Source organism: Photinus pyralis, unplaced genomic scaffold (assembly GCF_008802855.1).
Source record: "Photinus pyralis isolate 1611_PpyrPB1 unplaced genomic scaffold, Ppyr1.3 Ppyr1.4_LG3b, whole genome shotgun sequence".
Classification (NCBI taxonomy): domain Eukaryota; kingdom Metazoa; phylum Arthropoda; class Insecta; order Coleoptera; family Lampyridae; genus Photinus; species Photinus pyralis.
Window position 1 is genome coordinate 27288552 of NW_022170510.1, and position 69758 is coordinate 27358309.

Consider the following 69758-nt stretch of genomic DNA (forward strand, 5'->3'; position numbering starts at 1 on the left):
ATCTCGATTGTCAGTAGTCACAGTCCAAGGTTGTGCTACAAAGTCTGGTCCGATCAGGAAGTGATTTGGTGTCAGAGGTTCAGAGTCATGAGAATCGGAAGAAACGTGTGTCAGAGGTCTGGAATTCAATATATTTTCGCACTCTATGAGGAAGGTTCTGAGTATATGTTCTTGAGGATACCTAGTATTCAGAATTTCCTTTAATATCTTCTTTATGCTTTGAATTTGCCGCTCCCATATGCCGCCCATATGTGGTGCATGTGGAGGATTAAAATGCCATTTAATTCCTCGCAAAGAACAAAATTCTATTATTTCATTTTGTTGTAAATTGTCAAGATGTTGCGAAATTTCCCTTTCAGCCCCTCTAAAGTTCAATCCATTGTCACTATGGATTTCGTGAGGAAACCCACGTCTACAACCAAATTGCCGGAGTACATTTATAAAAGCATTAGTCGTGAGGTCATGAGCAATTTCTAAGTAAACTGCCCTGGTTACTAAACAAGTGAAAATAACTCCATACCTTTTCTCTCTGCTTCTCTTCACTGCAACTTCAAAGGGTCCAAAATAATCCACTCCACATTTTATGAATGGTCTGATTGTTGGTTCTATTCTGCATAACGGTAATTGTCCCATAATTGGTATCATGGGATTGGCTCGCCTATTGCTACAGTGCTGACAATTATGGAAAACATTTTTCACTGCTTGTCTCATACGTAAAATCCAAAATTTACATCGTAATTTGTTGAGTACTATTTCTTGTCCAAAATGATATGCATTTTCATGATAATGTTGAATTATCAGTTTAGTTATTCTATGTTTCGGGTCTAATATTATCGGATGTTTCGTATCGAAATTCAAAGATGAAGAATTATTCAATCGTCCATCTAGCCTCATCAACTTGTCCTCTTCTCTGAACGTACAAGACAATGAAAAGAGGCGACTCGTTTTCTTGATTATTTGACCTTGTTGTAACATCTTGTATTCTTCTAGAAAAGATTCCATCTGTACCTTTCGATAAAGAATAATTTCAGCTTCATACAACTCTTCAACGGTAATTTCGTTCCGGATGAAAACTTTTGCTCGTAGTATGTTTCTTACTCGGATTATGTAGGCTGTAGCTCTAAGAAGTCTCGTCCATTTTGAAAATCTTTCAGGATTAGGAATATCAGGGATCAAATCTTGTGCTGAAAAGTTGATGCAAGTATACTCCAGTCTTTTCATTTCTAAATTGTCTGAATCAATTTTCAAATCATGTTCGATTTCTCTTGGCCATTCCTGGGAATTCAATAGTAGAAACTTTGGCCCACATATCCACCTAGAATCTGCTGATACTGAGGAGTTCATAACATATTTCGTCGCTTCGTCCGCAACGTTGTCTGAAGATCTAACATATTTCCAGTCAGTTACACATGTTAATTCTTGAATTTCACCTAGTCTTTGGGCTACAAATACTTTAAAACGTCCAGCTTCCGATCGAATCCAATGGAGAACTGTTTTTGAATCAGTCCAATATGTCGTGGATGAAATATTCAAGTTTAAATTCTTCATTAGATAGTTACCTAAGCGTGCACCCATTAATGCCCCTTGAAGTTCCAACCTTGGTATTGACATAGGTTTTAAAGGAGACACTCTTGCTTTGGCATTTACGAAACTGACCTGTACTTCATTTCCATATTGTATTCTCAGATAAGCTACTGAAGCATAGCATCTTTCTGAAGCATCGCAGAATATGTGCAGCTGCAAATGACTTGAACTCCTATCGAATGTGAAATATTGTCGTGGTATCTTGAAATTATACATTTTCTTCAATTCCTCAATCCATATGTTCCATTTATTCGCCAAGTTATCTGTAATTTCGTCGTCCCAACCTAACTGGCTCCTCCAAACATCCTGTATCAGCATCTTACCTTGAATCAATATGTTTGTCTTTGTAATAAATCCCAGTGGATCAAAAACTGACATTACAATTTTCAAAATCTCCCTTTTCGTCGGTCTTCTTATATTTTCCAACAAATCCTTTTCAATTTTGTGGAATTTGGTTTTGAACTCGAAAGTATCATTAATTGGGTTCCAAAATATGCCAAGTACTCTTTCGATATTCTTATCGTTTTCATTTCTCAAAGTTTTCATTCCATCGGCCACTAATTTGGAATCAATATGGTCAATAATTTTGATATCATTCGCAATCCAATTGCAAATCTGAAAACCTGCCTTACTGTGTATATGTCGTAGTCTTTTAGTGAAATCAGTCATTTCACGAAACGCCTAGTCATTTATATGAAACTGTGGAACAGTTTACTTTCCAAGACCAAGCGATTGGATTCCCTTCCCATTAGAGATCGATAAATGGTATCCTTATCGATCTAGAAGGGGAAGGGAAATTACCCCACACGTAAATTTTCAGCGTTTCACTAAATGACTAGGCCTCGGACTAGGCGTTTCGTGAAATGACTGATTTCACTAAAAGACTACGACATGTGTATATAAATCACATCTGCAATTAATTTATGGGCTGCTTCAATTGTGTCTGCTCCACCCAAATAGTCATCCATGTAATGCTTCTCTATAATGTCGGGAACAGCATCTGGATGAGTCAGTTTAAACTCTTGTGCATTCTTATTCTTAGCTTCCTGAGCTAAGCAAGGACCACAAGTCGATCCAAAGAAAACAACTTCGATTTCATAAACGTCAGGTTCTCTCGTTCTATCCATCTCTCTGAAAAGGACGCGTTGTGCACTACAGTCGTCTTTCTTAACGCGAACTTGTAAAAACATCTCTTTAATGTCAGCTGTGAACGCATATCTGCAGATCCTGAAGTTAATTAGTATATTAAAGAGAGAGTTATATTTGTCCGGACCTGTCAATAAAAAATCGTTCAAACTGACACCATTACTCTTGGCAGAAGCATCGAAAACAATGCGTAATTTATCAGGCTTATTTGGATTAATTATACCAAAATGAGGTAAATACCAGACTTTGAATTGATCTCCACATACCTCGCTGTTGTTCAATTTTCGTATATACTTCTTTTGCACCAGTTCATCGAATTTCTGACAATATCTTCTGCCATACTCTTCATTTTTGTCCATTTTTCTTTCAGTGCAAATAAGTCTTCTCATCGCATTTTTCTTGCTTTCGGGAAGTACTACATTTTCATCTTTCCAGAGGAGTCCGGTTTCAATTCTTCCTCCTGATCTTGTCATGGTTCTATCCATTATAGACTGAGCGACCATGTCTTCTTTGGACATTGCTTTTTCAAGCTTATATACTCCAGACGAGTCTATTTGCCATTGTTGTTTAACTAAGTCATGTAAAACATCCAAGTCGTCCTTATCTTCACTACTCATGTGACATACGTGACTAGTGGTATGCTTGTTTGAAAATGTGTTAGCAGTCTGGCTTACATTTCCATGAAGTACCCATCCCAGCAGTGTCTTGCTTAAGGCAGGGCCATTCCAAGGTCCAGAAATAATCCTTTTGTTAACTAGTAGGGGCCAATTGTCCTGTCCGATTAGCACCTTAGGTTTTGCATTTGTCATAGACAAAACCCCATTACCTAAGTAAGTAAATCTTTCCATCATTTCTGAACTATTAATGGATTGAGTAGGTAGGGACATTTCTTTCATAGTCCATACACGACGCAATTGATATTTCTTATTCTTTTGTTGTCCGATGATACTGAAACTTACTATTCTTGAATCGTCTTGTTGACGAACTTGATTATTTGTCCACTGAATGGTGAGTGTACGTTGAGGTCCATCCATATGAAGTTCATCAGCTAAGTCTTGATCTATGAGTGTAACTGTGGATGCATCATCCAGTAAAGCATGAGTATGTACATAATTTCCATTTGTATTAATTGTAATAGGAATAATCTTCAATAAAACATTGTTACTTGTTAAGCGATGATAATTAACTTCATGTTGATAACCTTGATTGCTTCTATTATGATTATTATCATTATCTTTATGCAATAATATGTGATGAGGCTTTGTGCATTGATTCTTCCCACATATTTTAATTGATTTGCATGTCCTCAAAGTATGATTAGGTATAAGACAAGAGAAACATATTCTTTGGGATGTGACTACATGCCATCGATCATCAACGCTTAGAGATTTGAACTTTGAACAATTACTAAGATGATGAAACTCATTTCCACAACAAGCACATTTGGGGTTTGTTGTTCTACTATTGTTTGTGGTCAGAGTAACATCTCTCCTATTGTGTTTTTGTTTATCCCTAGTTACATTAGTTACCGTATCTGACAGTTTTGGCATTTCAATTTGACTAACAATCGAAGCCCTATGATCTAACCACGCACTGAATTCTATCAGTTTAGGTTGTTGAACCGTTTTTCTAGAAATATATTCCAGCCAACGTAACTTCTGTGAGGTTGGTAATTTATTTAGTAGTTCTTGAAGTAGAATTGGATTTCGCAAATGATCCTCTTGGTTTAGAGTTTCCATGGTACCTACTACATTTTTGACGTTGTCAGAAAAATTAATGAACATGTCAAGTTTATCTTCTTTCACTACGGGAAAGTTCCTTATTCTATCTAAGAGCATAAAGACTATTAATTCAGGACGGCCAAATCTTTTCCTCAACATATCAATGATTTTATCCGCATTCCTTGGTAATATAAGAAGACTCTCAACAATCGTTCTAGCATTACCTTTCAGGCATTTTTGTAATCTACATTGATTCTCTTCTTTTGTGTAACCACAAATAGCTGTCGAATTTTCATACTGAAATATGAAATTGGGCCACTCTGTGGGATAACCATTAAATATTGGCAAATCTTTTGGCATTGCTTGTCTGGTTATGAATGTTGAGAATTCGACTGGTACTTGAGATTTATTTATTTGTTGGTTACGCAAATTATATTTAGATCCTACCTCAGATGACAAATCCTTTGCAGGTGAAGCATCTCTACGACTATTTATCCATTTTTGTACAAATGACCTATTACTTTCTGACCCACTGTCTACTGATTCAGAATTCCCGTCGACCTCTTCTTGTTCTAACTTGGAGACCTGCATCGCCAATTCTAAATCCACAATCTCTTGCGCCAGTTTCCGCTTCTTTATCTCGGCGTCAATCTTGAGTTGTTGTCTTACGAAACAGTTGCTTTTACTAGATGATTTCCTTGACCTGCACGATTGCGTATCTTCATTGGTTTGAAGAACCTGAATCTCTTCTTGCTTGTCAGGAAGGCTGTCATGTCGTTGTTCAATATGTTTACCCATGGCTTTCACACGTTCACTCCGTCTTGGAAAAGTTAATGATTTTGACATCTTGGTTATTCTATGAATTTCTTGATGCCTTGTCTGAGGGATCAATGTCGTTCACGAGTGCTTCCTCTCTTGGGGAAATTACCAATATGACTATACCCACGTGATGTAACTTGTCGATGTAACAATCACGTACAGCTCCTCTTCTTGAAGGACTAATTACAATCCAAGTGCGGTTCGTTTTCTCGAAGGACCAATGTTATTGACTCTTACCTAATGTGATATATTATATTATCCGGCTCGAAGGACCAATGTTATTGACTCTTACCTAATGTGATATATTATATTGTCCGGGTCGAAGAACAATTTGACAAGAGCTTTTAAATTAAATTTATTATGACGGTTTTTTATAATTTTTTCTAACAACCTTATTTCTATGGCAACATTTTATAATAATTCAGTGAACTTGATACAAATAAATACAACACAAGGATTACCTACCTTTAATTTGATACAGTAGGTAATACAAATTTGTATAAGAATAAGTTGTTTGCGTAATTGGGTTGTGTAATGACTAATTACTCATTTAATTACCAATAGGTACTGAATCCATGGAATTACATATAATTTATACAAATGCATTTTTATTATCAATTACCTACCAATTTATAATTGATTTAGGGTAGTTTCCGGGTGAGTACCTACATAAATCGGCCCTTATAGCACAGTGTGCAAAATTATAAGTGCATAATGAAGATAATCCTCTAACTAAACAAATTTGTTATTAACTGATTAAAATTAATGAATATGTGTTGTACATAAATCATGGATTACTTTTCATTTTTCTTTGATAATTATTATCTTTTTTGGGTTTGGAATACTGCTGGGAATGTCCAAAAGTAAAGGTCAAAAATCCGATCCCACTAAATACCGAGCGATCTCGACCTCTTGACGCATCCATCATTTTTACAACACACCATCCATGAGGGGTTGATTGTGTCCACCAGATCAGCATAGCTTGTAAAACTCATTTTTTAATTAGGTATTAGTCTAGGTATTAGTTTCACGTTTACTGGAAGTACCTACATATAAAATCTTAACAAATAAAAAAATTGCATTGCGCAAATATAAAAGTTGGGTTGCGCATGCGCCAATTTTTTCATTTGCATATTTGCTGGAGGTTTTTAGGGAATATTTACTAATACAGAAAACTATACATTCATATGTTTTTTGTAATTAGAATTTAATTATAAAAGGAACCTTTTTTTTTTAGGTTTAGATAGTTTTTGGGCTGTAATTTTTGGCCCGTTAGTCTACGTAGCTAAAAAACAAAAGCGACCTTTCCCATATTCTTAGGAACATGTGTACCAATGCGATCGGACGTGAGTAGAAATGATTCAACGACGTCACACGTCTTGCGCTGTGATTAGCTGCGCCATTTCGTGGCCGTAAATTTGACTTTGTGCGGGAAATTTGAATTTTTGAATTTCTGGATGTCAGCAATTTTTTGGCGGTAAATTGGAATTTGAGTGTAAGATTTGTTTTTTGAATTTCCGGATATCGGCCATTTTGTAGAGGTAAGTTTGAATTTGTGCGGGAGATTTAAATTTTTGATGGCGGTAAGTTTGAAATTTTAAATTTCCGGAGACGTCATTTTGTTGCGTTAAATTTTTTACTGCCATGTCGCCTGATACCACGGCGACTTCATTGTGCCTGCTCTACCATCATAGGCAGTCGGTATTTTGTGTACGACGAATATTATATAACTTGCGTTTATTTAAAAAAGGGGTCTAAGGAATAACAACTTTCACAATACCCTCAGGGCGAGCCCTCAAAACGTTAAAACAGAAGCATCAATCACTATGACAAATTTTAAATTTTCTCGTCCTCAAGATGCCCGCAGCAGAACTTAATGGCTGGCAGCTTAGTGCCATTATGACAGACTGAAGTATAATGACTGAACACAAACAACCTGTATATAGTATTTAATTTCAAATTTATGTATATAGATAACAGGAGTCAATATAGTCTCATCGTAACCAAATGGCCGACCGTTTAACGACATATTGGCGCTTTCTTTCGGCTACTTCGCGATCACGATTTTAAGATCGGGATTCTTAGGATTACGTTTTACAAAAGAAGGCGCGAATTTAAATCAAAGTATGATTAAGTGTACGGAGTACAGGTGGAAGTACTTGCACGATTATGCTCCTCTTCAGTTACAAATATTGACTAACAAGATTTCAGCAAAAATATCCTTGCATTTATAGGTTAGGGATTCGTGATCAGTAAACAAATTATAAAACTTGTATGTTCATTTTGTTCACGATTTTAGCAATCATGATCATAAGATCACACTTTGAAAGAACGTGATTTGACCATCCAGACGCGTTTGAATCACCGAAAGAAAGCGCCTACTATTATCCACACTAAGATTACATCATAAAAAGCAGTTCCTACCCTTCTCGGACAGACTCCCACTCAATCAGGAATGGTAAAACACGAAGCTACCCCATTGTGAGCTATACCAACCAATTTCATCATGTCCCACTCAATCTTCAAAATGGCGAAGTAGACTGCTTTGTTAATTTGATGGTTTAAATATCCCAAATTTGCAAGTTCCATGGTATTGAATGCTATCACGATGAGTCTGCAAATGCAACCCAATAGTACCAATTAAAAAGATGAAATACGATATAAACTCCATACTTTATATGGCTCTAGCGATTTCCGAAAGCAATTAAGACATAAAGCCTCTAAATCTCTAACTTCACAACGAAATTTCGAAAAAAGTAAACGGAATTTTACAGCTACCGTTACATACGACAACTCCAGCCCCGCCACAAGAAATCGTAAGCTTCTACATAAAAATGCCATTATCTATTTAAGTTGGTTTATTTTTCCTATCCTTCGACAATCGCGACTATAACCTTTCCAGTTCCTAAATAGGAAGCGGCCTTCCTGTTTAAGAAAAGTCAAAAATAATTAATGCGGTTTAATAACAAAGTAGTTCTAGTGTAGTCCTTTGGCTTTCAAGGAAACAATTCTATTTTCACTTTCTTTAATTTTGTTGCAATGGTTTCACTTCTTGGACAATTGAATGTTCTATGGTCGCCTACCATTTCGGTCGAAAAGGATGATGCACACACAACCTGGTGCTGTTAAAAAAATTATTAGATTCAATAGGAACGAATATGAATTTGACAAAGCAAAGCAAAATGTTCGTAATGAGAGTAATTGTACTTGACCGCCATCGAACGAATTGTATGTTGATTAGGATTTCCTTGGGGCGTCAGATACGAGATATATAAGTTGATTTCACTTTACATGAACTTTATGGTTGTATTGTATTACAATGTAAAGGTATTGTTCAATTTTAAAGATATTGCAACAGTTCGGTTTTAACTACACTTGTTTCGCTCATTAAATCTCATTGTTATAAATATTCCAACAATTAAAGTTACACTGTGATGCAGATGAAATGTAATAAATTATCAACTTCCTATTTCCGTGGCCCATTAATAGATACGCAACAGCGTGCTCTAAAAAATGGCCCGGCTTGGATTATTGATGCATGTGCTGCAGTATTTAGTGGCGGAAATAATGACCTCAGTTCTGTGTAATTAACGCATTAAATACATTACGCTGTTTAAATGGTCAGTTACTGTAACTGATTCGGAACCATACGTATAGAAAGCGAAAGATATTGATGTTTTTTATTTGATATTTCGGGGATGTAAATGAATGTATGGACTGGATTTACAGGGCGGCCCAGCTATTTCGAGTAAGTTTTAGAAAAACCCCTTGCACCCCCTTGCCCTTGCAATTTGGTGGGTTCAAGCGGGACATCCTGTACGATAAATCTCATTTCTCATTCATAATTTAGAGTAGTGATCTCAACCTCTTAAATATACGTATAATGGTATTGTATGATAAGGCTAGTCCGTAGAAAAATAATAAATCCTCTCACAACTTATCTGACAGATAGTGTAGGTACATGGAAACAACTTGTTTTTAAATTTTGCTATATTGAATGTACAGTTTTTATTAATGAAAAAAGGCTTAGATGAGTACAAGCTGAAGATAAATAATATGCTTATTTCTGGAAGTGGAATAATAGGTTTGTTCCCTGCTAAAGTCGAAGAACCACGATTATCACCGTAAACAATCAAATCATGCGAATTGCTAAATCCTAGTTCGGTAAGGAATCATCTCAAATATATGGCTTTTTTGACACCCTCAGATAAAGCCATATATTCAGCTTCAAGCGTCGACAGGGCAACGGTTCGTTGCTTCCGAGAGCCCCAGGTTACCATTCCGCCTTTCAGCATGAATAAATAACCAGTGTAACCTTTCTATCCTCAGAGTAATTCTCCCAATCGGCGTCGACATATCCCATGTACGATCGGGGATCAGATCCGTATGTGAATCCCATGTTTAATAGAACCTTGCAGGTACCGTAGGGTCCGGTTAGCAGCCTGCCAATCATCGGTACCAGACCAATTGTTAAATTGTCCTAAATAACTAGCTGCAAACGAAATATCTGGTCGTGTAGTTGTGACTAGATAAGTCAGAACTCCCACAAGCTCTCGGTAAGGAAATTTCAAATCTTCTTAAGTCTGTGCATTTTTTATCAACTTGAAACCTGGATCCACCGGAATAGAAACGGGATTGAAATCCGCCATACCAAATCGCGAGAGCAAGTCATGAGCATAACCTCGCTGATGTAGCGTCAGAAATCCATTCGATTGCTGGAACTCAATCCCGAGGTAATATTTGAACTTGAGTCTTGCCATTTGAATCGATGCAGAACTCCATGAAGATTTTTCGGTGGCTCCTCTTCAAGAAATCCGTTCAGATGCGCGGTTTTCACGTCCAAGTGACTTATCTCATCCCATGTGTAGCAGTAGGTGATACGATCGAACGAATGCAGCTTCTCCGTTGCGTGGATGCCAGGTTTCTGGGTGAGGTCTTCCTGAAAAAAAATATTGTAACTTTTTTGTGTCTTACTGTAAAGTTTATAACCTGTAATTAAACATCTCATATACAAAACTTTTTTTTCTAATTGCAACATGTCAGGAAACAACATATAATATCGTAAAACTTTCAAATTTTGTCATGCAACCGACGACATGTCGATATTGGCCGAGCGTCGCTTACGTCACTACGCAAGTTGCCGATCGGGAATTATATTAGTGCATGACACCGATAGGAGTTCGATTCGACTTATTATGGCAATCTGCTATAAACTGAGTTCTGACTGGTTCGTAAAGGGGCAGTTAGATAGTCTGCCAAAGGTTGAAGTGTTAATGGTCGCCGCCTTTTTCTCGAAAAGTGAGTTTTTCCATGCCACTCGTTTGACTGGAGTCAAAGCCCAGAAGCAAATCTGTTATGGTTCATAGGAAGTATAACATCCAGTTTTGTGTGTATAGTGCAAGGTATAGTGTAGGTACCTAATAAAGTATGCACCTTACGGATTTCAACGCGAAAATTAGGGTGTTGGATATGTGGAAGTGAAAATAGAGAAAAATATGTGCACTGTAAGGGCACAGATAAGCCCAGAACAGAGTTCGAAGTAAATCATATTCTGAATTCCAATTACAATATTACATATCGATGGATTTTCGTCGATAACTGACTTAAAGTAAATCGACATTATGTACTTTAATTAATTAGAATCGTCTTCACAACAATACAAATGGGATGTCAAACTCGCGGTATCACGTCGAACTTTTTTCGTATATTTCCTGTTGGGACGTTTATATACCTACAATTTATTAGGTTCGCGATGACTTCTGCTATCACACCCAGGCACAAATGCAATAATTATTCGACGCTTTTTTCCGTCAAAACGACGTTTTCTTTCTCTGAATCGATTGTAACCACGATACACTTACAACGGTATGCTCTTGCGCATCTAGCGTGACGTCACGTGCGAACAAAACCACAGAATATAGAGCAAAATTACGCTTCTTAGATCGACAAATCACACTGATTTTGTGTAGAGATCGTCGCGGCGGGTATTTCTGGGATTTGGTGATCGTATGAAATAAACTCGAATGAAAAATATTGGCCCTAAACATGAAGTGCGGCTTTTTCAGTAAATATTATGTAATTAATGCTTTATTAAAAGATCGAATTTCTCTTCCGTTTCCCTTTTATTTTGATTTTCATTATTACGTGGTAGTTTTAAAGTAGGTAAAGCATCAGGTTTTCAAATGTCCGCTGTTTTTAAAAGTAGGTTTAATTAAGAAATCGTTCCCTTAGCGGTGCTTCAAAACGGCTGGCTTCAACATGTTCAGAGCAAATACAGGTTATAGAATTAAACAGCAATGGAAAGACTTAAATACACCACTTAATATTAATGTAACACCATTTTTCAAGTTAATTTTGTCCTTACGACGACTTGCAACAATCCATTTTTGAGAAAAGTTTTCAATTTTCCGAAATCGAAAGTATTTTATTTCCGTTCCTTTTGTTTTTCTATTAGAATTGCCCCATTGAGCCACTACAGAACCTGGCATTTTGGAAATTTCACTAATGATTAATTAGCTATCAACAAATTAACGCTAAACCTCGTAGATACAAGATACTTATAAGTTGCAAAACTGTCACGCGTGACATGTGTACCACTAGTTCGGTCCTGGCGTAAACATTTGAATTTTGGCGCCACATGTTCGCAGGTGACGTAATGCGCAGTAGAAAACGCGTTTGAGAAAAATAATGAGCATACCGTGTGTAAGTGTATCGTGATTGTAACCAATGCTACGGCTGAACGCCAACGTGCGTAGTGACGTCACAGCAACGTGGCGGTCATTCGAAACTTTTCAAACGACGTTCATTTTAAAATCGTGTTTGCTAATCATAACAATTTCTCTTGACAAAAAAATGAGTACCACTAATTTTTTTAATGTGCTTGGAGTTCATTTTCAAGGTTTTTGAAAAAACGCGGAAAACCCAGAGGTCATCTAGTCATTGCGCCATTCATTCGCATCAGGCCCGCTCAAAGCTTCTTTGATGGACATTTCCGAAAAGTGCACTTGTTCTACTTCGCCATTGTCCTCTGGAATAACATGTTACTCCTTTCGAGGTCTTTCCTTTGAACCAGTCTTCACTTTCTTTGGTCGCCCAGGACCCCTGCCACTGCACTTTCCTCGAGCATATCGTCGATGGATTCCTGGCACTCAAGAGTTGTCCTCTTCATCATTGTTTACAAAACCCCGCAAACCTTCATTTTCCGAATGCGTAGGTAGATCTGTGGAAGGAGATGGAAATTCCACAAATTGTCGATCTCTGTTTCATCCTCTGGTAGATCGGGAGCTTTGGGAATTGAAACCGGGAGTTAGTCCTCCTGGAACTCTACGTCAGTCGCGAGAAATCAGTACTCGTTGCTGGTATACTCACTGTCATTATCGGATTACAAACATTTTACAGTTGTTCCCTTCTGTTTTTCGACGAGTACTATGAAGTCGGTGGTGGCCTTGAATGCTTTCAACTTCAAGAAATTTACCTCGGACCACCTTGAACAATCCTCGATAAACTCGATAAAATGTTTTGCCCCTGTTAAGGATGCCGTCTTCATAGGACCGCAGATGTCCATGTGCACTAACTCCAAGATCTTTGGATTCGGCTACGTACTACAAGTCGTCGACTCAGGCTGCAAACAAAACTAATTTTCCGTTTGGATCCTGTATAGTTGCCGCATCTCTCTGAAAATCAACTTCGAGACCATGGCGTTTTGTAACGTTAAGTCTTTCTTGGCACCATTTGTGTCCGCGATAAAACGCCCTTTGCCTTCCTCACTGGGTGGTGTGGGTGCGAGTAAAAAACACTAAAAATTTTTAGCGCCAAATTTAAACTGTTTGCAGGTATTTTGGATTACCCGGTATTCAAAAGTGTACTTGATTAAATCCGAAAAATAAACTGGACCTCAAATTGCTTTTATAAAAGACAATAAATTTCACTTAAACTTAATCTGTCAAAACTTACTAGTATAAATAGCGAGTGAAATGCTTTCGCCTGCGTACTGATGCTCCCATTGTTAAGGTGGCAGTTATGTTACATCATCATCTACAACGGATAACGAACAGAAATGATGTTTACATGCGCGTTTATTTGCTTTAAAAAAATTAACTAGTTGCGACTTTTGTCTATATTGCACCATAATTTTTTTTTGGGTCAGGATTAATTGGACACATCGTATACGCCTGCCTAAATGGTGAAGTTTTTGTTTTGAGAAATTCAAGACACGTTTCGTCTAAATGAATTATAGCATTGCTGAGTCGTTTTCTGTACAAATGCATTTTAAAATGCAAGATATAAAATATAGAAGACCTTAAGAATGTTATATCGATTTCATAGTATTAGCAATTGTAATTACTTCTTTACCTCGAAGGACATATAAATTTACAAGATTTGTATCTCACCCGCAGACCTGCACTATCATTCTTTTCTTGGTGAAATAAGGACTCTCACCTACCATCCTTTGTTCTCGATTTTCGTATTGCTAAAAAATGATGTGGGTGCAGCGTTCACGTATAATGTGGTATTTTAAATGTGAACTCTTCGTAATGCTGCACAATGGAATAGGGATCGTCTTCGTGATTTCCTGTTAAATGTAAGTATTCTCATCGCAGCAGATAACCAGTTCACCATTTCGTAAAGTAATCTCGTAATTAGTAAATTGAACAAATGGAGAATTTTTTCTTGGCGTATTTTTTTATGAAAACGACTAATATACTGAACAAATTAAATTCCACCCGTTGGTCTAAGGAAGAGGTGTTCAAACTTTTGTATCGTTTGATCTACTCTACACCAGTAAGATCCATCGAGATCTACCAGCTACTTCTACTATGAAAAAAGGTTTTTGTTGGGATGATTTGCTATACCACCCGCACATCTTCGTATGCGCGATTCTGCTCTTTTATATCTAAGAATAAGTGTACAAAATTTTGTTCCAATCGGTTCAGCCGTTTAGCCGGAAATGAGAGTACAGACGGTCCGACACAGACCAACATTATCGAGATTTTGTTTGATTCGGATTTCTGGTGCCTCAAAACGTGTATTTCCGTCAAAAAAGTGGGGGGGGGGGGCATTTTTTACCCCAATGCAATATGTAAGTACTTACTAACGTGTGGGTGGTAAAAAATCTTCTTTTTACTATTTATCAAAATGGTAGGTTTTGGTCGCTTGGGCGCACTCGTTTTAAGTTAAGCGTAAGCTGATGAGATGATCGACTCGGAAGATCGCCGCGATCGACCGGTAGATTGCGATCGGCGGTTTGGCCAGCTCTGGTCTAAGGGTTTGAAAAATTGCAACTCAGAACTTGTAGAAATTTGCTTTTGCCGTATTTTCCTCAATTCGCTATTGGCTGCACTTTGTCGTCCGTCCGTCCGTCCGTCACATGTACTCCTTCTACACTAAACCGATTTGGGCGATATGGGGCTCATTTGAAAGGGCTTGGTCCAAGGATTCCGTGTATACCGAGATTTTTTGGTTTTGCACATGCGCACTGTCGAAAATTTGGTTTATATATGCGCACCAACTAAACATGTCGAAAAGATGGAAGTTAACGAACACAATCCTTTAATAAATAAGAAAAAAGTAGTCATGTAGTCATAGCTTTTTCTTTAATGCGGGTAAAATAGTAAAGGCCACGTTCTGCGTATTTCTCATGGTATAGGTTGTAAGATAGTGTAACTGAAATCCACGTTGGAACAGATATCGTTATACTGTAACTGTTCCGTCTAAAAACTTTCACATAATCGTGGGTACAAGCATATCAACCCCGATCTTTGGTCTGGCGAAGATTATTATCATTACATGTATGAATGGGAGCCTATTTAATCTGGGATGAGTAGTATTTTATTGTCCTGTCAACACTGTTGGAATTTGTCCATTATCTCGAGAGGAGCTGCAATTACCAAGGAACACTGACCTTGTCTAGGGTAATGTATTTATCGCGCAGGAATTTCTGGATATCTACGACGTTTTCAAATAATCGGGACTAGAGGTATTATAAATTTGTTTTTATGTTTGTTACCATTTAAAAAACTGTAAATCATTGCGGTAAAGTGTAGATAATTTTAATTATAAAATAAAGTTTCTTATTTGGATATGAAATTCAACTAAGCTAACTTTTTAATAAGTTGGATCGTAATTCGACGTTCTATCAAAGTTTTGGTTTGTGAACTTATTCACATATAGGTCTAACAGGGTATCGTAGTGCATGTAAGTATGAATATTATTTAAATCAAAGAGCAATTCAACATAATTAAGTCAAAGTTAATTTGAGGTTAAAGTCAAGTTAGGTGTGATCACCTAGCTAGAGATATATTATTTTCTTTCTATACGCTATTGAATCCTTAGGATCTCTCGTAAACTTTATTTTATTATTAATATATTACAAATAGAATATCCAGTTAATTTAATTTTCAATAATATATATTTTTATTCGAGGTGTCTCCATACAACATTTCATTTAAATATCTTCACAAATAAAAAAAACGGATTACGCATGTGCAAAACAAATTTTTTGATTTGACATTAGTTTCACATATATTTGAGGTACCTACACACAACATTTCATTTAAATATCTTAGGAAAGGAAAATTGTATTGCGCAAATACAAAAGTTATCGTGGACAACGCACAACTGCACACGGACAGACAGATAGACGAGCAGACAGCAATAGAACATAAACGATCTCGAGGACCGTTAATAAACGACTAAAGTGCCAAATCATGGTACATGAAAAACAAAGATTTTTTACCATAGAGCTTTTTTCTTAAGCGTTTCCTTCCGTGGTGCAAGCCTCGACACCATAACGAACCAAATAGCGAAAAAAGTAGAATAGCTCAAGATAAAGAACTAGTTGCGACCGGACGGACAAAGTAGCCACCATAGCGCATTTTTGTATAATTTTTGTTAAAGATGTCGTATTTTCAAGTGCTATGTCGTTTGCACAGGTTTTTCGATGCCGAAAATTTGGATTTTTTATACCTATTCTATTTACTCTAACAATATAAAGAATATTTACAGATGACTTATCTGAAGCAAGGTATCGTCATTGACTACTCTATCTGATTAAAAACAAACTCGGCGCCTGATTACTTTGCAGCTGCAGCTCATGTGCACCGGGCCTAAAGAAGGAAGCGAAGCAGATGATAAACATTAAACTTAAACCAAATAGTTTTTAGATCAACGGTTTGATACTTTTTAATTTATAGAAGCCGAATCCCAGTTGCTAAGCAGAGATGATACGAAACGCGATTCCAAATTACACATCACTTGAGAGGACGCATTTATTCATTAGTTTATTACACAGATGTGTGCATTTATCATACTACAATTATACAAATTATTACAACATGTGTTTCAATCATCATATCGTGTATTTTTTGGAAAATACTTGCCCTTTAAGTAATTAAACCTTTTTGTGAAATTTACGTGGTGTTGTTTATAATAATTCTTGTATTCCGTGCTCACAAGTTTTTTGCATTTATTTATACAACATTTAATCATGAATTAACGATCTTATGGGTCGAGATTGCGCTAAATTTAACCACACAACGAGAAAATCGGAAATTGTGTCATTACTCTAGCTTTGCTTACGATATGACCGCGATGACGTGTACCATGATGCTATGATCTTTATATTATTATATCAATCCCTCCAATCCAATTGTAATATGCAGAAGGCCAAGCAGTGATTAAATTGTTTCAAATTGTGTGTATCTATATAGTTCATATATTACAATTATTTATGTTTTTTTCGTGCTCGTACTGGATTATTTTTGATGTTTTGTTACAATCAAAAATTCTGGGCACATAGGCACCACAGGTAAGAAAATGTTGTTTACGTTCCGTAAAACTACCCTCACCGCATTTCATGCTTCCTTCAAAGTGTCTCGTTCGTTTTCCATAATTGTTTACTAACTACCTAAAACCCCATGTTTAAAATCGAACGGTACCCAAAACCAGATGCGGGTTACGATTCTTAAAAAATAGTATCATCATTCTGATGTAAAAATTATTCAAATTGCATTCTGCAGTCGAAAAATGTTTGTATCCTGCATTACAATTAAAACGACCTTCCCTTAACAATCATTTGATTTAGAACTGTAAAACAATCGGGGCATTTCTACATAAAAATCACACCCTTGTGAGCTACTTCCTCCTCATAACGATAGGCACGTCAAAAATTTAGAATAGTCGACCTTTCGAATTGAATAAAAACTTTAACATAATTTATCGTTGTAAGGTAAAAACTCTTACAGGGTTGGATACAGAATTTCAAATTTCAAATAAGGTGTCCCTAGACTATTATTTCCATTTGAAATTGTTTACGTCGAGTTGTTGTGGGGAGGGGAGAAACCACAGAAAACCAAAATTGACGAATTCTATGATTTTTTATAGTCTCAATATCAACTGCAGAGTCATTCAGAGTTGCTCGTTTTGACTGGAATGCACTGCGTAACGGAGGGTCGAATACCTCACTTGCATAAAATAAAATTGAACCTCTGCGGTACTGGCAAAAATTTTAATCTGACAAATTAATTTTGAACTCTAATAAATACGTTTATGACCTTAGTTGATTAAATATATCAATGAAAATAAGGGCGATCAAATTCCATTTTTCTTTACACGTTCCTTGATGTAAAATATTAGTTAGATTCATAAAAAGAAATACTTACAAAAAATGCGATGACTATTTCGTGATCACGTATCCATTGAATCTTATCAAACTGTCATTTTTCTATACACAATGGCCCATATGAATAAAAGGAAGCAAATGCTTATACTTGCAAAATTCAAAGTAAATACTCGTAAGTGCTCCTTCACACTGGGTGACTTAGCAGCGCTGCTGAGCAGCAGGACAGGATGCAGTGCAGCGCTGCTAAACCATACTAAACAGACCAGTCTGAAGGGGCAGTTACGAGTATGTACTTTGAATTTTGCAAGTATAAGCATTTGCTTCCTTTAGTCATACGGGCCAATAACTTTTTGGCCCCTTTTCCTGTTTAAAATACATTTTTAATCCAACCAAAGGACCAGTATTACTGAAATTAAATGCAAAATTCCAATCAATTAACCAAAAAAACTAAAAATCCTTTGTGCGGATTCGATTCTTATCAAAAAATACAATACAACATCTGCTTCACGCAAATAATGTGACTTCTTTAGGAATATTAAAATTATTTCCCACAACATTTCTCATAGTCATTTTGCATAATTTATTAAGTAACTAGGTTTTTTGTTGCGAGTAAATGCACCGATTAATTGTTTTTAAACTCTCCTCCGTATGCCGCTATATACAAAATTTTATTTATGTAACTTATGTAACTTACGTAAATGACCTTGTCTGGCCTGCCCTAACAACCAATAGAAAACCCGCATTTTCATAACTCGCTCGGCTTCAAACAGAACGGAGCGAAACTTAGGTACGAAGAGATCGTGGCAACCGCGCTCGTTTTCCGCAATACTTTTCTTGTTATCGCCAGACATACTTTCGTTCACGTTTGCTATGAAGCGATACATGTGGAAATTTTTCTTATAAAATACAAATTCAAAACCAAATTCACTGCAGTGAAGAGCTGTGGAGAAACGTCACAGTCACAAAACCAATTTCATTTGCAAGTATGTTGCGTTTGTGTATGTCTTCCTTATTAACGAACGACCCAGCTCGTTCATGGTTTTGAACGACATGTGATAACTCGCGAACGGTTTTGAATTTTTCCAATGATTAACTGATTAACTTTTGGTCATTTGGACATTCTGTCCATACATCTGTCTTTGTCACTCGTTGTCTTGTTGTCTATATTGGTTTGAAGCAGTTTATTGTGTTTATAAATCCTATACGCTTATTGCATTTTGATCCTTGATTAAGCTTGTTTCACAATTGACGCAAACGTAAACGCCAACGGAAACGCAAACGGTAACGTGAACATGAACAAATTCGCAGTCTCACAATTAACGTTACGCTCCTGGAGTGTTAAGTTTTGTCACGGAATATTTTGTTTATTAAAATGTGTTCTGTGGTAGTCACAGACTATTCTATTCAATTCAACAAACGGATAATCATGCAATACTTCGTACAAAAATAGTTAAGTTTGGTCTTTAAAGGTTATGTGGCTGGATCGCAAGCGCGCGCATGTTTAAAACGCCAACGGGAACGGGAAAGATAAAAGTTGACCAACTGTCGCGTTTGTTTCACGTTTTCACGTTCCCGTTGCGTTATATGTGAATGGAAATAGTAAATATTCATGTTTTAATTAAATGCTCACGTTCACGTTCGCGTTAGCGTTCACGTTGGCGTCAATTGTGAGACAGGCTTTAGTGAAAACTCGAACATAAGCGCAGACCCATTTTTTTTCATTTAAAGGCTGATTTTGCAGAAATTTTAAGGTGCTTTCCTAAACGCACCGACGAAAAAACGTGGTCATATTTTTGTGACCAAATTCTGCTGAAATATCTGCGAGAGATATTGCCTATAAAAGCAAATGAAAATTATTGCTCATGCGCATATATAATTTTCTTATTTGTGGGCCACTATTTCTGAAATTTAACTGAAGCTCTATAAAAGTGAATTTGAAACACACCTCAAATAGTGGAATGTGTATGCTTCGGTGAATGCGTAGAGCCAATTATCTTTCTTAATTGCAGGCGTTTTTTAGAAATTTTAACAGAAGGTGCTTTTCAAATAGCGGCTTGTCATCATTTTGGGTAAACCGGTGATTACTAATCGTTCCGTAAAGAAGACTGTTAACGTGGAAATGCGCTTTTTGTAAGTCGTTTGTAACTTGTTAAGCATAACATGATCCAAAAATTATTTGACTTTAAAATAATCCTTGCGAACGTTTCCCCAACCAAAGTTCCGATTGGGTGTCAAATTAAAACAAAGGTAAGACCAATTAGTTATTTCTGTAACGGAAGCATAATGAAGCTTTTATGGCGAAAGACATAAAAATATATCGCCCGCGGAAACATTAATTAAAATATGGGTAAATGTTTAATTCCTACATTTATATCTAAGTCTATATAGTCGAAATGAAGCCTAAAAATCGACCACTTCTTAATTCTCTGCAACATCTCCGATTTTGATTTTCAGTCAATTTACGTGGTAATGGAAAATCGCTTGTTTGTGTTTTTACAATCAATTTAATTTTTATTCTCGGGTAATACACATCTATTTATTTAGATTCAACTTCATACAGAATTTGGAATTGTATTTGATTGTTAATACATTAAAAAAAAAGCACTCACATAAAAATCGATAGATGATGAGGGGGAGCGCCCAATGACCTACATTATGTTTCAGTATCGAAAACGATACATTTAGTAGATTGTCTTAGTTTATAATAAAAGCACAAATATTGTACTACGTGGACTAAATAAGGAGAGTTCTTCAGGAAGAGTTCTCCAGGAAGAGTTAATCAAGAAGAGTTTTTTAAGGGATTAAAAGACAATGCAATTGCATAAAATTAGGTGTCCCTCAGGCGAACTACAATACGTTTATGTTCAGGAATTTCAGGCGCAGGTCAAAATTCTACTGTACTCGGTGGCCACAAAAACACCAACTTAAAGCAAATCGCAAGTAGGTGGTTAAACCGTCTTCACATAAATACCTATACAGTTGTACAGCGCTTGAACACTCTGCACGGACCGACTATAGACTTCTGGCCAACTGGTTCTTCAATGTGGAACTGGCCTTTATCTGACTCTGCAGGGACCGGTCACAGAATTCTCTCGTGATGTTCCACCTTGGAAATGTTCAATCTTCTTGATTTCCTCCTTGGAAATGCTGCGAAACTCTTCGTCCGTAGCTTGACGGTAGCTCTATGGAGATAATTTCTCACTCGTGGCTTAATTTATTTCTTCAGGATCCACCCAAAGGACCAAGTAAAGCGAATAAACTCCACCTTAGAGAGAGAAAGAGAGTATGGATAATAAGTAAACAAGTTTACCTGGGCTTCTATACTTAAAATGTAAATGGACTGTATTTATAAATTGCATGAGAAGGATGAAAGAATATCGAATAAGAATACGTCTTGCTTCTTAACAAGGACGTTCATTTTTATTGATGGCTCTACTTCGACATCTTGACATTTCGATAGGTTCTTAACGACGATTGTTTATCGCCTATTGTTTTAATGGGGAATTCTTAATGGCGAATTCATGCGCAATGCAGTGCTTCTCGCTTCTGCGACTCATGCGCCACTCGTAAGTGGGAATATATACAAGGACAGGTAAAATGGTTATGTAAAGGGTGGGTGTGCTAGGATATTTTCTTTAAAAGTAAACACGAAGAGGTTCTTAATTTTAGTTTGGGGACGCAGTTCATAATATATGTAAATTCTTTCAATGTTGGGAGTTATGCTCGCAAACCCGTTTATTTATTAGCAATCCTCTTTTATTAACAAATATAACATTCCATTAAATTATTTAACTTGTTGAGCCTACTTTCTTTTCATCTTTTTGATCTTCGTCTTCGGCCCAAAGTTTTACCTAATTTTTTGAGCTGATAGTAAACAAAGTATAATTAATTACCACTATTGCATTAATGATACGCAATGCAAATGACGAAATGAGTCATTTCAACGAATGTGTTTATAATTATAATGCTGCCTCATGTTTATTTTACTTACAATGACCCTCTTCATTTACCTCATCCCGAATATACTACGTAAAGCATATTTATTATCTTACGTTATTTACATCTGAAATAGAATTGCATTTCTAACCGCGCCTGTTAGCTACTTTATATTGACGACTACGAATGCTATACTTTACTTTTCACCAAAAAATGTGGACGTGATAAGGTAATTGCAAGAGTAATATATTGGCATTGCCTTTCGTTCGTTAGGTTCAGACTTCAAACAGAGCTATCTTTGTGGTACTAACCAACTGAATTTTTTAAATTGGATGACATTGATTACGTTATACGCATAAAATGAACGATATTTTTCCTAAAAACATGTAAAAATCCGATTTAAACAAAAGTCTTCTTCATTTCAGAATGTTTCAATTAACATGGTTCCTTGCACTGTCTTTTATAATCAAGCAAACAAGCTGCGAGCTCTACACCGCCCTAGCAGATTTAAAAGAAGTTCTCCACACAGAGTCAACTTTAATTAACTCATTGGATCAGTACATTCAAGCAGAACACAAAAAACTAGAACTATTACAAAAGTGAGTATCTACTACCTAAACTCGTAAACTGTAATTAAACTCCGTCAGATATTCAGAGATATATAAGCAACAGCATACTGAGGCATCAGAAGATATAGAAAATTACATCGCGAACCCTATCAATGCTTATATATTAATTAAGAGGCTTACAACAGATTGGCAGCATGTTGAATCTTTAATGAACATGCAACTTGGTCATGGTAATTATTCGGTCTTTAAACTCTAGATTTTTTAATCATCGTTTTGTAGACTATTTAAAAAATATTTCCATGTACAGGGAGTATTTGAAATTTCCCACGGATGAAGATTTAAATGGCGCAGCGGTAGCTTTAACCAGACTACAAGATACATATAATCTTGATACATCTGCTTTAGCTCGTGGCGAGCTCAACGGGATTAAATATAGTTCCGAATTAAGTGCGGCAGATTGTTTCGAATTAGGACGACAGTCTTACAACAATGGCGACTTTTATCACACACAGTTGTGGATGCGAGAAGCCGATTCACGTTTAAATTCTGAGACCAATAAAACCGTTGAGAAAAGTGATATACTAGAATATTTAGCGTTCTCAACATATAAACAAGGTAGTTGACCTTCATCAAATAGCGTCTTTATAGTACTTTGTTTCAGGAAATTTACCATTAGCTTTGGATCTGACAAACAAGCTCTTGGAGATATTTCCTGCCCATCCAAGAGCTTTAGGCAATAAAGGTTTCTATGAAGAAGAAATGGAAAAACTGAATGAGCTGAAGATTAAAGGAGATGATGAATCTGAAGATATACCAATTAATGATGAGGTATTTTTCTCGGTACACTTTTTGTGTATTTATCACTTTTAGACACTAATTCTCGCTTTAGCAGATGGCTCCACAAGTACAATACCCAGAAAGAGAGTTATACGAACAACTTTGTCGAGGAGAAGTTACAACCGACATAGCTATAACTTCAAAGTTGAAGTGCTACTATACAAACAACAATAATCCATTTCTATTAATCGCCCCATTTAAAGTTGAAGAGGCATATCCTAATCCAAAAATTTTAATCTTTCACGATGTGATGTCCGACAGTGAGATTGATACAATCAAAAGAATGGCAACACCGCGCGTAAGTCAAAATACCAAAGCTTCCAATTGTAATCATATACACACTTCCAGTTTAAAAGAGCTACGGTGCAGAACTATAAAACCGGGGAATTGGAAACTGCACAATATAGAATTAGTAAATCTGCGTGGCTAAAGGAAAAGGAGCACAAGCATATCGATGACGTTTGCAGGAGAGTTTCAGATATAACAGGCTTAACTGTAGAAACTGCTGAAGAACTGCAAGTGGTTAATTACGGTATTGGTGGTCACTATGAACCCCATTTTGATTTTGCAAGGGTAAGCGTTAACAGTTACAAGTTACTAAAACTACACACTGCCATTCTAGAAAGAAGAAACAAATGCATTTAAAAGCTTAGGAACTGGAAATCGTATTGCTACAGTTTTGTTTTATGTAAGGACCGGTTCAGAGCAAGATAGGTTTCACTTTCAATTAATTTGTAGATGAGTGACGTACCTCAAGGAGGCGCAACAGTATTCCCAAACATAAACGCAGCAATTTGGCCAAAGAAAGGTACAGCAGCCTTTTGGTATAACTTACATCCTAGTGGTGAAGGTGATTTCAACACTAGGCATGCAGCATGCCCAGTTTTAGCGGGATCTAAATGGGGTAAGAATATAATATAAGTTTATGAATTATCTTGCTAAAAGTCACTATAGTTTCGAATAAGTGGATTCACGAACAAGGACAAGAATTTCGAAGACCATGCGGTTTGGAACAAGCACCTCCAGAGTTAACAGCTTAAATACAAGAAATTTAGTGATACTTGTGACAAGACTATGATAATTTGATGAGGAGAAGTAGGATCGAAGTAATAATTACGATAAAATTTACCAATTTGTACAAAGTTGATATTGTATTGAGTGAATGCTTGCCTATTGTTCCTAATAAAGTTTTTTATATGTAAAATTACTTCTTTAAAACCTTTTTGTCAAACGATTCAGAAAAAACCAATTAAAAAAGCAAGAACAAATCCATCGAAAAAAGCCTTGTGTCTTGTAAATTTTGGTATTATGTGAAATTTGCTATTTATTGCCCAAAGAAGAAGAAAGAATCATGTTCCTATAGCAATACCAAGTTAAAATCGTAAAATTTATTAAAGTTCAAATAGCTGCTAGCAATGAAATAAATAGGGTTTAGCAAACAGAATGTTATCCGCACCCCCTAAGAAAAGCTGTTAATTCCACCCTTCTATGTGAATTTATGATTGCTGAGATATACGATTAGTATAGTCTTTTCAGCTCATTTTTATATTAAATTTCCACTTTCAACCTGTACAATCATTATGCACAAGCATAATTATGATTGGGATTTTACTGGAGGTTTAATGGCGACCGCCCCTTGTTCAGTGTATATCATTTCCAATTCCGTTCTTCCTTCTACTGTACAGCTTGCTTGTAAATTTTGCAGTTTCATGGAGATTTAAAGGTTTGAAATTCTTGTGTGGCTTCATATTCATTGACTTCTCTATTTTCCTTCTTCGGTCTGATACTGTTTTTTTATTTGTCCCTCTCTTCTTTTGACTATATCCATTGAATAATTCAGATTTATTAATCAATGCTATATCCTTGGATGGAGATGTAATTTCACTGGTTATTAATAACGTCATCAACCATGTTAATGAAGCCGCTGAGTTTGAGGAAAATCGTCGTCCGCTACATTATCATCATGTCAATAGAGTCGATGCTATGAATTTCTTGGAAAAATTTTTGTTTGTCTAAAGAACTTATGTTGCTGCGTATGTTGCTCAATTTAATTGGACCCTAATTAAGAGAGGCTTTCTTTTTGGGCGCCAGTCAAATTCAAACAAAACAAAATACAAAAAACAGCTGTGTAGGTGCAAATGTCACAACTGACTGAGTTTTTGTCTGTGATTGGTTTGGTCATAAAGTTTGTCCGCGATTCGGGAATGCAGCTAAACTTGAACTTATTCCTATCGTATACGATCAGACGTCATGGCAGCATCACGGAGCATATCGACTAACTTCGGGAATCGATGCCCTGTACTGACATCCCCTACGGTTAGACAACACACCTTACATCAGAGAGAAAGGCACTATGAGAAAAATACGAAACGCCCTCTAGATACTTTGACCCAAGGTGGATTATGAATCCACCTTGCTTTGATCTGATCTAAATTCTAAATAGAGGTCAGTGAGGCAGGGAGCTAGACAAGAAAACGTTGGCGATTGAGCGTGGTTACTAAAACGCGTTCGCACCTCCAGATCAGATGCAGTATCGTGCATATGAACATACAGTGCCTATGCTTGATTGCTTGCCAAACGAAAACAATGACAGCACATGTAGATTATCAATTATGTTGTGTTTTAATATTTCAATTCAATCCTACGAGTAAAAAAATTTACTCGCAGATTCAATCAAATGTCAGTTTGGCATGATTGCGGCTAGGAACAAGAATAGCGTTATCGGAGAGTGGCATTAAGTCCCTAAGAGCCCATACATACTTCATCTGAACTGGAGGTGCAAACTATGAGTAACACTGAACAGTCAGAGAGGAAATATTTCCTCTATGGACTAGTATAGTTCGGATGGCGGTGAAAATGTGCACGTACGCGTAGCGGGTTTTCTCAATGTTTATTTTGTTTGTTCTGTTTGAGTAGTTACAGATAGTTATCATTTTTTTCTTTCTTGTATTAACCACCAATTTTTAGCGCATTTTTGGAAAAAAATACGCTATTATATTCGTTATGGCTGGCTGGCTGTCCGACTGAGATTTATCTAGTCTATTTTGAGTTAGATTACATGAGATCGATTATTTAAGAAAATAAATTCCATGTGGTTTTCGGGCTATAATTTTACTGTTAGATAGCGCTACCACTATAACAACTTAATTATTAGCGCATTTTTGAAAACAAATACGCTGTTGTATTCGTTATGACTGACTGGCTGTCTCAGCAATGGGGTTTTCCGCGTTTTTTTAAAAACCTTGAAAATGAACTCCAAGCACATTAAAAAAATTAGTGGTACTCATTTTTTTGTCAAGAGAAATCGTTGTGATTAGCAAACACGATTTTAAAATAAACGTCGTTTGAAAAGTTTCGAATGACCGCCACGTTGCTGTGACGTCACTACGCACGTTGGCATTCAGCCGTAGCATTGGTTACAATCGATTCAGAGAAAGAAAACGTCGTTTTGACGGAAAAAAGCGTCGAATAATTATTGCATTTGTGCCTGGGTGGGTGTGATAGCAGAAGTCATCGCGAACCTAATAAATTGTATATAAACGTCCCAACAGGAAATATACGAAAAAAGTTCGACGTGATACCGCGAATTTGAAATCCCATTTGTATTGTTGTGAAGACGATTCTAATTAATTAAAGTGCATAATGTCTATTTACTTTCAGTCAGTTATCGACGAAAATCCATAGATATATAATATTGTAATTGTAATTCAGAATATGATTTACTTCGAACTCTGTTCTGGGTATATCTGTGCCCTTACAGCGCACACATTTTTCTCTATTTTCACTTCCACATATCCAACACCCTAATTTTCTCGTTGAAATCCGTAAGGTGCATACTGTATTAGGTACCTACACTATACCTTGCACTATACACACATAACTTGATGTTATACTTCCTATGATCCATAACAGATTTGCTTCTGGGCTTTGACTCCACTCAAACGAGTGGCATGGAAAAACTCACTTTTCGAGAAAAAGGCGGCGACCATTAACACTTCAACCTTTGGCAGACTATCTAACTGCCCCTTTACGAACCAGTCAAAACTCGGTTTATGGCAGATTGCCATTATAAGTCGAATCGAACTCCTATCAGTGTGCACTAATATAACTCCCGATCGGCAACCCGCGTAGTGACGTATGCGACGCTCGGCCAATATCGGCATGTCGTCGGTTGCATGACAAAATTTGAAAGTTTTACGATATTATATGTTGTTTATTGACATGCTGCAATTAGGAAAAAAAGTTTTGTATATGAGATGTTTAATTACAGGTTATAAACTTTACAGTAAGACACAAAAAAGTTACAATATTTTTTTTCAGGAAGACCCTATTGCTAGAGACTTTAAATTTTCACTAAAAGCTTTCTGTTACAGTGTAGATGTGCAGGCTCTAGTCTATTGTCAGTTAGATTACTCGTGAAATCGATAATTTAAAACTTTGGTATGAAATACTGATCTGCATTACCAAAAAATGCGCTTTCATCATGCATATGCTGATTTACAACTTGTTTAAGGTATGTTACAATTCGTTATATTATTTACATTTTGCATAACATCCTAATATTTATTTATTGAGGCATGGCGTTTACCACAAATTGCAAATATGGCTTAGTAGCGAACACGATCCTCCAGATTGCAACATCAAATTTTGGAGCGAGTTAAAACTGCTCTTTCACCTGCTCCTTGCACTACGGGATAACGCCTGTAGATGTAGATCCATCATGCTTTTTGATTGAAACTATGGCTCATATAATAGGTACAGAAGACGGAAGAAGAAAATCGTGAAGAGTTGGACATGGTAATTGAAATAGAGTCAGAAGAAGAACCATAATAAATTCGCCTGATCAATAAAGAACTACTGGTACCCGTACATACATAAGAAGGTTATGAACAGATGATCAATTTAGAATCTGCAGGAGGAGCCAACTAGCTCCGTGGCGCACATCCGATTTCGCTTAAAGCATGTAACTCTTTGTTACATGCTTTAAGGGAAATCGGAAAATTCCGATTATTTCGGAAGATAGGCCAGAAAAACTGTTCGAATAACAAAATAAAATAAAAACTAAATCGGCAAATTTCGGTTTTTCTGACATATCTTCGGAAGTAATCGGAATTTTCCCATTTTCTTTTAAAGCATGATAATAACTCTTTAATTACGCATCTTTCTCTAATTTCACCATAGTCGTATCTTCTATGGTTTCGGAGATCCCCATGCCTTAACTTGGACACAGTGTAAAGTAAACGCTTTAGTTAATAACGAGCAATATGTTGTTTAATATTTAGTATTTTATTCAGTAATTATTTTTTTTGAGTATTTACAAAATCTGATGTAGATACTTACAATAACTGTTTAGTTATTTATATATATTATCATTTATATTATCCCTCTTTTGTTCTGGGGCCTCAACAGGTTTGCGCCCAATTACAGAGTGACCCGTAACTGTGGTTTTTGATGGAGCGGGAAAGCAGTTATTAGCTGAACCCCTACCTATTGTGTACTGTTTATTTTTTACAATAAATAGTGGGCACCTATTACCACATTCATATATTATTATCAAACTATGATTTTCATGTACCGTGCAATAGTGCATCAAGAAAATCACCAATTGGGTTTTCCGCGTTTTTTCAAAAACCTTAAAAATGAACTCCAAGCACATTAAAAAAATTAGTGGTACTCATTTTTTTGTCAAGAGAAATCGTTGTGATTAGCAAACACGATTCTAAAATGAACGGCGTTTGAAAAGCTTCGAATGACCGCCACGTTGCTGTGACGTCACAACGCACGTTGGCGCTCAGCCGTAGCATTGCTTACAATCGCTTCAGAGAAAGAAAACGTCGTTTTTACGGAAAAAGGCATCGAATAATTATTGCATTTGTGCCTGGGTGTGATAGCAGAAGTCATCGCGAACCTAATAAATTGTATATAAACGTCCCAACAGAAAATATACGAAAAAAGTTCGACGTGATACCGCGAGTTTGACATCCCATTTGTATTGTTGTTAAGACGATTCTAATTAATTAAAGTACATAATGTCGATTTACTTTCAGTCACATATCGACGAAAATCCATCGATATGTAATATTGTAATTACAATTCAGAATATGATTTACTTCAAACTCTGTTCTGGGCATATCTGTGCCCTTACAGTGCACACATTTTTCTCTATTTTCACTTCCACATATCCAACATCCTAATTTTCTCGTTGAAACCCGTAAGGTGCATACTTTATTAGGTACCTACACCATACCTTGCACTATACACACAAAACTGGATGTTATACTTCCTATGAACTATAACAAATTTGCTTCTGGGCTTTGACTCCATGGCATGGAAAAACTCACTTTTCGAGAAAAAGGCGGCGACCATTAACACTTCAACCTTTGGGAGACTATCTAACTGCCCCTTTACGAACCAGTCAGAACTCAGTTTATGGCAGATTGCCATAATAAGTCGAATCGAACTCCTATCAGTGTCATGCACTAATATAATTCCCGATCGGCAACTTGCGTAGTGACGTATGCGACGCTCGGCCAATATCGGCATGTCGTCGGTTGCATGACAAAATTTGAAAGTTTTACGATATTGTATGTTGTTTCCTGACATGTTGCAATTAGAAAAAAAAGTTTTGTATATGAGATGTTTAATTACAGGTTATAAACTTTACAGTAAGACACAAAAAAGTTACAATTTTTTTTTCAGGAAGACCCTATTGCTGCCATTCTAATTGATATTTTTCTACATTGCTGCTGTTGCAAATGAATCAAACATAAGTGCAAAAAAATCCGAACTAAATACCTATCTTGAAAACTGTATAAGTGACGGACGAACGGAAAAAGTGGCCTTCCTTAACATAAGTATCTATCACGAAACTGTGGTCCTTAATACCTTGCCTTGGTATATAAACAACTGCTTATAAGGTACTCTGGGCTACCTGTTATTAACGTTGTAGGGGTAGATATTTTTTTACGAACGAAAAAAATTGTGGTTTTCAGTGCGCTCTAGCACCGTACCGCTTATCGGAAAACCAACGCGGCTGATGTATTTTATAGGAAATGTTATCGATTTAAATGTTGTAGGCTAGATTGTAGACCTTCGAAAAGCACATTGTCTACTAAACTAAAAAAAGTGGAAAGATTGCGTTTACTGCTGTGAAGCAGGCCGCATCACGCATGCATGCTGCAAGCACAGATTTAAATACTCTAAATCTGTGCTGCAAGGCAACAAACTTGAAATTCAGGTTCAGTACCTTCTCCTATATTGGATAGTCGAGAAAAAACTCTCAATTTTGGTACTTCCCTCTAAAGACTATTCAAATAAGTAAATAAACCAATTAATTAATTTAAAAAAACCTTTCTGATTGTTAGGGAAATGACTTCCAAAAGAACTGCAAATTCACATCCATTTTTAGGAAGCAAGGAGGTAACTTTATTACTTGGTTAATTGAAAACCAACTTTAAAAAAATCTGATTAAGGAAGATATAATTTATTTCTTCACGTTACAGATATGATGTGTTCACGGCCACAATATTAGAACGCTACATTTATATAACATTAATTGATTAAAACTCGATCTATTACGATTGCTACTCTTTTTAACATAAATTATAAATTTCTCTAGCACTTATACGTTAATACACAATAATCATATAACATATTACAATCGCTATACCTTAGTGGCTAGGACAAAGACAATAAACACAACAGTAACACTGAATAGGTACTCACAACAATTAAACAAAATCTTTTTAACGCTATTGTAATAAAGAAATGAAATTAATACGTTTTGGTAAAAGCTAGTGCGATAAAAATGCGTAACCTGTGTTCTTCCCATTCTAGGTAGACCTACCTAAATCCTCTATTCTGACTAACCTATATCTTCCAAATACTTGTTAGGTATGAAAACTAATATCACATTTATAGTAGTAATCATTTTTCTTAAAATTAGTGATTAGGTACCCTAAGTATATTATTTTAACACAGAAGACCAATACCATTTAAGCTAACAAATTAACATTTATCAGAGGGGGGAACAACTAGAAACTACTTAAACATTATCCAACGCAATAAATATAGTTGTAGATAGGTACTACAAAACAGAACAATATAAAAGTATATTATCTTTCCAATTCTTGTAATATTCATATAATAATAATATGATAAATTTCAATTTTGTTAATTTCTTATAAGTAGGCATAATTACCATTTGTATCATCTATTCATATATGTGGTCCACTTCGACCCTGCATTGTTTAACGGTATTTTTCTTTAGAAAAATACAATAAATGAATTTATATAAACAAGAATTAGGTAGTATAAGACCACTTAATATAAATACGGGTACACACATTTAGACAAAATGGACGTGTAGTTATAGTATAATTGACTAAAGGAGGTGAATTAAATTTCGTAATTTCTGAACTTGTTAACGATCTCACTTGGCGCTTCATTACCCCATGCGGAGGTTCGGCCGCCGTAATGTAAATTAGCACCCCCTTCAGAAGCTCGACGATGCGCGGGACTTATGCCGGTTCCCAAACTGGATGGGCCAGAAGATCCACCTGAATCTGGTAACATACGATCCTTGGTCTTTGGCGTGCTCCAATGCATAGACTATAAAAACAAAAGGTTTGAGTATAGTTATTTAAACACAGACTTATTAAAGTTCAACATGAGCTAAAAATCGTAGTAATCTTGTGAAGATGTTTTTCCTTATAATAATATTTTTTTCGTACTTCCGAGACTAAAGTGACAACTTCACTCCATTATGGCAAGTACTGAAGTGTCACTTTTTGTACCGCCGGGATTAAATTTTGCGAAAATCCCGGAAGGATGAAATTACTAACAAAACAATTTCAGTAGGTTGTTCCACATTTTGTATGCGCCACTACTTCTTAAACGCATCGTACTGCTGTTCATACAGTTTTTTGGATTTCGGTGGTATCAATTCTTTACCTACTTTGGCTGCTTTTTATCAATATCAAATACACCTTTGTCACCCACCATCAAAATTATGACACTGGCAATGACAGTTCCTATGGTAACTTGTTGAGCAGCGATTTTTTGAAAAAACGCGTTCTCTAACTCCATACAGATTAAGTGTTTCAGTTTCGGAAGTACGAAAAATATCGTATATACCTTGCGACTGAAGTAGTGGTCTTAATCCCTCAGGTAAATTATGGCCCTCCCTTCGGTCGGGCCATAAACTTTACCTTCGGGATTAAAAGTACTACTTCAGTCCCGCGGTATATAATATACTATTAACTATGTAAGTAATTTGAAACATTTGAAACAAAGTTGTTGCTTTATCTGAACCAACTTGGCAATTTTGTTAATTGAGCAGAAGCTGACCAACGAAACGAACGTTAAGTGTTGTTTAAAAATACATTTTTCTATGATCGCCACCTCCCGTATTGGAATGTTCTGGTTTTTAGTATACAATCAGCAAGTTCAAAAGTGAATTTCGGAACATAATTAACTACTTGAAAGGTGGTTTTAATAATTTCATAGTTAATTCTTCGGAAAAAACATATACAGCAATTTCATAGTGCGCAATTCTGTAATGTAATTTTCATCTATATGCCACGAAGCTGAATGAAAGATGTTTATGCTGCATGGTGGGGTTCCAATCATTAGTTATGAATATATTAGTCCTAGAAGACTATTTGAAAGGGGTTGGTGATATATTGGATTGCGATTCATGTTCAATTTTACCAAAAGACCCTCTTCCCACAAAGCTTACGTAAATTAGTAGGTATACTTGCACCTCGACTTGCACGACCAAGAATTGTAGTAACCAATGTTCTAATAATGAAATGTGAATCATAACCCGATCAGTTGTGGTAGACAACAGGTGTCATATGAGAATCGGTGTACTTTAGATTACATTCCGAATGTGATGGTCTTTGATATTTACCTGTAAAGTGGTTATGATGTCAACCTTGTAAAATTCTGTAAATAGTTTCAGACAAATGTGATAAATTTTCGCATTTAGAAAATGTTGAAACTGACTAGGAGTTAAATTTTCCATAGAAATAATTATGTTATTGATGATTTCATTAGCTCACTGTGCAATTCTATAGTGTTCCTTAACAAATGTATGGAATCATTGCCCCTATAGCACTTAAATCGTGATAAAGGATCATTATATGAACACTATAAATAATAAGCAATGCCGAACGGTATATGTTTAGAATGAAAAATTTCTGCACTTTTCTGTAATACTTTCTAAATCGGCATAAATTACAAATGGCATTTTGTCTTGGAAACGAAAATACTGTTCTGCTTCAATAGACTTCCTAACAGCGCATTCATTTATTTGATTAGTACAGTATGTTTCTAAAGGAGAAGATCTGTTGAAAAATGGTTGAAGCACCTGTTACATACAACTTTCCTATACTGTCTATTTGATTATTGTTTAGAAAGGAGAAACGACATACTCTTAATCCAGGCAAAATGATAATCCGCGTATCTTTTTACATTCGATGTATCAGTCATAGAACCTATCGATCTTATGTTTAATATACAGTACTAAAAGGCGGATACGCTCTTTATCACTTTTTTGAATATTACTTAACGTAAATTGTTAATTGAAAGAATAAGAAGAAATAATTAGATTTTCGTTGGCGGGATGAGAATTGCTGTGCAATGAAAAAGTTGGATACTTTATCGAAAACGCAGCCTTGCAATTTACTGTTTTACTTTTATTTTAAGGTGCTTTCGAAGTGACGCAGGTGGTGTAAATAAATGGCACGTTGGCGGTTTAATACCTTTTTGTAAGTGGGTTTAGGTGGGCGTACTGCTAATGTTTCTAAAACACCAACACACCACTCAATCACACACGAATTTCATATAAAGAAATTTTATCTGTAAAATTTTTCTCAAAGAGCCACTGTGATTTGTTTAACCGAATAAGTTATACAGTGACGCTGTTAATTCAGAATGAACTCCATTTTACTCTCAAAATACATCGTATCTGATGTCCAATTGAAAATTCAATATTACCAGAAATGCGGAGTCTTTATGTTACTTACGTGGAATGATTTTATTGTGACGATAAAGTTACCAAGTACCACCCATTCCATATTGCATTAGTAAGGGAATTTATTTTAAATTTATTATTTAGTAGGTTTGGATTTGTATAAAAAGTTCAAATTTGTTTATTTACTAACGTAAGTATCGTGGTAATACAGTCACTAACGCTTTTGAATAATAAACACTCGCAACACAATGACAAAATGGGTTGCAACCTTCTAATTCTACGGCAAAATTGTCAGCCTGATTATTTTCAAACCCTTTTCGATTTCGTAAGTTCGAACAACGAAGAGGTTGTCGTGAGCTTTTTCTTAGAAGTGGGTGGTGTCAACCCTCTGTATTGCGTTGCCACTGGTAATGAGTAAAAGGGCAGGGTTGTGTTTTGTGACAATCGTTACCGTCCCACGAAATGTTACAAAAACTTGAAAGTAACCCGCATAGAATTCCTTTGTGAGATATTGACAACAGTAACATTATAAAGAATTTGGTCGGTTGGTTTTCTTTTGAGACAGCTCTAAAGGTAATTCTAGCGTGCCAAAAAAACGAACTCTTTAAAAAATATTGTTACACCCAACCAACGTAGAATCTTTTGTATGTTAATTCACGCCAAAAAAATCAATTCTTCGAAATCATGAAAAAAAAAAACAGATACAAAATAACAGTAAAAAGTTGGTAGACTCCTCCTCTGAGTACCTGTCCATAAACATTTGCTAGTACGTATTTAAAATAAATGAACAGCTGAAAATGTCTCATTTGTACGTAAACGTCTTAAAATGGGAGTTTCTTTTTTAATTTTTTGCTCAGTAAAGGGACGGCGCGGTTTTACTCTTTAATACCGTTTAATACCGTCAACTGTCAAGATTCCTGTATTATTATATTAAGGTATTTGGTAATACTAATGAAGGCCTACGGCAGCTGGTTTTATTATAACTCGTCTCTAGGAAATCATTGAATATTAATGTGAAATAATTTTGAAGGCACGTCTTTTGGAAATCGGAATATTTTGTTTTTTTTTCAGCTAGTTCGGTAAGTTAATTTTCCCGCATGAGCACTTTGTTTGCAGCACGACCGTAGGGAGAGCTGCATTTATAGTGCTAGTTAGGTACATACTTGTTAGGTATTACCTGAGACAGATGCCTAAAAAATAGGAGGTTGCTCGATCAAAATTAATTAATTTTATTATTACATCTGCTAGATGTTCTCCTCTTTCGTTTCTAGTAAAAAGGTATACAAATTTAAAAGTATCTACGTCACCTACATTAGAACTGCGAAAAATATTACATTCAAACTGTTTGTATTAAATCAAGTGTAAAGTTTAATTTTGTAACGCCAAACAGATGACACCTTATAGCTTTCCACAAAACTTTTCCTCCAATTTGCACATATAAGTAAGTAGGCGTTTGTTCTCCCAAGTGTTACATAAACTTCAGCACAATCTGGAGTCAAGTTACACTAAAACGAGCAGGAAATGAAACTTATACGAATAATATGTAACAGGGTGCTATTTGCATCCCGTATTAATTGATTACCTGAAAATTATCACAAAAATACTGGCTGACCAAGCCATATAACATATCAAGCAGGAACTTTTATCTAATGTCCTAAGGCGATGAAAGTAATTAATGTACTTATTACACCTGCAAATAGTTATTATCAAATAGTTTTATGTGATAAGACAAGTGTTATAAGACGGGAAAATAGTGAGTTTACGGAAGATTTGCGGGTATTGATGAACATTGAAATTGTTGAGGGTATATTTAATTTAGGTAGTATTTGGGTTTAATTTTAGAATTAAGTACGTTGTGTGCTGTTGCTGTTAAATTTTGTGTTTACGAACCCAGTAAATTTAGTCTTGTCTAATTTGGGCAAGCCGAGTATGCTATATAAAATTGTTTGTAAAAATAAACGTAATTAAATTTTGTTTGTAAACCTAGGTTTTGGTGGCCTTTTGAAGTAATTTTCAGTAATTTGTGTTTTTAGGTGGGTCATACTGGGCGATCAGGTGGTTAACACAGCAATTATTTTTAACACTCGATAACGTGGAGAGGAATTTATGGTATGATCTCAAGGAAAATTTATTTGACAGTTAACTTCAATAAAGAAAAGAGTAAAAATACTAGTTAGGTGTTGTGTTGTGCGGTTTATCTGAATTGGAATTATTTTTGTGCGAATGGAAGGTAGAAGAGTGGAGGGAGTGTAGAAATGGTAGAAGGTTCGTTTGATACCTACTGTTAACAGATGAAGGAAAGAATGCCAGTCGGAAAATTATAATGCAAATGCATAAAGAAAATAAGATAATTTTATTAATTTTTGCTCTAAAATAATTTGGGGAGCCAATAATCGCATATTATGAGTTTTACATTGAAATCCCTATGTTGCGTTACGCAAGTCACCACCCTGTATATTTCATTTATTAGGAAAAGAAAATTCAAATTTCAAATACTTGACAGATATCTGCAATCGCTAACATTAAAGTTACTATAATCTGGTAACTTCCCTCATTTTTGGGCAAAAATCATGCGTTTTTTGATTTGTGTATTTAAGAATTGAACATAGGATATTTGTATGTTCGGGGGTAAAATTCATATTATGAGATAGGCCTGTTCACGGAAAAGGTGCAGGTGATTTCAAGTGTAGAATTCAGCCCAGTTGATCAAGAAAGAATTACAGTCATTTGAGTATTGACTCGTAAGTTCATTATTTTATTGTAGGATTAATTTTATTGCAATATGTTATTAATGCACTTATTTTCTGGCCGCCAAAGGGATATTGAAATAACGATAACATTCCCAATAAAAGAACGCATTTCTTTAATAAGCCCCAATGAAGTACGAGTAGTAACGATGTTTGTTCAATAAAAACAGTGATAACCAGATAAGTAAATTATTAATCTTGCATTATGCACACCATTATATATTTGTATGTACAAGATCATGGTCTATCATCAGTGACGTGCGATAAAAATCCCTGCAAATTAAAAGTATCCCTTAAACCTATTACATTTGTAAATTAGGTCATTAGTTTAGTAGTATGCGCATCAGTAGGTATACCGACATGTTCCAATAGGAAATAGATTTCATCTCAACTTGTGAGAGAGGTGATCAGATGTTAATTTTAACCAGAATTGAGAAATGTAACAAAATAATACCGTATTTTCTAATTTTCCTGTATCTTTCCATTTTGCTCTGAATTTAACAAAAATTGTCAAATTCCGTGATGGATGAGACGTTAACGCGCTCCGTAGGTATACTTCAGGGATGGTTAATGTTGCACTTAATATATTACTGTCGATAATAATATTCTTATTTTATTACATAATGTACTAAGGGATTAAATACCACAATTAGCGGAGAACTAAATTTTGCGAAGGAACTATGCTCTGTTTAATCCTGTGGGTTACGTGGAGCTCAAATAATTACCTCTGTGAGACAGGTCGATTGTTACCCTGATGATCAACATTCACGTCTGAATAGTCGAATATTGTAGAATTGTCTCAACTTCTTATTTCACAGGCAAATATTTCGATTTGAACTAATAATAATAGTAAAACTGCTGGAAAATAGCTTTCGAAAGTGTAATAAAAAACGATTACCTACCTGATGAACGTGCTCTTTCATTCCTAACCATTGTTTATAGCTGATAGAAATTCCGCTGTTCCTCCATTTGTCGTAATTCAGCTTCTTCGAAGGATCACAGAGAGTGTCTTTAGCTTCCTGAAATCAAGGAAATCTCATTAAAAAGTAATTTAGTGGAAATTTCACAACTTTATTAGTTTGTAACAGTTTAACTTCCTGAGTGAGAGCGGTTATTAAAGATTCGTCTGGTATGAAATTTTACTTTGTAGTTAATATAAGTACTCGTCTTAAAAGATTTATTTGGACACCCTCTAATTTAGAGGTAATAAAATCCATCATTACACCTTATCTTCAACAACTTGTCTATTGGTCGTAAAACGAATTTTTAAGATCCTTGCGGTAAATGTTGGACAATGTATGTATTCTGCAGGGTGTTTTTTTCGGATGTTTCTCGGAAGTATTGCAGTCTTCCGAGATCAAATTTAATTGTCTTTCAGAAAAAGTGCGTAGATAACTAGATATGTCGCAAAATCGAATTTTTAGATATTTCTGTCAGTGCATAATTTTGATACAATAGCAAAAATCTGCAAAAGAATAAGTTTAGTTAGAAGTTTCTGGAAAAGGATTACGGTAGGTACTAATTAGAAAATGTGAAAAAATGCCCGAAGTAGCTAGCGACTTTATTGCTTTAAACCGCAAATCACTATTTTTTGTTGTATGCTCAGATTTCACGTGAAATCTTGTTTCTTTCCAAACATACCTTGTAAGTGCTATTTTTGACGTCTAAATCAAATTCAGAAGCTTTTCAGTGATTTATATGATTTCTGTGATAAAATAAAGTTTTGTAATATGCACAACGATAAAGGGAAACCAACCATCTCGTGAAAGCTAATTCACTCGATGGTTAAAATAAGAAAAACTATTCATTCATTGTTTCAATCGATCGTGATTGGTGCGTGGTATTTGTACTTCGGCACTGAGTGCCTATTTTTATTTCAGCTTGATTGTTTGATTTTGTCGAATAATTTTGTTTCATCTGTAAATGTTCTATGTTGTGTTTAATGGAAACCGAATTACGACCCAGGAGATAAGATAAGAAATTTTAAAAATAAAGGAAAATAAAATAAAAACTTCAAACAAAGGATAGATGCAGGCCAATGGAATCTTTTGAATTTACAGAAAGAATTAAAAAAAGATTTTGTTAGTAGGTACGTGTGTTTAATTGAGCTAGCTGGATAGGTGTTGGTGGGTGGTTCAGTGATCGTTTGCAATTGCACATAGCAGTATATAAGACAATAAGAAGTGACAAGCAAGAAATTTCAATCATGTGCTTTAGTTAAATATGGACGATGCGTTCAAGAGGTAAGAGTAATATATGCTGGCCTGATTTCTCTCTTAACACATTCGTAGTGAACTCACTCGGGACAAACTTTTATGATCATTTTCACCAGTTTTATAGACGCGTCAGCTTAAGTAATTGCAGTGCAAATTAAGAATGTTAAATAAATACAAGAGCTTGTATCTGATATGTCAAATAAAATCGCCTTTGCTTTCGTGTTAAGGTCAATAGTTTTAAACGCGCCGTCCTGTATAGGTTTAGATATATATAGTTAGACCATATGATTTCCCTATTAATCCTAGCTTTAGGATGTGTTAGGATACAAATACGTAAATCAGTTGTTCATTATGTAGCAGAGACGCAACAAAACAAAGAGAAGTTAATTAAACTTTTTTTAACTTAAATTAATTTATGCAGCTGTGCTGTTTTGACGTCGAACAACAGCAAAAAGACCAAGTAAATGTGTTATATTCTTTTGTTAGAACGGGTAAACGTATTTCTACTCTTTTAATCAGGATAATTATTTTCTGTCGACATAAAAGTTAACCCCTGTCAAACTCACGGTATTCAATTATACTGTGGCACAAACAATGCATTAAAAACTAAACCGACATCTCATCTATTAGTTACACATCGATACTTTATTTTTGAACGTAATAATTATTTACGTGTATTTATGCTTCTATGCGACATGAGTTCCAGAAAACGAATGTGGTAAATCTAATGACGTACATAAAATTCGTTTACCTCTAAATGTGAAAAAAAGCGCACGAACAGGTCCTAATCAGAAGCGATAACTTTCCCCTATTCCCAAGGTGTAGGACAGGCAACCTTGTTTTCCAAGGGGCCAAAATAAATTTTTGCATATGCGCCACGGGTCACAGTTGAAAATCCAAATAAAAAGTATGTTGTTATTGACGCGCCAATGTTACCTATTGTAATCTAACGGCGTTAAAAAGTTTATTATATTATTATTATCATTACTACCTGTCTGAATATTTTAAAAGAAATTTTTCCTTGTAACCAAGAAGGTAATAAGTTTTCCATTTAAATTCAATATTAAGTACCGCAAATCTTCTAACTGAGTTAAATATGTAAATTTTGAGCTTTCAATTTCTTTTCCTATATATTTCTATACTTCTATTGTTCATTTAAGGCAGTTGTTTACCAGTAAAATAGACAGAAGCCACTGATATGGCAGTAACATTTTGGGACATTGGATCTTTCGATGAAGCTTTGGAGGGCTGTAAATGAAGGCCGAAACTGATCGATTGATTTAAATTTCAATATATATATATATCAATATTTTTGATTTTGTGTATTGATTTGCCATCAGTGTTGTCAAAGGATCAATTTTTAAATTTTCAGGTTGGATCCAAATAAATCCATTTTACTAAGGAAGTGGTATTCAAGTATGTCAGTGAAGTTGTGGTAGCCGTGGACACATTTTTGGCAGAAAACGAACATTCCTGTAAAAAGTAAAACTTAATAAAGCGATCAGGAAGTTCCCCACCCTGAAATCTAACCCCTGTTACAAAAGGGTAAAATTCAAAAAACTGTAATTTAATAGGGTTTAATTTGACGCAAACTTTTGATCTGGGATTCGGATAGGAAAAGTACGGAGGTGTAGAAAGGACATACAAGTTATTCTTTTTATTAATTTTCAGCTTCAACTATTTTACACGTGTATCCTCGCGTGTATCTACAAATTCGAAAGAGTTGCTAGGTCTTGGAAAAGAATTTACGTCAGACGAATTTAGGAATTTACAGATTTTTCTGGGAATGTATCGGTTTCACGGTATTAAGCGATTCAATACATTTCAAAAAGACCTTAATATGCAAAATACTAAAAGCATTGAAGTTTTCCCAAAATTGTTTAACTAAAAGTCGACGCGTCGTAATTTATTATTATGAATTATCAATTCCTGATCCTGATTCCTGGAAATCTATTTAAATTTGGCAAAGTTACGTATTTTCATCCTTAACAAAATGCAGTTTTGAAATTGAAAAAACCAAATTTTGTAAAATCGTTTTTATTTTTTACTGAAGTTATTTAAAAAGATATTTCGAAATAAATGACACATTATTACGGCCATTTTTTTCCCTCTATAAGATTCCACTTTTAAATTTTATTTTGGACGTTTTGTGTAAAGTGAACCAACATCAACTTTGTTTTTTCTTATGGAAGTCATTTTTACTTTTTATGTCATTTGATAAAGCATTTGTCTCTGATTTCAAAATGTAAACATCTTTTAATCAGAAATAGTGTTATTAATTTGTAAAAACGCAAGAAACTATGTACGTACACTACCCAAGCCAAAATTTTCTAGACAAAAAAGAAGATATTTTAGCAATATTAAAAAATTGTGATGTTTACATTTTTGAAATCAGAAAAAAATTATCTATCAAATGCCACGAAAAGTAAAAATATCTTCCATAATAAAAACAAAGTTGATGATGGTTAACCGGAGACGAAACGTCGGATTTAAAATTTAAAACTAGCATCTTGTAGAGGGGAAAAAGTGCTCATAATAATGTGCTATTTAATTTGAAAAAATTGTTTAGATAACATCAGTAAAAAATAAAAACGATTTTGCAACATATCGTTTTTTCCGGATATCTCCGAAAGTAGTCGGAATTTTCAAGTTTCAAAACTGCATTTTGTTAAGCATCAAAATAGGCAACTTTGCCAAATTTAAACGACCTACCTATCTCTTACAGTTCCTGAGATCCCCATGGTCGCCCTCGAATTTGAATCAGCCTGTATAGTAATGAAGAGCTTAAAAAATGATCTTAGTGCATACGGAATGTGAAAGGAAGCTCTAGAATCGTCTAGCATGTTGCTAAGGGATTTCGAGTATGGAACTTCCAAAACTTTTTAGCTCGTAGAGCCTTGGATTGCATTTTTCCGAAAATTTAATGTGCGTTTCAAGCGCGCGCTAGACCATATATAAACTTAGAAAGCTCTGGCAGGACATAAGAAAGCATGATGTCCTGGTAAAGCTTACATACTTCTGGTCCGAGACTGGAAAACTCTAGAAACCACTCCGAAAGTCTGTAGGATTATACGATACAATGCTTTGAAAATGCCAATGGAGCCCTGGAAATGGCCTGGAAGGTTACGGTAAGTCTCAGTTCCGTCTAATGTGTTTCAGAGCCTGCTAAGTGTTCAAAAAGTCACCACGAAAAAAAAAGATAGGGTTTTCCATTTTTTTTTAAAATATTGTTGCAAGGCTCATTTAACTGGTTTCTAGGTCCTTCCAGCGCGTTATAGGTCATCATTGCCTGAGTTGGGCATGATTTTATACATTCGAATGCCTCTCAAGCAATTGATCTACAGATAGACAATTTTCTTATTCTAAAAGAGTTATTTTTCCTCAAACGAAAACATGACATTTTCAACTCATTTCATAACACAAAAGTTTGACATTTTAGAAATCATGTGCGTTGGCATTGGCAGCGCATACAAAGCCCTCGTTGCCACTGACAGCGTCAAAAAGGTACTTTGTCTGGCAACAAATCAAACTTTTTTTCAAATAGCAAAGCAAAATTTTTATTAAATTTTTCAAAAAACTTTCTTTTGTGGACAACCTACAAAAATTATGCTCATTTTTTACAAAAAAAAACGGAAAAATAAATCTCACATTTAAAAAACAAAGATATTTTTTTCGAAAAAACGGTTATTTTGATTTCGTTAAAATAAATAAAGGACGTATACGACTCTGAGCTAGAGAGCTATTCTGTCGAGAATTTGGACCCTGGTTTTTTTTTACAGATTTCAATATTTTTATAATTTGAAATTATAAAAAACAGACGTACCTATATTTACATACCAAGAAAATCGAAGTCAATAAAACTGATGCGGAAACGAGTGTTTCAAGGCGTATGCCTTCATGCAAGCAATCGCGAATTGTTGAAGTTACAACTTCAAACTTTAGTTTTGTAAATTTCATAATTGGTCATAACTTTCACATAATCACGAATCCAGTTTGGGAACAGAAGAAACGCTTTTCTGTCAATAAAGATTAATATTTCGGTATTCTCCTGACTTTGATCATCATTTTGAATGGATAGAAGAAAACCAAGTGTTTCTTGAAATTGCGTCCATTCGATGAGAATCCTTTATGATCAAGAGTTAAATAAATGGGACCGTAAATGAGGTAATAAATCATGTAAATATTGCTTTATGTGCAATGCGTTTATGCATCGTCAAGCTTGAACGATTTAGATTTTGCAAATAGAAGTAAGTAGCCAACGCATTTGCAAGCTTACCATCAAACATTAAAATTAAGAAATTCCGAGAAGGATGATCTCAAAGCGTTTTAAAATAGCCTTCGTATTTCGTGTGATAAAAATATATAAATCGCCAATCACGTTGGGGTAATTTAGTGCATTTTGCAATTGACGCAAACAGCTTTAAGTGTTTAACAACAACTATACAGAAATAGATTGTACAAGTGAATGTAATGACCCCTACCTAATTGACACACTGAAACCATTTTAGATGTTTACCAATAACTCATTATTTAATGGACGTTATGATTTAAGCGTCGATACATTTGTCTTGTGTGCAAATTGCAAAGTTAAAGTTGAAAAATGAGTTGCTCCAAGATTACGTTCGCCTGCTCTTGAACTTACACGGCTTTTATGAACATGGTTGGGGTGGAGTATTTTTCAATTCATATCTCGTACAATTCAACACCTTTCTTTATTGCCGCATTCTAACGAATTTTTGTAAAAAATTATCCACTTCCTCATGTTTGGTAGGAATCAAAACTCGAAAATTATAATGTCTATCGATTTCGAAACTTTTGCACATGATACGTGGTGCACCATCAAAAATTGTGGCTGGGCAAAGTAATTTTCTTCTGAATCTGATGATTACGACAAGAAACTGTTGTAGTCAACTTTGGACACTTTTTCCATAAATTTGAGCATTAGGTACTCGTATGTAAGTTTTTCCTACTAATTTTTCATGTGAAAGTGAAAACGAATGTTACGCTTGTGAATCCATTATCTGTTACCTACGCCTTCCTACTGCCCAGTACAAGAAACTGAAATTTCATTACAGTTGAGCCTTCAACGTCTCGCAAAATGCTGAAGTAATTGAAACTAGCCAAAAAAGTTTTAAAAATAACTGGAACCGTCCCTTCTAGAATTATAATTTGCATGACATACAACTTTTAGCGCATTTTTTATTCTCAAATAGTTTTTCGAGCGCCTTTTAAGCTTTTTATAAATCGATTGAGATCTCTCCAATGGGATATCTGGTTTTCAGCATTCTATTCGTACTATCAAGATATTCCTGCATCGCTTAGTCTAATCGCTACCGAAAAAGTCGGTCAAGTCATACACAACGGCCTTTTGTCCGCTCGTTCGAGTGCATTTTACAAACCTATCGATATCTAGATAAAAGAATACCGTAGAGCCTTCGGGTTTTCAGCATCAGTTTTGTACTGTCGAGTTATTTCTGCATCGCTTAATTTGAAAACTGAAGGTCATTGCCGAAGTTCATAATTTATCATTTTCATTTTTATATCACATCCACTATTTCAATTGATTAAGGAAACCTGGGGGATTATTTTCGAGATAAACACAAAGTTAGCTCGTTTGATTTGAATTTGTGTTTGTTTATCCTTTTAGAAATTTGGTAGGTGCGTAATTTTTCGTTATAATTTGCAATTAATATGTGGTGTGGAAATTTAACGGGTGTTGTCCGATTAAGAAAAAGTTTTGTCGGATTGAAAAAACAAGCAGTAGTAGTGCACCGCGAGCTTTTTGTTGAGGTTCTCTTCTTATTAAAGTTCAAAGTTTCTACCGTCCGAACAGTCACCGAAAATTTGTCATCTTATTCATCAAACCAGTTTCGCTTGTTATCTAATTCTCTGCTATAAAACAAAGTGAAGCTTAAAGCTGCCAGGGTTTGTGTGTGAGTTGTTTATGAAGAAAAAATCTGTAAGTAATTATAAGATTTCTTATTTTAATTGTCGACCGCTTGCGTGTGGAGTAATAACTCAAACATAAGCCTTTCTTTCTTTCAAGGATTTTGATTTGATTTTTTCATGTGTGTTTCGGAACAAATTTTTGTCATTGTTATTCAATTAATTGTGGGTTTATTCGAATCCATTTTGCGACCCGGATAGTTTTCATATCAGATTTTTCTTTTCGTGCCCAAGAATTGTCAGGTGTGCAAATCTGTATAGTTAATTCTTTGGAATTTTCGAAAGTTGGTTTTCCACCAACGGACTAATTACAAGTTATTCTTGCGTTACTTACCCTGAAAGCTACTGATGTGCCACATCATAAACGTGCTTAAGTCTATAGTGATGGCCTATCAGACTTTTTAACTTGTTAAAATCTTTAGATATTTTTATTTTTCAATTCACCTTGAGTATTTGTATGTTTTCTGTCCCCACTTGAACACAAATACGTGTATAAATTGTATCATTACTTTATAATCTAAAGATCTAATTGACGTAATAATTGTTTCAAAAGTCCTAATATAAATCGCGAGAGGAAAATCAAGCCCGCGACGTAATCAGCAGAGTAATTGAATCCTTTAATCGGCAAAAAGGAAGTTCGCTGAAGAATTTGGAAGTAATCGAGTCTGCTGGAGCCACTAAATTAAGATCCTTTAGTTTCACTTTAAGATTTTGCTAATCAATTTCGTCCCAATTTATAATATATTATGCTAGGAGTAGGTACTATACAGGTCCTTGTTTTTGACAAGTCTTGGGGACTTTATTGGCACACTTTAGAAAACAATCCAATCGTTTGAACTTTCCCATCCTAATTTGCAACTCATTCAGTAGAGCTGGAGGGCCTGGTTTAGTTTGGTTGCATAAAGTTAAGCTGGTCTAATTGCCTTCCTTGCATTTTACATTTAAACGACGCTTGCTCCATGCATATTAATACCTGCGAAATAGAATAAGTAATAATATATTTAGCAAACAAAGTAGCGTTTCCCCTTTGGATGAAAGGCTCCTGCGCTTGCATTTGACCACAAAGGAACGTAACCGTCTCATTATCTGACGCATATTAAACGTTTCATGTATAACCTTTCGGAAACTGTATAAACATCTGATGTTTTCCTATCAGAAATTTCATTTAATATGTACACACAGAGGGTTAATTGCAGATCAAAGCCAAGTACGTCCTTTCGTTTATATAATGCGCTGCAATATGGTTATTCTGTGAAACTAAACAGATTATCACATTGTAATGTAATAATTTTCTCGTTGACGAAGTGCCTAAAGCAATTTCGACATTTTCCATCGTCAAAATTCTGGACTTCCATGGTGCATAATGATTATTTGGACGTTTTAAAAATACTAATTTTTTGCATTTTAAAATACCCGTGGCGTGCTTTTAATGGTATAATACATAGACCACAAGCTTTAAGCCTGAACAATAAGTAAGCCTTCAATTAAAATAAACAGCAATAAAACTTATCTTTTCAAAAAATAGGCACGCATTAGGCTTGCGTCAATATCCTTCACCATCTACCTTGGTCTCCATTCGCAAAACTAACTGTAACATATTTCCTTTTTGCCAAAATAGACGAAGCTTGCTGAGCTGAGCATTATAAAATAACCAAAATTTTAATTGGTCGAAATATCTAAAATTACTATTGTATTCATACAATACATTTTTTCACGGTAATGCACAATTCTGCTATTCCACTATGATTATACTATTACACCTACAGTGTAAAAACACTTTTTTTATTCAATGATTGTACACATAATACCATAACCAACTATAAAATAGTTATTTATATAACAAGAGCGCGAAGTTCAATTTCGCGCATTGAGACTGAAGGTATTTTGACGAGGCGAAGCCGAGTTAAAATATCAGTCAAATGCGCGAAATAACTTCGCGCTAGCGTTATATACAATATTTTTTCTACAACTGAACCGATTGTTAATTAAATTTGCTGTTTAAGTTCAACTTTGTCACGTGCGCGAAATACTTTTTTTCACTGTTGACGATTTCGCGCACGTTGTCAATAGCAACCTTACCTATTAATTAACCGTTTAAAAATCTAGTACTTCGCGTTTCGAAATCCGTCAGAAAATGACAGGTTTTTTTGACAGTTGTAGAAAAATAAATTTGAGTAAAACAAATAAAATCACGACGTTATTGCCAGTATATGTCAGCTAAAGGATAACATGACACACAAAAAAGGAACCACATTATCTAAGATCTGCACTTATACTTCTGTTATACTAAATTGTGACAAAAATAATCAACAGTGTTAATTAATTAACTGAAATACTTTGAAAATATACTTTTAATTGGCAATTTACTAAAGGATTCTAACGATTGCGTAACACGTTATTAAAAGTACGGTTCTCATGGTCACATTTAATTAAAGGAGCTGAATTTTGGTAGAGACCAGTAGAAATAAAATGACAAAGGTCCCCAGAGATCCTATGTGTGCTAAAAAAAATTATTCAAGCTCAAAGGCGCAAATTTTTTTTTGATTTTTCTCGAAACCGGTAGCTTCTATTAAACATACAGTGTGTAAAGCGATGGGGTATACAAGAGGGAATTTTTTTTTGATATTTTTTGCTTGCTTTGAAAGTACCAATAACGTTTCGATAATCTAAAATTTATTTATAGAAATCTGGAAAAATAATAAAATTAATTTTTTTTATTGAAAGTTATCATTCTACATTATAATCAAGATAGCGTATTGTTATCAAACCACAAACAATCGAAACGTTATTGGTACTTTCAAAAAGGAAGCAAAAAATATCATGAAGAATAAATTTTTTTCATAGATCGCTTTACACACTGTATATTTTCGACAAAAAATTATGTACAAAAATAGTACTCGCCATTTTTTTCCTAAGAATCACCATTCCTAAGAAATCGCGATTCTTAAAGTTGGAGTTACTTTCTACATGATATGCACACATTTTCACACCACCTGTGAGGTAGTGGCACTGGGTGCGTTTTTTAACGTGATTTCTCCGGTAGGTCTACTCCACGATCCGTTATGACGGAGTTTTATGGGAAAATGCTGTATTTACTACAGTCTTCGGTCATGGCTTCTTCGATTTCTTCTTCTTGCTGGATGTTCATAAATTGTTCAACTGAAGATCAATCAGCTATCTCTTCATTGATATCAGATGAATATTCGTCTATATTGGATTCAATTAAGCATTCGAGCAAGATTGGCCTTAACAATTAGTGCACACTGGTGAACACAACAACCCTACTCTTCTACAGCCACATTTAGTACTACAACCTTTTTTTACAATTACAAAAAATATAGGCAGTCTAGGAGTTTTTTCGGAGCAGGTGGGAGTATGGTTTGAATCGGTTCCAAAGTATTGTCTGTTAATTTCCAACCCCAGTTTTCGGGGTTCAGTTGATTGTTACCTAACAATGTCTGAACTTGATAGTATACTCGATACAAGTATTAATGAGCAGAAGCCGATGTAGGAGGAAGACAAGATAGTTGTACTTGTTTATTGTTCCGTGTTTTTTTAAAAAATTAGGTTTTTCACAAATGTCAAAAAAAACCTGGATTGAACATCGCGCTTGTAATATAAATAACTAGGTAATCTGTACTTGTCCATACAATTAATTTTTCTTTTGAGCTACATCATTTAAAGTTCTATTATAGGTATAACCTGAACCACTCTATCTCGAGTTAATAGGGTCTTCCTGAAAAAAAATATTGTAACTTTTTTGTGTCTTACTGTAAAGTTTATAACCTGTAATTAAACATCTCATATACAAAACTTTTTTTCCTAATTGCAGCATGTCAATAAACAACATATAATATCGTAAAACTTTCAAATTTTGTCATGCAACCGACGACATGCCGATATTGGCCGAGCGTCGCATACGTCACTACGCGGGTTGCCGATCGGGAGTTATATTAGTGCATGACACTGATAGGAGTTCGATTCGACTTATTATGGCAATCTGCCATAAACTGAGTTCTGACTGGTCCGTAAAGGGGCAGTTAGATAGTCTGCCAAAGGTTGATGTGTTAATGGTCGCCGCCTTTTTCTCGAAAAGTGAGTTTTTCCATGCCACTCGTTTGAGTGGAGTCAAAGCCCAGAAGCAAATCTGTTATGGTTCATAGGAAGTATAACATCAAGTTATGTGTGTATAGTGCAAGGTATAGTGTAGGTACCTAATACAGTATGCACCTTACGGATTTCAACGAGAAAATTAGGGTGTTGGATATGTGGAAGTGAAAATAGAGAAAAATGTGTGCGCTTAAGGGCACAGATATGCCCAGAACAGAGTTCGAAGTAAATCATATTCTGAATTACAATTACAATATTATATATCGATGGATTTTCGTCGATAACTGACTGAAAGTAAATCGACATTATGTACTTTAATTAATTAGAATCGTCTTCACAACAATACAAATGGGATGTTAAACTCGCGGTATCACGTCGAACTTTTTTCGTATATTTCCTGTTGGGACGTTTATATACAATTTATTAGGTTCGCGATGACTTCTGCTATCACACTCAGGTACAAATGCAATAATTATTCGACGCTTTTTTCCGTCAAAACGACGTTTTCTTTCTCTGAATCGATTGTAACCAATGCTACGGCTGAGCGCCAACGCGCGTAGTGACGTCACAGCAACGTGGCGGTCATTCGAAACTTTTCAAACGCCGTTCATTTTAAAATCGTGTTTGCTAATCACAACGATTTCTCTTGACAAAAAAATGACCACTAATTTTTTTAATGTGCTTGGAGTTCATTTTCAAGGTTTTTGAAAAAACGCGGAAAACCCCATTGCATAATGTTACAACAACACAAAACAATGAAAAAATTAGATTTAATCTAAAACAGGAATTTATACCTCAAAGGCACAGTCAAGCTACCGGGGTACTTATATGTATTTGCTATAGGGATATACATTGATATCTACAAATACAGCAAAGAAAAAGACTACGTTTTCCTGTCTTCCTCTGAAATGATGAGTTTTATCGCCACACAACCTAAATCATTAAATTTATATCTATTATATTCAATGCCTACATGTTGCGAGCGTTCACAAGGGTCCTTTTGTGTTGGCTGTGTTGAGGACTGTGGAGGAAGGAGAACCTGGCACACTAGCAGGGCCTCTATGCCAGATTTAGTGGTAAAATTTTTCAAAAGCTTAGTTGTTTTTGAACTCATTTCAATTATCCCAGCAGTGATAATTGATATTCCACATCCCCGCCGGCTATATTACGTTATTTTGAGAATGAAAATGATGAATGATGATATAGGCTAATTTTCGAAACTGCTACGTTTGGAAATGCTGCTCGTAGTAGAACCGTCTCTTTCTGTTGTTTCAGTGTAAACCAACTATAAGATTCACAATCTTGAGTGGAGACGTTCCAAATATTACTATAATTCTTAAATAGGTAATAGGATTTCATAGAATAGGTAGCTTATTTTTTTTATCTCCCATCAATTTCCCTACAACCCAGGTTAATCAAATTAAGTAATAATAATAATAATAATAATAATAATAATAATAATGACATTTATTTCCACGTAATACCAAAACCAAATAAGTATAAAATATATATAAATGAGTAACACATAATGTATACGGGAAATGGGACTACATTCAGTGTTTTGACAACCCTGTTCTTCCATGTAACCCCAACTCGTTATAGGAAAATAAAATATAAATTGTAAATTACGCTAGCACTCAGGAACAAATTAATACTTGAATACAAAGAGAGGAAAGCAAACAAAAATAAAAATACAAGTATAAGTACTAAAATCTTAAGACACACCAGTTCATTTAGGTAGCTCCAGTTTCAGATATTGTCTGATTTTATTTTTGAAGCCAAGAGGTTGAAGATTTTTAAGAGGGGACGGAATCATGTTATACAGCTTACATATATTATATGTGAACGATTTTTCAAAGTAAGCAGTGTGATGGAAAGGGATATTTAGTAGACCTTCTATGGCGCAAATTTAGATTATGTAAGCTAGTTCTATATTCTAAACGATCAGCTAGGTAACTTGGTGTTTGGGTGATAATAACCTTATGGTAAAGAACTAGAGAATGCAACATTCTACGCTGAGACATATTAAACCATCCCACCTCGATCATCTTATGTGAAATGTGATCTCTGCGCCCAATGCCATAAATAAATCTCAAACAAGAATTCTGCACTCTTTGTATACGGGTGGCAGTAGCTGTGTCAATGCATGCATGAAACAAAACATCACAATAATTAAAATGTGACAAAACAAGGGTATCTGTTAGGGTTATTTTGGTTTTAGTAGATAAAAGATGTCTATTCGGATACAAACGCTTTAGAGTAGAATATGCCTTGCGCAAACAATTATTAATATGGCTAACATACTTAAAGTTAGAGTCCATTAAAACTCCAAGATTTCTTGCATCGTGCGACACTTTCAATACCGATCCTTGCACTTTAATCCTAATGAGATCCAAGTTCTGGATTCTAGCTTTATCTCGTCCAAAAAGCAGCACAGTGGACTTTTTTGCATTAATAAATAAATTATGGTTTGTAGCAGTTCGGACAAGCACTTCAAGTTCTTTATTTATTAATTTTATTGCATCAGATGTATCAGACGGTGGGAATGAACAATATACCTGCGTATCATCAGCATACTGATGAAATTTACAGCTTTTAAAGTCCCTGCAGATATTATTTGAATATATGACATATAAAAGTGGCCCCAAAATGGAGCCTTGTGGGACTCCACTATGTACATCAAGTAAAGAAGATTTAATGTTATCCATAAGCACACAATGCTGCCTACTTTCAAGGTAAGAGGTAATAAGTTGTACCGCAGACACATCGAAACCGTAATGATTCAGTATTGATAAAAGAAGCTTATGATTTATAGTATCAAATGCCTTAGAAAAATCTACTAATACCAAAACTGTGAGATATCCTGCATCTGTAGCTTTAATGATATCGTCGGTAATACTAAGTAATGCTGTGGTGCAACTATAATTTTTTCGAAACCCAGATTGGTAAGGTGTTAAAAGATTATACTTAAGAATGTGTTCATTTATTTGATCTTTCATAACCTTCTCCAATATTTTCGACAAAGTGCACAGTATACTAATCGGTCTCAAGTCTTTATAGCATGAAGGATTATTAATTTTAGGAATAGGCTTGACATAAGCCACTTTCCATTGTGAAGGAAACGTATTGGTGTAGAGGCATTCATTTATAATATGCGTTATAAAAGTAGGATAAATGGATTCAGTCTGACCAATTTCTCCTTAAATAAATAGAAATTACCCGTTTTAGCAATTACATGTTGATGTATAGGTTATTACATCATCGATTACCGTTTACCATTGCATAAAATCAATGCTTTTACATTCAATGCTAACGAGAAGTTTTCATAAATAATAGATATGCTTCTGTCAAAATGTAACTAAATTGCGGCCAATTCCACTTATAACCAAATACACGTCATTACTATCAGACTACCCCACAGAAACGATATACGTTTTCCAAAACAAGTTAAAAAGAAAAAGGGAGTCCTTAATAACCTTAAAATAATAATGGACCTGCGTGTTCATCACAAATTAATTGACGTCACATTGACTGCGTTTGTCTATATTTAGATCATTCAAAGAAGTTAACCGAACGAGGTTTAATGAAATTTGTGGTGAGTTTCCTTTTTAGAGGAGCCTACCCAAAATAAAATAAGTACATGCAGAGTATTCCATCTAAAATAAAAATGTAAAGAACTGATTGACTGGACGTAATAACTAAATTATAAAAGAGCTACAGAAATCACATAGAATTGCATGTTATTGGTTCTGGATTGGGTTTCACTGTTTATTGATAGATGAAATATTTTATGTTGTAGAACGAATAATGTTAACAAACATCCCTTGAAAAAGAACGCAAAGAAGGGTTTCGGAAAGGTAGAAAAAACAAAAAGTTTAGGCACACGAAGCGGAGGAAAATCTGAATAATGACGCTTGTGGAAACCTAAGTAATAAAATAATAAGGTGTCACTTGGAATATGTTGGTAAACCATTTTCGACTGGTTTATTTGTAAACATTTATTTGGCTGTCATTAAGCTGATGTTATGATCTATATGTTAGTAGGTGTCTCATGTGTGTGTTATAGTGGGATTAAGGAATTATTAATAAATAAGTTGTAAATCAGCATATGCATGATTAAAGCGCATTTTTGGTAATACAGGTCAGTATTCTATTAGCGAAGTTTAAAATTATCGATCTCACGAGTCATTTTGGCTGCGTTAAATAATTAATTTTATTTAATTTCAATGGCGGGTACGTCTATTTTGCAAAACAAATCACAAAGTAAATAATTAAGTTTTTATACTGGTAGCGCTATTTAACGGTAAACTTATAGCACCTCCGAAAACCATATCGAAATTATTTTCTTAAAATATTATCGATCTCACAAGTAATCTAACTCAAAATAGACTAGAGCCTGCACATCTACACTATAGCAGAAAGCTTTTAATGAAAATTTGAAGTCTATTGTAATTGTTGAGATCTCACCCCGACAGCCGGACAGCCAGCCATAACGAATATAATAGCGTATTTTTTTCAATAATGCGCTAAAAAATATAAACTCGCCAACATGTCCAGCCGTTTTCATATTATAGAGGGTATTAAAAAGTTTGTGGAAGTGTACAGACCCTGGTACAGACAGATGAATAGATGATCAATGATGCAGACTGACAGGTCAGCCTTATTGCAAATTTGTCTACCTGAACCCGTCTAGTTTATTTAATAAACTGGTTTAACTGCTATTGCGTATTTATGTTACGGGTGGCGATTATTCATAATGACCGGTCAATGTGAATATTATGAAAAAGATCGTTTCAAAACTAAAGAACACTACCGTGGCGAAGAACGGTAATGTTTTGACGTCGAATGTGGCACGTCGGCAGTTGATAGTTTCAGATGCAATTTATTTCACCTCTTCCTCAATTTCCGATCATGTACTGTGTGAGAGGCCGATGAAGATGACGAGTAAATAATTGACGATATCAACCACACTCGTTTGGTGTCATTCGAAAGCAGAGAAACAAGGGTTAAAAAAAGGTTACTCGGTGCTGATGTCCCTCAAAGTTGGGTCAACTTTTTAGGAAAGGCGTTCGAAAAACGCCCAAAGTTTTAGCACTTGCCGATCGAAATTGCGTATTTTTGCCATTTCGAACTTATCTAGCGGCGATCTAACCCAAAATGCGCTTTTTGTTTCCCTAAGTTGGCTCCAAGTGGCTACCAATGGCACTACCTAAAATCGAGAAATTTTCGACATGGAAAATAAGTTTTCTGCTTATCGGGAAGGTAACACCGGCACTTCGCGGGCAAATCCGTTCTTCGAGCCGGATCCGAAAAAAAAATTTTTGCGGCCTGGGTTGCAATACGGTAAAAATAAAGCAATCAATCATAGTAAAATTTCGTATAGAGCTAGCCAGTTGTCAAATTTGAATTTTGATTTCGGAAAGAAGAAAAGTTCATCCCCTTCTTATGCAACCCGTTGCAGCCTTGTTTTAGTTTTATTTAAAGTTTCATGTTTTTGTAGACATTGGGATACTCAGCATAAGTAGTAAATTCTTTCTTATTATCTCGTAAGAATTGAAGATGACTACAGTAACAACAACATATTTTTACAATAAAGAACATAAATTGCTTTTTTTATGAAAACGTCATCCAAAAGAGGTTAAAGATGTTACCTACAAGTAATCTTGACACTTAAGAATAGGTAGTTTTATTGAACGAGAAAAAAACGTTGTTCCGAACAGATTGAAAAGTTTTCAGAGGGAATGAGCAGATGTCATCGGGAAGCGCAGAGATTGTAAGGAATTGGGAAATTATGTTGATGCATTCTTTTAAAGGGGTGCTTTGGAAAAGGTTTATATTATAAAATCACCTCAAGATATCAGATTTGGTAATTTCTAAACACTAAACTTGAAATATCTCTAGTCAAAGACAATGGGTTCGTTATCGAATGAACAAATTAAAATGTACATGGATTCTAAGAGTTTCGATCAGCACGTAATGTTGTAGTACTAGCGGTATACCAAAAGATACTGCATTTTGTGATACCAACGTGCCACTTGCTACAGCTGTTCCTTAGAACCATTTAGACATAGACGATTTGACCCGAAGAACACGTGACATTTTCCGTGTGGGTAGAAATGTATTCCGGACAGGATTTAAGGTAGCTTGGTAGGGAAGCCTCTCATGCACTTTCGATGCCCGTAGGTTGTTTTTGTTACCATAAATGATTTCCCTGACCCCAAAAACATAAATCTAGACACCTTACACGCCCCGGCGTGTCTTAGAAATACAATTCGACCAAAAGTCGGCCATTTTTTAAAAATGGCGACTTTTGGCGGACTTCCTACTACCATTGAAATCCTCGGGTTAAAATTATACGAAATAGACACCCAGATCTCGCCTCAAGGCTATATTTAGTTTTTCTTCAAAAATTTTACAATTAATCACCCCCACTGGCCCCACTCCCCTCTAAAATGTACCCACACGAACAACGTTACGTGTTCTTCGTGCCAAATCGTCTAATCGCCGTTTGCACCCAAGTTTGCACCGACAAATTTAAGCGGAGCTTAAAATCCATGGTAACGATGATTGAGACAATGGTTGTCATGGATTTTAAGCTACGCTTAAGCTACCCTCCACTTTAATTTGTCGGTGCAAACGGCCATAAATGGTTCTGTACCAAGTGGCACCTTGGAATCACAAAATGTAGTATTTTTCAAGAATTGCTGTTATATGGAGACATCAGTATTTCTAAAGGTTGGTCTCAGAATATTCGCGTTTATGTATTCTGGGCAAGGCGGATTAAGGAAGAGTTTATAGGAGCAATGGTAAACATTATGTTTGTTAAATGGTAAAGATCTTTTGTTTTAAATTAATTGTTTAACGTTTTCTATAAAATTTGGTAGATGAATTTATCTAAAATTTGGAAATCTTTAGCAGAACTTGTAATGCAGTCGGTTTTTCTTTAAAACCACAACAGTATCTTTATCACCTTCGGTGATTATCTAGTTTACTTTAGGTACCCGTTATCACCATGAGGTCCTAACATACTGAAACTTTCAAACAATGATTTAAATAAAAGTAAGTAATTTTCAGCCCACAATGTAATTATTGTCATCGCCGTCAAATTTCGGTGTTCAGCTCATTTTAAGGTAAATAGTTATATACTAATTAATGTCAGATACGAATTGAAGACAATGCACAAGTCGTTCCAACTTTTCTTCTTTATTAAATAGTGTTATGGGGGAGGTTTAGTGTTTTCTTAGGCCAAAGACGCACGAGTACTTTAATCTCATTTTAAGATATAACAACCAAGAATCGCCACCAAAGAAGTTCAAAATCGTAATAATAATCCGCCTCCATATAGGAATTTTATTGTGAATGGAATCTAAAGCCATATGGATATTAATTATTACTTATAAACAATTTGCCAATTTTAAGAAAGCGTACTTTGGTGACATAATATCTGTGTATTAAATTTAAGATTAAGATCGATAAACATTTATTTGTATGGCCTCTAATGCAATTCAAATTAAACGTAGTAAAACCTGTTATAAATTTTTGTCATTGCTAAAATCAATGCATTCCGGGCGCTAAAATTCATGAGTTTCAATAGGCCTGCATTTCGTACACAAATAATTTTACCTTCGTAAAAAATTCTAATTACACAAATGTGGAAGTTGCTTCAAGACAAAAACTCAACGGAAATAATTGCGGTCACAGTATTTGTATGAATGTAACAGGTGACCTGGGGCTGCAAGCAAATGTGTAATTTAGAAGGTACGACATAATTGAATAAAATTCATTAGTTTATCTCCCAATACCTACACTAAAATTATATCCTGTACAAAATTAATTGGCAACCTGTGGCTTCTACCAGAGAATACGGTCAAATTTAGCAGAATTCCGACTTTACGGCGTACATTTTTGCAATACCTCAGCAGATTATTATAATTGAGGAGGTACTTACTTGCAATTTTTGAAATTTTTCCTCGGCTTCCTTGTTCCCTTCATTTTTGTCGGGATGATATTGTAGCGCACGAACTTTATATTCGGCCGTAATTTGATCTACCTATAAAAGCACACAAATGATTTATTTAAAACGCAAACTGAAGAAAATTATTTTCAGACGTAATGAAAATAGCGAAATTACCGTAGAATTCTCGTCACATCCTAAAATTGCGTAAAAATCCTCATCCTCACTGCGCTGGTAATTTAAAATTTGATCTACAGCACTCATTATTATTAACACTTCACTTGACGAAATAAACGATACAATGACAATACAAGTTACTTCTACGAACTCTGGGAAATTTGTGACGCTGCCGGTGAAAATCGTACAGGAAAACCAAGGGACCTATAAACCAGTGGCACTTACATCGCTTGAGTTTCCATACGCATCCGTGCACGAAACATATGTCGGCAAGTGCACCAAGTATACTAACTCAATTCCTCAGTTAAGTGAAAGTTGTTTTGTTTTATAATTTCTGGGTTAAGATCATAATTACATAAAAATCGAGTAGATAATGTGGTATCTCTGGTATAAAATGTATGAACCTGCGCACATCGGTAACCCGATTTAATATTCTACCCAGAATCAATGATCCTCATCTCGAGCGCGTCTATTAGAACAAATTTTAGGATTTTACCGAGATTTGCAATCCTTTATGCGATGCTCCCGCTTGCAAATAAATTCGACATTCATTTACATAGCGACGGGGTTGCGTTTAAAAATACGATTCCTTTTAAAGCGCAGTCATTCAAAAAATTATGCTCGGTGTTAGTTAAATGAAGCTAGCATATCGCAAAAAAGGTGGAGGTTTTCACCCAATTCTGTTAAAAAATTCCAACTCGATATTTTCATGAAATGTAGAGCGTGTGATAAAAGCAATTGACCGTCGTCGGTCGGCCCGTAACACATTTGGTAGGCTTTCACGGTTAACTTGCTTATCAACATTATTGAAATTAGTTGCAATCAAAACGATTACTATGAACTGTGGGTTCTCTACATTAACCGCTTTAATGCCCACCTACTCACTAGACTATGAAATTTCTAATTTCAAATAGGTAATTGCGCATTAGGGAATTTTTTCTTTTCAGATCCAGATATCAACCGCATTATTACATGTAACCAGGTAATTCCTAGAAACTATTCAAATGAAAAACTGTGAAATAGCTACCTGTCAATGGCAAGACGCGATCAGATATTCGCGTAAGAGGTTTCGATTTTGAGTAATGGAAATCAGGAGAGTTTAGCAATGTTTTTTTTTCAAAAACTAGAACATCTTGACATCTCCTAAAATAGCACGGGTTAGCAACTCCAAAAATAATAGGTTTTCGATTTCTTATTTACCAGATAATTTTGATTTTCAATTTGGGTTTACCTATTTGACGGAATAAATAAATAAACGGCGTGTAAACCGGATCACGAAACGCGGTAGTGGTAGATCGGTATACGGGGTAATTTGATTGCACCCATTTTCAATAAGGTCAACTGCGCAAAGTTTGAACCGAATCAGTCCAAGCGTTTGACAATTATCGAGTTCAAGCAGAGAGCATCGACACCCCTAAAAAGCTTGCATCGCTTTGCTCTGCCGCTTAACAAAGCTATATCCCCTAACGCACTTTGTTTCATTGAAAGGGGAAGAGAAGGTATAAGTACACAAGATTTTGTCTCGAATGTGTTCCCTTCAGAGAATTGCCCTTCTCAAATTTCTTTTTAGCCCATTTTTGAGGCAGATCAGTATTCTATTAATCAGTTTTGATTCCACCACTAGCAAAATCTTGTTGGGGGCAACCACATTCCCTTTGTCGGTATCCATTTCCGATATCCCGTTCACGTAATTCGCGATTGAAGTTTTGACTTCACTATCGGTAAGATTTTGTCGGGCACAAAATAGTACTCAATTATTAGCGCGCTTCTCATAGCGAGATTCTATTGGACACACGAAAAAGAAAGACCGTGATTCGACCCTTAAGAAACTTTACACCGCGTGACAAAATTCGCAGCGGAAGATACCTGTTCGGCGCCCGAAGTCGACTACCCTTCAAAGACGCGCGCCTTACAAAAAAAGATCTTTCCGATGGCACTAATTTGAAAGCAATCGGACCAAAACTATAGAAGCAGATAGGAAAAAACTGAAAAATCTCTACGGTTGTACACCACGCTCGGGGATGGCACCCAGATGTCGCCGACCCCACATCATGCAGCTCCGTCTCTAAAGTTGTTAATTATACGGACCCGGTAGGTATATGTACACTCCTAGTTTGTTTACAGGCATGTAGGATTCTCTGGATTACGATAGGAGGGTGGACAGTGGTGTATGTGGTGTGCCGTCTCATCGTCTTTATAACATCTTCTACAGGATGGTGATTCTACCAAAAACCCAAGCGGTGCATGTGTTTGTTTAGTTTCCAGTGAGCAGTGCTCACATGTATTCCCGCCAGTAACCTCATGGTTCTTTCTTAATCGCCCAGTGCAAAAACGTTGCGAGATGGTCTTTTGAAGGCTTCTCTGGAAATCTGTATAAACTGCTAAACTCTAATTAACCGGGCCGCTACAGTGCAAAAAATTTTTATCAAAGTACAGAAGTGGTAAATTAAAAAATGTTTACGTTATTATTATTGTGAACCCGAGTCAAAATTTAAATTAGTTCGATGGATCTTTCCAACTGACTGTAATCTCATAACAGTTAAAAAGTCTCGCGGGGTTTTGGAGCAGGTGAAGTTGCTGGACCATCCACGTTATAGTCTCCACTTATCTCTGTGTAACTTTTTTTATTCCCTAAAGAAGCATGGCTGTTTTAACGATTGGTTTTATCGAATAGATAAATGTGTTAAGCTAAAAGGTGAATAGGTATTTTGAAAAACAATAAAATTTCTGATATCTGAGTAATTTTTGTCATTATAGTTTGGAGAAATTTTCGAAGCGAGCTACGTACACATAGGAGCTCGTATTTATTGTGTAAACTCCAGGCGGGTCTCGATCTCTAGGTTGAAATAATGCCGACGATGAGAGCAAGCCACCCTGTAGTTAAAAATGTACGTGTTGTAAACGTAATTTAAGTTTAGCATTGGAAGTTTCAGGCGGGACATCCTATGCAATGTTGTAATTTATTTGTTTAGGAAATAAGGGGCACTTTGTCGAATGGACACAGAATTTCAAGATTTATTGGTCACTGTAATGTTTAGTTTTTTTGTATTGTAAAATTTGTAAATTTTGAATTTGTATAAGTAATTTGAGGGTGATTATTGTATTTAATGAGTGTATGAAATTCAAGGAACGCATAAATAAAGAATAGTTATTTACATAAAAGTCAGGAAAATGACACATTACTGGCGAGGAAATATTGAAGGGCAGAGTACTTTAATTTCCGAGACAAGTAATGCCATTTTACTGACGAGTTTTGTATTAAATTTTACCTGAAATCCTATTTTGATATAAAATTTCAATTTGTATATAAAACTTCTGATTAATGTCAATCTGTCAATGATGACAGGAGTCAATATAGACATAGACACGCCGGCCCGTGTTGCGCAGTTCAGTTAAAGCTGTAGTTCTTACTACAGGTAAATATATCACATTCATTACTAATTCACATTCATTACATTTTTGTGTGTAGTTCGTTAGTAATTGCGTTTGGTTGGACAGACCAATTTAATTTTGGATATTTCTTGGTCAGACTTCTCCTAGATTCCCTAGTTTTTGTTCGTAAAGATTTTGTGCTGCGCTGTCGTGGATGATTTTATGTGTTTTTTCGTTTGCCGATTAATTTTCTGCATTTATCTCTAATTTTTTTCTAATCTCTCCTGACGTAGTTTTTTAATACTATCTTGTCCAAGGAGATCTACCTTGTAGTCGTTGTGAGATTCAATTTCTTCTAATAGGACCACTTCCCTTTATTTTTATCTTTAAGTTGTTTTATTTACTGAAAAACGTTTGTATGACTAGATGGTGATCTGATTCACATTCGGTATGTCGATTTACTAGAACATTTTTCAACATAGGTAATGCTTCGGTCTCTTAATGAATACTACTCTATGACAGATCTGAATCTCAATGTCAGAAGTTTGGTATATTGATGAATAATCGCTGTCGTCAAGCTGTGACCTGCAAATGTTCTATAGTATTCTTCCATTGTCTTACCTACTGTCTCTTCGCCGAATATCCCAAAGACCTCGCTTTTTTGTTCTTCGCCTAGTCTACTGTTCATAACCCGGATGACCATCATTTATTTTTTATTTACCATCTCTGTTCATATATAATGTTGAACTCGCACCGCACGTCATCACTGACCTATCGCACATACTTCAATGAATCGAACGTTAAATTAATGGTATTGCAGAATAATCCTGCATGGTGCTTTTTTTGTATCTTTAGAAATTATTTGTTAGGTTTTATTTTCGTGAACATGGGACATTTGTGTTTAGAGTAATTGGGTTTAGGTAATTAAATAATTGATACCATTCTTTTTACACAAGTGTCATATTAAAGTACGACGAAAATTCTTTAAAAAATGTTCCAAAACCCACTCGTAACACAAAGTATTGAAACGATGTAACGTCATCAAAAGCACACAAAATGTCGAATCTCCATATGGAAGCACGTCCACGTCCAGAGAAAGAGAGGAGTTAAATAAGTAAAATAAAGTTTCAAAGAAACATTACCATACATAAGAAAGTTGGCTATGAGCAGTCTGTGCAGTCACTGCGCATGCCCACATAATTTTCACCATGTGTGAAATGTTTGCCTTTACTAGAAGCATCTGTGGTTAACTTTTCAAAGAAATATCTCCATAAATATGAAAGTTGGCATTGCGCAGTCTGCGCAAAATATGGAGTTAAATGAAACTGATCGAAATGGGCAAATATAGACCATTAGCTATCAATCAATTAGCGAAAACGCGAAGTCTCTAGGTGGCCCAGGGGCCGAGATCTCGATGGAACGGACGGACGGACAGACGGAAACACGATCAGCTTTACCTCAACTTCGTTGTGTTACGCTAAAAAGTAGATGGTATGTTCGCGTGAACGCTTGTTTATAAAAGGGGTGTTGGAAGAAAAAGTACGAGGAAAAGGCTAGAATACGTTCCGTTACGATCAAAGACGTTGAATTTCTATCGTAGCTTAAAAATCTACCTCACTCCTTTACCTTAAAACTTGCAATCCCTTATTTTCACTTAGTTTTAAGTTAATTTACTTCCTTCCGTGGCCCCTCTCCCAATTCCCGTTTAATTAACACTTTGTTAATTATTCTCAAATAACAATAGCTCGAGTAACCCTGTTACTTTCTATTTCCTTTCACTGTATACACTTGGTTTGAATATCCCGCCAGTTTTCTACCTTCCCATAATACTATACCGCCCGCACCGTTCACTTCCCGGTGCAATTCATTGAACCGTCTCCATTTTGAAAATATTGAAGAACGTTTAAGCTGCAAAAATGTACCGGATATTGGATGGATTTTGCATACACTCTGTATAACAAACGCCATGTAAAGGTTACGAACGAATAATGAATTCTAAAAGAGTATGTATGGAAACTGAAGTACTTATAATTAGCACACGATTACGAATCGCGATCAGACTATACCTTTTTAGCGCATTTCAAAATAATAAAAAAATGCGCTATTGTGGCCACTTTGTCCGTCCGTCCGTCCGTCCGTCCGCTCGTTTTGAGACGCTACTAGTTTTTTATCTTAAGAGCTATTGTTCTACTTTTTTCGCTATTTGGTTCGTTATGGTGTCGAGTCTTGCACCAAGGAAGGAATTTTTTCTGTACCGCTTACAAAAAAAGTTATTGTAAAAAAACAAAAGACCGTTTTTTACATGTTCCATAATTTTACACTTTTGCCGTTTATTAACGATCCTAGAGATCGTTTATAATTTTGCATTGCTGTCTGTCGTCTGCCTGTTGGTCTGTCCGTCTATTCCTGTGTCTGTCTGTCCCTCTATCTGTCCGTGTGAACGATAACTTTGTTTAGAAATGTCCTATCGCTCTTACATCTCCGTTAGTTATGAACTGAATTGCATGAAATTCAATATGGGCATATCTTTAGCCATATAATACGCAATGCCAAAAGTTGAGTCGAATCGATTCAAAATTCACAGTGCCCTTTTCGCATCTCGACCATTTATAAACCGAATTGCAAACTTTTTTAATTATAAAAGTATTTAAATGAAATTTGATACATAGCCACTTGGAATACAAGCAAATTTAACGCCAGTTTCAAAATTTGGTTTTGCGCATGCGCAGTGCCAACTTTCTTATTTATGGAGGGATTTAAATGAAATTTGATACATAGCCACTTGGAACAATAGAAAATCTAACGTTAGCTTCAAAATTTAGGTTTGCGCATGCGCAGTTCCAACTTTCTAATTCAGAAAAGCATTGAAATGAAATTCTTCTTATAAACTGAAATTGAAGTAGGACATCAAAATGGATTGCACATTATGCATTATCTTTCATATTTATGGCCGGATTTTTACAATTTTAACAAAAGTTGCATCTTACAAATAGGAAATGAATGCAAGTTGAAATGCGCTTTATGTCAATCGTTTACGATTACTTTTTAACTTGTTTCTGTAGTTTTTAGGTTGAATAAGTTCTTCATTTATCGTTACTTTTGAGATTCTTTAAATTGTAAATATTGCTTTATCCCATGTTCAAACGCTCACAGTTTATGCGTTTACTACGTCATGTACATCAAACGAAAAAAGCGAAATTCTCTTTAGTTTTTCACTGGCTAAATCAATCTCGTAAGATAAATGTTTAGTGTTTTTCTAAAGGAAAATTTACTTTGTTGACAAAACTGTTATTTCAATTTGCCAGATATGCTTTGCGTTGCTATTGTACAAAATATATGGATAACAAGTATTAATTGTGCACAACTCTTCTGCAGATAAAGCGAATTTTTTTAACCGAAATAGCTTTTATTTTGACATCACAATTGATATATTTCTTGCAGACGTCTCAATCGCCCTTTGTAAGTACAGTATATTCGATCACGATAAGAGGTCGAGGAGGAGGACTATGGTTGATAGAAATTAATTCCTTTCGTTGAGACATTTCATTAGAGTACCATGAAAGATAAAACTAGAATTTAAGTGCGACGGAATACCTACCGCAAAGCTTTTACAACCAGATTATTTGGGTTATTAAAGAAAAAACTGTAGATATTTTTTTTTAATTTTAATTATCGACCGCCTACGTGCGGGGTACTATGTCCAAACAAACTTTGTAAGCTTTCTTTCTTTCAGAGATTTTGTTTTAATTTTGTTTCATGTGTATCGGAATAATTTTTTTTCATTGTCAATCAATCAATTTGTTACACATGAATGAACAAAAATTAACCGAGAGCAAGTGAATTGTTAAACGAGATCTTAAACGCAAATCGCGAGATAAAGCCGGTGAAATTGAGGCGGCAAAAATTAAAAAAAAACCGTGTGGATTCTATCCAAAAGTAATTGACCAAAAGTAGTATTTTGAATATTTGTGGTAAAGTGGAAAAACTGTTGGATTTAAATAGTAGTTTTTTCGTTTGATAAACACTGCATATTATTTCTATATGGTATTGGTTGGAAAACTGTTTGATTGGGAACGTTTAGATCGTGTTCTTATCGGAGAGAAACGATCATCCATTTGTCACCTGCCAAAATAACCATTAACAATCGCTCTTTTTTATGCAATATTGCCGCTTTTCTCAGTATTTGGTTTCAAAGATCGGTATCCGCGGTCAATGTCATTACTGCCAGCTATAATCTGATTTTATTTTCTTTATAAGAAAAGAAGTAACTGAAGTTCAAACATTCAAAAGTAGTGAACAACCCTTCCTACGTAATTTTCGATACATTCGAATACTCCCTACACTGTAAAATTCATCCCTTTCTCCCACTCCCTATATTTATATAATTCATTAATAGTACATTATATATCAAGGTAGAGAAGTCCACTATTAATGCCTGAGCACCAAGCGAGGCGCTTGCGCCGAGGGGTGTAAGGTGCGAAGGCAATAATAGACTTCTCTACCGTGGTATATATACTATTTTTTTCAGTACTAGCACTTGAGGTCCTCTAAATGAACATATTATATTGATAAGAGAGTTAACGGTTGTACAGAATTGTTTGTTTCTTAATTTAACATGTCAATCAAGTACGTGGAAGTACAAGTCAAACAGGCCGTATTTTGTTCTGTCATTGAGATATTTTCAAAGAGTAATTTCGTTCGAATTTTTTCAAAATGTGATAATTTTAGGTATGTAATTTCTCTGAAAATGGCGGATGGTGGCAATGATTCATTTTAGAGAACTTGTCTAAACGTTTATTGAGCGAAATTTCGGGTTGTGTTTTCTAAAAGTGACAGCGTGACAGTTCTCATTATTGACTACTAGTTAATAATAAAAAATTATTAACCACTTTAAACAAATGCCGAGAAAGCCTACTTTACAAGTGGAAAAAAGGTTAATAATCATGTCATCAGACGCTAGTAGTGAAAATAGTACATTATATATCAAGGTAGAGAAGTCCACTATTATTGCCTGAGCACCAAGATTACATCTCGAGGCGCTTGCGCCGAGGGGTGTAAGGTGCGAAGTAATAGACTTCTCTACCGTGGTATATATACTATTTTTTTCACTACTAGCACTTGAAATCCTCTAAATTAACATATTATATTGATAAGAGAGTTAACGGTTGGACAGAATTGTTTGTTTCTTAATTTAACATGTCAATCAAGTACGTGGAAGTACAAAACAGGCCGTATTTTGTTCTGTCATTGAGATTTTTCAAAGAGTAATTTCGTTCGAATTTTTTCAAAATGTGATAATTTTAGGTATGTAATTTCTCTGGAAATTGCGATTCGTGGCAATTATTCGTTTTAGAGAACTTGTCTAAACGTTCATTGAGCGAAATTTCGGGTTGTGTTTTCTAAAAGTGACAGCGTGACAGTTCTCATCATTGACTACTAGTTAATAATAAAAAATTATTAACCACTTTGAACAAATGCCGAGAAAGCCTACTTTACAAGTGGAAAAAAGGTTAATAATCATGTCATCAGACGCTAGTAGTGAAAAAACATTTTTTCGTATTCGTTAGTCACTTTCCTGGAAGGGAAGGAAGCCAAAATTTTACCTCCCCTCCTGCACATTTTTCATCTGATCCACTTACGTGTAGTGGCCTAAACAATTAAATGTCACGCTTACATGTACCTATTGTTCATATCCTTTAAAATCTCATTCCTCCGTATAGCCAATTTTAACATCAATTTTTATTTCCATCACTATCAGGATTACTTTAAGGCACTCACACACAGATTATCATCGTGGGCGTGGGGCGTACATTTTGAAAAATACACAATTAACTAGGATTTTCCAATTCCTTAGCTTATATACGTTATTCCCAAGATTTCTAATTTACAAAGCAACACAATTTCAAAGCATTTAGTGAAATTTTATGCAACCAACTGCTCGCACGAGTAAAGAATTGTGTAGTTAACGTAGGTGTAGTGACCATTCATCTTATGCATAATGTTTAAATCCAGAACCAAAAAGTATACCTACCTACGTTGTACCTATACTCTTTATAGTGCACAAAATTATAAAATAGGTATGCAATAAAACTGTAAGGTAGGTATAAAAATAGAAGACAACAAGCAACAAGCACTTTCTTGACCGTTGAGTGGACTTCTTTATTCAATGCTCATATTCTTTGAATATAAAATGTTATATGCAAAGTCATAGTTAAGTAGGTACTGTTCACTAAAAGATTTAATTACCAAACTAACCCCTTTGCACGGTGCAATAATAATAAGGATCATATCACCGCTAGGAGTGAATGCGTTCAGACCGCCAAGAATTGCTCTTAACAAGCCAGAATAGCGGCTGATCCCACAGCTCAACGTCAACCGTATGTTTACAACAAATTTTACATAAATTGCGTTTACAAAGAAGTCTAATTACTTAGCTCTTTATGAATATATTGAATTTTTTTGGCATCAATGTACACAAAGAATGGTTGTAGGTTTCTATACATTTAAAATTTTGAAAATTGGTTTAGATTTGATTTAAATTTCTGTTGAACACCAATATTGATGAATCATATAATTAAAACAAAACAAAAATCTAATATTATAGAGACCTCCCTTTGAATTATTTCTTTAATATACAACAAAAATATTGCTAATGTCCGTGAACACGATAACTGTCAAACGCTTGAACCTATTTAGTTCAAACTTTGCACAGTTGACCTATATGCCACATGTAATAAGCCTATTGAAAATGGGTCAAATCCAATGACCCCGTAGAGTCACACCGAGGTGCTCTGCCGCATTTTTAGATTTGCTTTAGGGGTTTATTATCAACGAAATGTTGGTTGATACAAAATGTGGACGGGCTTATGGTGGCGCAACACTTCATTTACAGTGAGAAAATTTTTACGAATATGGAGCTAACAATGTAAAGTGTGAAACTTAACTCAGTTTCATCTAGTATTTTTCTATTTGACGTAACAGAATAATAGTAATTAATAATGATACACTCAGATAGAGATAGAGAACACAATTTTCGAGTAAAGCTGGATTACATTCAGAGACGCAACGCGTCTAGGGAAATAAGGATACGGGGCTTTAATACCGTGGTGTATTTTTCATAATTAGCACATTCCTTTCTTATTTGCATTTTGCAAACTGACACTAAAATAATTAACTCGGTCCTTTATTGTTTTATTTTCATGGGATACATGCAGACAACTGGGCCGTGTCTTTTGTATTTATGTATCGAGTTAGTGATTAACAACAATGTAATGGAAATTTATTTTAATACATCAAAACGACGTGTTGAGCATCTAGCTAAGTAATGCCATTCGTTAATGATTTACCTACAGAAAATTTTACACATAATCTTCTTGTAGGATACCTTTACTTCTTTACACATGAATCGCATAAACCAGTTTGTAAGTAATTTTGCAACACTTACCTCTTTAAAGGAATATCATATTATTTCAGTTAAGTATTTGATTCTCACTTCGTGTAACATTATCCTCCTCGCCTCAAATTTTCGTTTACCGCTAAACCGCGTGTCGATCCGTATAAATAAGTCTTTCCTAGTATTTTTTTCATTGCTCTTAATTACAATAGTACAAAAAGAACGCGAGCGCTCAATCTTCAACCCTATTCCAAGCATTTTTGGACTCTTCTGGACTATTGCCGCCCTGATTTGATCCGATGTTAAGAATCGGACTCGGACTCGTTCCAACATATTTTGTTTTGATCAGTAAGTTGTGATTGGATCTTAATAGTTTATAGACTACTTGTTTAATGTGCCCCCACCAAAAAGTCCAAAGGCGCCAAATCCGGAGACATATGGGACCCCGTGTGTGGACCATTATTGCCAAATTACCTATCTGCAAACAAAATATCAAGCTTTCTTCTAACTACGTTATAATTATGGGCCGGAGCGCCATCTTGCTGGTATCATTCTTTCATCCGCTGTTAAAGAGGCATTTACAGCTGTATTTAAAATATCGAGTATCGAGCCATGTTTAAATTTTCTTTGTCATCGTCTTTCAAAGCACAGAAAACATGGAAGTTCCGCAACTTTTTCGGTCTGTTTGTCCGTCTCTCTGTCCGTCTGTCTGTCCGGCTGCCTGTTCGCCTGTCTATCCGTATGTCTGTCCGTCTGTCTCCGTCTGTCTGTCCGTGTGTCTGTCCGTCTGCCTGTCTGTCCGTCCGTCTGTCTGAAAGCATTTTTCAGTAGCTTTCCAACGATGTGTCACAAGTATGGGGTTGCCATTTATGATTTTTGAGGAGGGGGGCTGGGGGTTAAGGGGGGGTTGTCACCCATAACGTCATTCATGTTCCCCCTCGATACCCTCGATACGGTTTTGCGCGATTTTCAATATCTTCTTTAGTTTGGAAAATATGGCCGACTGCAAGTTTTAAAATTGACACCATGTGTATATTATATAATAGATTTCGAGATCACTACCTCAGAGAGAGTAAGGAGACAAAAGCGGTCTCTCTTTGAGTAAAGTGCGTAGCTATCTAAATAATTTCTGATGCTTCCATAAATTTCGTTTAAATTTCGGATAGTCATCCTTTTGGTGTAGGAGCGGTCTAGGACATTTCATTGCCGTCACTTCATTGCCGCCATTTCTAGACCGCCATATCATTGCCGAGGCAACTCTCTGCAGACCCAGCTCATTGCCGATCCAACTAATTGCCGTCCATATCATTGCCGTGCCAACTCATAGCCAGTAAGAATTGGTTATGGAATGAAATTTGAGACCGGTTGTGGCGTTGTGCAGTCCTGTTTTAGCGAAATGGGACGTTTCAGCGCCGGCGGTTCATCGCCGCCGTTTCAGCGCCAGACGCCAGTTACATGAAATCGGCAGTTATCGTCGTGTATGTATTTAATATTGTAGCGCACTGGATAAAAAGTTTTTATTGCTCTAGATACAGCCAGTTTATTTGTCAAGAAACACTCTGGAAATCGGGAAGGATGACTTAAAAGAGAGAATTTGCTCCTTACATACAAGTAATTTGCCCGCTGTTTCACCC

General features: G+C 35.4%; 4 protein-coding genes across 10 annotated transcripts in view; 1 reads left to right on the forward strand and 3 right to left on the reverse strand.

Moving 5' to 3' along the window:
• LOC116166462 overlaps positions 1–1902 on the reverse strand; it is a 2211-nt gene extending 309 nt beyond the window's left edge. Inside the window, exon 1 of the mRNA XM_031481412.1 lies at positions 1–1902. This exon is cut by the window's left edge and continues 309 nt beyond it. Within this exon, the coding sequence (XP_031337272.1) occupies positions 1–1902 (1902 nt within the window).
• Positions 1903–2468: 566 nt separating this feature from the next.
• Positions 2469–5249, reverse strand: LOC116166463. The gene has a single exon (XM_031481414.1). The coding sequence runs from the start codon at positions 5247–5249 to the stop codon at positions 2469–2471; it is 2781 nt and encodes a 926-aa protein (XP_031337274.1).
• Positions 5250–8959: 3710 nt separating this feature from the next.
• Positions 8960–24438, forward strand: LOC116166840 (prolyl 4-hydroxylase subunit alpha-1). 7 transcript variants are annotated; one of them, XM_031482007.1, is made up of 10 exons: positions 8960–9018; positions 22251–22424; positions 22473–22624; positions 22674–23009; positions 23056–23234; positions 23284–23529; positions 23580–23804; positions 23854–23919; positions 23970–24135; positions 24186–24438. In XM_031482007.1, the coding sequence occupies exons 1-10, from the start codon at positions 8975–8977 to the stop codon at positions 24269–24271; spliced, it is 1674 nt and encodes a 557-aa protein (XP_031337867.1). In that variant the 5' UTR covers positions 8960–8974; the 3' UTR covers positions 24272–24438. The 7 variants fall into 7 exon arrangements, with proteins under 7 accessions (XP_031337867.1, XP_031337866.1, XP_031337868.1 ...); XM_031482006.1 differs by lacking the exon at positions 8960–9018 and adding an exon at positions 17018–17076; XM_031482008.1 differs by lacking the exon at positions 8960–9018 and adding an exon at positions 19994–20019.
• A 6255-nt stretch (positions 24439–30693) lies between these two features.
• On the reverse strand, positions 30694–57690 carry LOC116166756 (J domain-containing protein-like). The gene is made up of 4 exons (XM_031481855.1): positions 57360–57690; positions 57177–57278; positions 37859–37975; positions 30694–31841 (listed from the first exon to the last, which is right to left on the reverse strand). The coding sequence occupies exons 1-4, from the start codon at positions 57444–57446 to the stop codon at positions 31629–31631; spliced, it is 519 nt and encodes a 172-aa protein (XP_031337715.1). The 5' UTR covers positions 57447–57690; the 3' UTR covers positions 30694–31628.
• Positions 57691–69758: the final 12068 nt, after the last annotated feature.

Bases quoted from the DNA above. Each gene is read 5' to 3' on its own strand.
- LOC116166463 (XM_031481414.1), bottom strand. From the start codon at position 5,249: ATGGGTAAACATATTGAACAACGACATGACAGCCTTCCTGACAAGCAA.
- LOC116166756 (XM_031481855.1), bottom strand. From the start codon at position 57,446: ATGAGTGCTGTAGATCAAATTTTAAATTACCAGCGCAGTGAGGATGAG. The intron at 57,279-57,359 runs GTAATTTCGCTA...GTGCTTTTATAG, and splicing joins GATGTGACGAGAATTCTACG to GTAGATCAAATTACGGCCGA. The intron at 31,842-37,858 runs GTAGGTAATCGT...TTGTTTTTATAG, and splicing joins TGAAAGAGCACGTTCATCAG to TCTATGCATTGGAGCACGCC.
- LOC116166840 (XM_031482002.1), top strand. From the start codon at position 21,411: ATGCGCAATGCAGTGCTTCTCGCTTCTGCGACTCATGCGCCACTCGTA. The intron at 23,010-23,055 runs GTAGTTGACCTT...ACTTTGTTTCAG, and splicing joins GTTCTCAACATATAAACAAG to GAAATTTACCATTAGCTTTG. The intron at 23,920-23,969 runs GTAAGGACCGGT...ATTAATTTGTAG, and splicing joins TTGCTACAGTTTTGTTTTAT to ATGAGTGACGTACCTCAAGG.